The 63,268-nt window shown below is 49.4% G+C and overlaps 1 long non-coding RNA gene across 1 annotated transcript; it reads right to left on the minus strand.

The window, feature by feature from the left end:
- Nucleotides 1-9,295: 9,295 nt before the first annotated feature.
- Nucleotides 9,296-59,957, minus strand: LOC125944602 (uncharacterized). The gene is made up of 3 exons (XR_007466302.1): nt 59,876-59,957; nt 27,116-27,335; nt 9,296-9,403 (listed from the first exon to the last, which is right to left on the minus strand). It is a non-coding gene; the product is annotated as an uncharacterized LOC125944602 (long non-coding RNA).
- Nucleotides 59,958-63,268: the final 3,311 nt, after the last annotated feature.

Genomic DNA, 63,268 nt, shown 5'->3' on the forward strand with positions numbered 1-63,268 from the left:
CAAGACAGGGGTAATTGTAGATCGCAGGGAGCGGCCTTCGTCCTGCAGTGCACTTGAAATATAAACTGATGATGATAAGAAGTATAAATTGTGTTCTGCCATTGAAATAAGGGAACTTGACAAAAAAGCAAAATATTTGAAGTCTGACCTAAATGGGAAGGCAACAAATATTGTGTTGTAGTTGTTAGTAGAGTGTCTTAATATGTGATACAAGACTATGATACATATATGATACAAGAATATGAGAATGATGTTTAATACAAAATATATTTGTGTTATCAGTGCTGTTCACGTTGTTTTTCTAAGTTACTGTTATCTAAGTGTCATTATTTGTTTGCCAGTATGATGTAAGCAGACGGTAAATAAATGCATGGTTTGGCATTATAACCAGGTTTGTCTATGACATATTCACTATTATTTAAGGTGGACCATTGCATATTCATGGGTGCATACTCAACCACCACATATTTCTCCTGCACAAACAATTCCTACATACTAGCATTTGTTCTTAGCAGCTGACGTTGGCTATTATGCAATTTCTTGAAAGCACATGCAGCTATCGACAAATGATTTTTATAGCAGTAAGTCGGAAGGAAAGAAACTGATTTTTTCTGTGGCCTAAGGTTAAATGATATGTTTAAAGAAAATGAACATTTGTGGAAGATTTTTACTTTCCTGCTGTGAGAACCTTTATACGAGAACCTTTTCACATTGGACGTGCATGCTGTTATAGCCAAAATGCTCTTGCTCTTGCTGTTATAGCCAAAATGAAAGTGTTCTTATGAAACACTTTGTAGCTTTGCATTATCCACTTTTACTTGCAGTCAACATCCATATGCTGTGCTATGGACAACAGCAAGACAAGTCAGGCAAACCACCATGTGAAACACTTTAAAGGTTCGGGATTAGGGCGAGTTGGTACTGTATTGTCGCGGTACAACGCGAACAGAAGGCAGACAGACGTTCTTCAAAAACAGCACAGGGCGACCTGTTCCAACAAAACAGAACAGAGAAAACGTCTTCTTCCTCTAAGAATCCCACTGACCCACTAGACGGAGTCCGTTAATGCCCCGATCGTCGTTGTCGTCTGCCTAGAGCACGCGTGTCATTTGTCCCTCCCTAAAAGAGCATCGCCCCGATGCTAGACCAGAAATGTCAGTTGCGGAAGTGAAGGTCCCTCGCATAGTCATTCGCTCACATACGGCTTCATGCGCATAACATGCACAAGTTCAGGGCGGTGAGGGCGGCGCCGCGTACAGTTGGGACTATCAGGGACGACCTCATAGGTGACATCACTGAGTCGCCGCAATACTCGATATGGGCCAAAGTATCGTCTTAACAACTTCTCGGAGAGGCCTCGTTTCCGTATGGGTGTCCAAACCCACACTAGGTCGCCGACTCCATAGGTTATGGTTCTACAGTGAGCATCATAGCGGCCTGCGTCATAGTCTTGCTGCTGGCAGATCCGCAAGCGCGCGAGTTGCCGAGCCTCTTCGGCGCGTTGGGTAAACACATCAGCGTCCGTGTCGGTGTCGTCAGATTCGTGTGGAAGCATTGCACCCAACATCGCTCGTACATCCCGGCCGTGAACAAGGCTGAACGGAGTCATGCGCGTCGTCTCTTGTTTCGCCGTGTTGTACGCAAACGTGATATAAGGGAGGACGTCATCCCAATTTTTATGTTCGACATCCACGTACATTGAAAGCATGTATTCAATTGTTTTGTTGAGGCGCTCCGTCAATCCGTTGGTTTGTGGATGGTAGGCGGTAGACTTCCGATGAGCCGTTCCACTTAGCAGCAAGACGTGATCTAAAAGCGCCGCTGTGAATGCGGTTCCTCGGTCGGCTATGACGACGCGCGGTGCGCCGTGTCGCAACACAATATTCTCGATGAAAAATCGCGCCACCTCGGCTGCTGTGCCTCTCTGGATGGCCTTTGTTTCAGCGTATCGTGTCAGGTAGTCGGTTGCGACGAGAACAAAGCGATTTCCCGCAGTAGAAGTAGGAAGTGGACCCAAAATATCCATTCCGATTTGATAAAATGGTGTTCGTGGAACCTGAAGAACCTGAACAGGTTGTAGAAGGCCGGCTGGTTTCGTCGGGGGCGACTTGCGCCTCTGGCAGTCGAGACAAGTGCGAACGTGATGTTTCACGGCGGTGGTAAGTCTGGGCCAGTAGCAGCTTTGTCGCACTCTGCCCAATGTTCGTGTGTAGCCTAAGTGACCAGAAGTCACCTCGTTGTGACAGGCTTGAAGTACTTCTATAGGAAGAGCTGCAGGAATGACGAGCAGATAGGGGGATCCGGTCGAAGAAAAGTTTCTGTTGTAAAGGATGTTGGCCCATTAACAAAACGATGACAATCCTCTTGTGAAAACTCTAGGTGCTTTCGCAGATCTTCCTTCTAAGTAATTGATTACACCAAGCAACTCAGGGTCGTCCCGTTGTTGTTGAGCGATGGCGGAGGTGTCCAGAGCACAAAGAAATGCTGCTTCATCTTCTTCGAGTGAACAAGCCGACTCTATCGGTGATCGAGACAGGCAGTCAGCATCCGTATGTCGCTTCCCCGACTTGTACATGACTGTCATATCAAACTCCTGCATCCTTAGGCTCCAATGCGCCAATCGTCCAGAAGGATCTTTAAGGTTCGTCAACCAACACAGTGAATGGTGGTCGCTTAGAACTTTGAACGGGCGGCCATACAAATATGGGCGAAATTTCATAACCGCCCATACCACGACGAGGCATTCTTTCTCATTTGTGGAATAATTTGCCTCTGTGCGTAAGAAGGTTCTGCTTGCGTAGGCAATCGCTCTTTCCGTGTCCTCCTGCCGCTGCACAAGGACAGCTCCCAAGCCAACATTGCTGACATCAGTGTGGAGCAATGTAGGAGCGGTCTCATCAAAGTGGGCCAGCACTGGAGGTGTCTGGAGACGTTGCCGCAAGACGTTAAATGCACCTTGCTCTTCATCACCCCATACAAAAGGAGCGTCGTCTCTCGTCAGGCGAGTTAACGGTGACGCAATGCGAGCAAAGTCTGCAATAAACCGCCGGTAATAGGCGCAGAGGCCGAGGAAGCGCCTGACAGCCTTTTTATCGGATGGTGCGGGAAACTGTGCGACGGCGGCACTTATTTCAGGATCTGGGCGGACCGTGACCGGCATGGCTGACGACGTGACCAAGAAACTGTAGTTCCGCAAAGCCAAAGTGGCACTTCTCAGGCTTCAGGGTGAGGCCGGCGGATTGTATGGACTGCAAAACCGCTTCAAGCCGTGCGAGATGTTCCTCAAACGTTGCGGAGAACAGGATGACGTCGTCGAGGTACACTAACCAGGTTTTCCACTTCAGACCCGAAAGCACAGTATCTATGAGGCGTTGGAACGTAGCAGGGGCAGAGCACAAGCCGAAAGGCAAAACGTTAAATTCGTATAGGCTATCTGGCGTCACAAAAGCTGTTTTTTCACGGTCCCTCGGGTCTACCTCAATTTGCCAATATCCGTTCTTTAAGTCCATGGAAGAGAAGTAACGTGCGTGACGAACCCTGTCGAGGGAATCGTCGATACGGGGAAGCGGGTACACGTCTTTCTTCGTCACCGGATTTAGTTTTCGGTAGTCCACACAGAAACGCGAGCTGCCGTCTTTTTTCTTGACTAAAACTACAGGGGATGCCCAGGGACTCGTTGATGGTTGGATCACGTCGTCTTCAAGCATTTTCGTCACCTGTTGCTGTATGGCTTCACGTTCTCTGGGAGCCACACGATAAGGATTTTGGTGAACTGGTCTTGCCGTATCCTCTGTAATTATTCGGTGCTTTGTTAGAGGCGTCCGACCGACTCTTGACGTCGACGCAAAGCAGTCGTTGAACTTGGCTAGCGGCGTAAGAGCCGTTCGCGTTCGTGCTGCGGCAAAACAGTGCTGACGTCAAGTGCAGGAGCTGGGTCTTGTGTAGGCGCTTCTTCAAGTAGTGAACAGCAGCCGCGAACATCCGCAACACCGTCAAAATAAGCCACAGCCCTGCCTTTTGGAAGGTGCCGTCGCTCTGTGCTAAAGTTTGTTAGCAATAGATTCGTGCGCCCGTCGGTGACATTTACAATTCCTCGTGCGACCGAGATACCGTGAGTAAACAACAAAATGGTTATTTAGTCAGCAACTCCTTCGCAATGAAACGGTACGTCACATGCCACGGAAACAAGGATACATGACCGAGGTGGGATTACGACGTCGTCTTCTGTTAGACGAAAGGAGTTGTGTTGCGGCGATAAGCAATGGACTAAACCAGACCTCTTATAAAACGTCACCATGCGGTCCGGGATGTTAATTACGGCGCCATATTCTCTTAGAAAATCCACTCCAATAGTCAAATATTTACAGCACACGGGAAGAACAATGAAGACGGCCACGAACGACGAACCTCCAATGTTAAGCCTAGCAGTACATCTTGCAGTAGGCATCAGCAATTGTCCACCTGCCGTCCTTATATGAGGTCCCGTCCATGGCGTATGTACTTTCTTCAACCGGAGGGCGAGTTCCTGACTCATTGTAGAGAAGTCGGCACCAGTGTCGACTAACGCTGTCACCGGCTGTCCATCCACGAAAATATCAAGGTCGGCGCTCACAATTTTTTCGGGGTCAGTGGTTATCGGCTTCTCGGCGTTCTGCAGCGGGAGAGTTGGGGGCTCTTTATGGTCGCGCCGCGGGCCTGCAACCTTACCCCCAGAGGTCGCCGCCTTCCGTTTCCCCGACGGGGGCTGGGCGACCTTCGTCTTTGAACGTCAGCAAAAGTGCGTCCAGCAGGCATCTGGCGTGGAGGGGTTGGAGAGCGTGACCGACGGCCGAAATCAGTTCGATCATTGGGCGCAGATGCTTGATTCGGGTGGCTATGGGAGGAAAAGCAGCGTCGTCGCGGCGTAGCGTGGAGTCGTGATTTGCACGACGAACATCAGACCACGGACGAAGAGGTCGAAATGATGTGTCGCGATGCCAGCAATGGCGCGAAATATGGCCGGCACCCCCGCAGTTAAAACATAGAGGGCGGTAATCGGCGGTGCGCCACGCATCGGATCTCCGAAATTGCGGCCGTCTCGTAGGGTAATTTTGCGGCCTGGTCCACGGCGCGGCGAATGACGGCTGGCGGTATGACTGCATCGGCATCACGGGTGCGCGCCTCAAAGCCTCCTCTTGTGGCGGCGACCAAGGAGCGGCTGTCGGAGACTGGTGGTACGGCGGTGTGGCTGTAACGGGCGGGGGACATCGGACGGCGCCGGCGTAACTCATGGGACGCTGTTGGTCTTGAAGATCGGCAGCCGGGAACGCCTGCCTGATTTCGTTGCGTAACACTTCGGCGATTGACGCGACGGGTCTATCCACTGTCGGTGTCATAATTCTGTGAAGTTCTTCTCTGACGAGCTCTCTGATCATTTCCCGCAAGGAGCTCTGATACGGTGGAGTCAATGCGGTGGCATTGATTGCGGTGCTGTTGGACAGTCGATCGTACTGCCTGCACAGTTGATAAAGAGCCCGCTCAATAGCCGCAGCCTCTTTGATAAAATCAGCGACGGTGACTGGAGGATTTCGTACAAGCCCCGCGAACAACTGCTCTTTTACACCTCGCATGAGGTAGCGCAGCTTTCTATCCTCGGTCATGTTCGGGTCGGCTCTACAAAAGAGACGGCCCATGACTTCGGCAAACATTGTGACCGACTCGTTGGGTTGTTGCACCGTAGTTCCATCAACTGCTGGGCGCGGTCGCGTCGGTCGGCACTTGCAAAAGTGTCTGTGATTTTCTGCTGAAAGTCATTCCATGTCGTTAGGCCAGCTTCGCGGTTCAGGTACCAAGTACGGCCACTGTCGTCAAGGGCGAAATAGACGTAAGAGAGCTTCTGCTGCTCTGTCCACTGGTTCATCTGTGCGACGCGGTCATACTTGTGAAGCCAGTCTTCAATGTCTTCGAAGGCTGCACCGCGATAGCGATCGGGAACCAGCGGATGAAGAACGGTGACCTGTTGCGGGCTGGGAGACCGGCTGCTTTGGGGTGCTTGCGTTTGGCTGGATTCGGTCATTGCCAGATGTGTTGAGCTCCTGGGAGGTGGTTGAAGAGGGGAGAACTCCGGGGCAAGGCCTAGCAGTCGATGACTGAAGCGATGCACGGGTGTCGTAAGTGGTGACAATGCGTCCGGGCTAGATTAACGAGTCCCAGAAGGAGTCCGGGGCATGAGGCGCTGACAATACCCAGCACCTCCACCAGTGTCGCGGTACAACGCGAACAGAAGACAGGGAAACATTCTTCAAGAAAAGCACAGATGATGATCATGAAGATGCCTCAACACTTGGCACAACCCACTGAGGGGGATAGGCCACGAACCAGGTGGTATTATGATAGAAATTTAAAACAAATTAATTTATAAATACATAAGTATAAGAATAAAAAGAAATGGCTAATTGAAAACGAGAAATAAAGCGACACAGGACCACCTGTTCCAACAAAGCAGAACAAAGAAAACGTCTTCTTCCTCTAAGAATCCCACTGACCCACTAGACGGAGTCTGTTAATGCCCCCATCGTCGTTGTCGTCTGCCTAGACCACGCGTGTCAATATATAGTGCAAGACAAATCACCTGCCCGTGCAGCAGTGCTGACTGCATGGCACGGCTGACAGCACCGCAAATCCTTAAATTTATATTTCCTTGACAGATTATGCATTCTAGTAGTTTTCATGATGCCTAAGCATGAAAATGTGAAACAAGAATTGGTGAAAACAGCATTCTTTTACGTATATGTCTTGTGTATCTTACCACCACAAGGTAAAATACGCAGATATCTTGGTAAGATACACAAGATATATACGTAAGAGAACGCTGTTTTTCAGGAATTCTTGTTTCACATTTTCATGCTTATGGAACATGAAAACTACTAGAATGCATGATCTGTCAAGCAAATATAAATTTAAGGGTTTGCGGTGCTGTCAGCCGTGCCACGCTTACAGCACTGCTGTTATGCGTTTCTATAAATATTCTGCAATGTCATTTCAGTGATGCTTGAACGTCACATACGTACGTTGCCTGAAAGCTCAAGTTACGTAGGGAAACATCCAGGTTACGTTGTCAGGAAGTTCCGTTTACGTTATGTCAACGTTGTGAATGTGCTGCTCAACGCTGCCACAACGTTACGGCCCAACGTTGTGGCAGCGGACATTAGCAGCATGCAGGCAACGTTAAGCGCCGACATTTGTTCACATTCACAGAACGTTACGGCAACACTTTGCTTTACTTGGGGTGCTTGGATCGGCAGAGAGTATGAAATCTATTTAATTCCTTGTTTCTCCATTAGGGCTTTTCCAGGTCCACCTCCTGTTGCTGCGCTTCCTGAAGAAGGTATTCATTATTCGGAGCCTATTCCTTTCCGCGAATTCTACTAACATCTCTCCTCTTGCATTCCTAGAATCGATGTCGTAGATGCCAATTGCTTGCTCACCAACCTGCTTTTTCCTCACTTTTGCATTGAAGTCGCCCATGACTACAGTATACTGAGTTCGCACCTTTCTCATTGCTAATTCAACATCTTCATAAAACTGTTCTATTCATGATCGTGACTAGAGGTTGGGGCACAGGCTTGTACTACCTTCATTGTGTACCTCCTATTCAGCTTTATTACGACGACTGCTACCCTCTCATTAATGCTGTAAAATTCATCCCTGTTACCCGCCATGTTGTTATGGACTAGAAATCCTACCCCGGATTTTCTCTTGTCTGGAAGACCTCTGTAGCAGAGGACGTGGCCGTTAGTCAGCACTGTAAGCCTCACCAGATCTTGTAACCTCAATAAGGCCAATAATATCTCAGGCAATGCCTGATAATTCTTCAAATAGTCCTGCTAAGCTAGACTCACTCGAGAGGGGCAGAGCGCATCATTCTCCCTCCTGTGCAGCGCCGCGATGAGCGCTCGGGCCGCTGCCGCGAAACCATCTCCCGCTCAAGCTAACCATCTCCCCGCTGCTTCGCATCCACACATGGTTCCCTTTAGCGGGAGATGGAGTAATTTTTTTTTCTTCACCCTCGGCGCTTGCTAAGGCGTCCGCTGAACCCACTCCCCCATTCTAGTGCACTCTACTAGGGTGCATCGATGCCCTCCTCAGCCACCGCTCCTTTTCAGCTGGGTAGTCGCGTTTGCTCTCCGCATTCTTTTCGCTCCCCGTCAAAGCGCGCGTGCTTCACCCTCGCGCGCTTTCACTCCCACATATGTCGCGTTTCCTCAACGCCACCTAGAGGACATTCTTTCCAAGCCGGGGGGGGGGGGTGTTCTTCGCGGTCACGTGACCATCACGTCATCGGTTTGGGGCCGTCGTCGCCGGCGCCGCAGCTACAGTGGCTAGAATGGGGAAGTAGCGGCACGCAGTGCCTACGGGGCGCATTGAAGCCATCGGTAGGGAACCGCGAGGGGGCGCGCGCTGTGATTGAGAGGTAATGAGAGGTATACAAAATGCTAGATAAAGAACATGTATAGTATACCTGATTAAATAATGCAGGCTAGGTGACAATTTGTTGCTGCCCCGTTTCAAAGGGGATGCCATTAAATCATCATCATAATCATCATTATCAGCCGTTATCGTCGTTTAGCGCCTCATCCATCCGCGTTGAACCATTATGAACCGTGAGCAACCCTACTTCGGCTGCGGCTGCATATAGCGCGGCCGCGCGGGCCCTATCTTGAAAGCAATCTACATTGGGGGCAGAGTGTGTCGAGTGCTCATAGCTTCGTGGGCGCTGTGTTCTCGCCGCTTAGTTCGCATTGAAACGAGAGGTCGCACGGAGGTCAATTCACTCGCTGCTGTGGGCCCTATCTTGAAAGCGATAGTCTTGCGTAACGCACGGACGGACAGACGGGTTTCCTCGTTGGGTAGGCATAGAAATGCTTACCCATTTAAGAGTTCCTGGTATTTAGAGGACCCCTAAGTGGAACCGGCCTTATGCGTACGTTCGTAATTGCGCATTTTCCGGGTGCGTCAAGACAAACAACAGGCACGAGTAGAAGTTAAATGAAATGCTCCGTACGAATGATTTAGAAAGGTGGTAGTGGTTATCTGCGGGTGCTTGGTTTGCACGACAGCTGTGATGACAGGTCTGTGATTTAAGTGATATCAGAGTGCTAGGAATTAGGAATCATTGTATAGTTAGATATTTATCAGCACAGGTCCAGTTCTGTCACCACTATGAAGCCGCCAATCCTTTTATTTTAAACCCTTTAAAGGAAATAGAGATAACACCATTGAGAAGTTCACAATGTTTATTTACAAAAAATGAAATTGTTCGTGTGCCGATACGCATTTGACTTGGTGCTAGTAGGATCTGTATAGTAATAGTCGCTTTGCCATTAAGTTTTTTGCGTGGAGAACACGTTTAGTAATATACCTCCTGAAAAGGAAAGTTTAATTGAATATTAATTCTTTTATACGAAGAGTCGACAAAAAGTTTACATTCCATTAATACGGTCCTAGGTCCCGTATCACGAGGCAGCGGTAACAGCAGTGCAGTAAATACCTGCAGTACGCAAAATACAAATCTTTATATAAATATGTACGTAGGCGCACAGTTATGCACTGATACCAATAAATAATGATCCGCCTTTTAAGAAAACTTTTTTTTTCAATACAAAATAACCATTTTATCAGGCGCAACATGCTGGCAGAAGAAACACAGCCAAATCAAATAACCGCACGTGAACGTTGAGTAGTTATTAGCAGTAAAACGTCTGGTGGAAGTAGGTATTGATAGAGAAACAACAATAACATGTCATGTCGAAGTTCGCTTTCTTCAACTTGCTCGGCAACAACAATTTTTTTTTACTTTGTTTGTCTTTTTTTAGCGTTGTCAGAATATTTACAATTGTAGCAGTATACTTACAATTACAATAAGTGTTTAGAATTGTTTATGTCTTACAAGCAACCTGCACTTTCAAATCTAAAAAAGAACGAACAACGACAATCTGACAGTTTGAGAGACAAACAATAAATTAGCAATAATAGCAGCAACCTTTTCTTGCAGTAAGTACAGTTTTGACACATTACACACTCTAGCTTTAAACCGGATAGCTACATTACTGAAACCTCGACAGTAATAAGGAAACATAAGAAATGTTTTAGCCTTAAGCTGGGGTACATGTTTTGTACGCGAGATAATGCCACAGAAGAAATTTTACATATAATGTACTACTCATGCTAATTACATCTCGAATATTTAATGAAGATGACGCCTAAAACTTTAACTCTCAACACTTTCTTTCAGCTGATCACCTAAACAAATGCGTATACGCAATATCGTTTTGCCTGTTGTACAGCCTCCCGGATTTTGAGCTATATCGCGCGAGAACACTATAATATGGTCGTACGTCGTCCTGAAGGGAACATCGCATTAGACGACTCTTGCAGAGGAGATTGCTAAGTGCACTTGAGACTACTTCTGCCGGTCTCGCTTATTATCTCCGCTTAAAGGCGCTAAAATGACGCGGGATGAACGCTCACGCGATATAGCTAAAAATGTGGGAGGCTGTACACACCGGTATTTAGTGGCGATTGTGCACGTCAGCCGATATTTTTATGGTATTTAGAACCAAATATACCCTGTATTTCATTTATGTTTCAGACGCATCAGTAGTGACAGCTGTGACAGTATTCACATTTAAGTAGTCGTCTACATACGAGATAATTACTACATAGTTCATAAATATAATGTGTCCGAACTGTCCTTACGAACTGAATTCTGTTAGAGAGATAAAATAGAGCACTGCACGTGCCCAGGCTGGTCCGAAAGCCCAGGACCGGCCCGGCCAGCGGGCCGGGTAAGCAATTGTTTGCTGAGGCCCGGGCCGGATTCCTGCCTAAGAGATTTGAGCTCTGGTCAGACCGGGCCTCAGTAGGGTCTGGATTAGATCCGGACATGCTATTTGCAACTCCACAATACTGAAGACTATAAAAACCGCAGCGCTATGCAAGTTTTAGGTCAGTGGTGTCTAATCGGTTTATGGGGAAGTCAAGGTAGGTAGGCCACGACACAGCAGCTGTACGCTGCAGAAATAAGGGTACCTTAGCGGCGCTCTTCGGCTACGGAGAAAACGGCACCAGTGGTCAACCGCCCCCACTGAACTCCCCGCTTCAGCATTGTTTGCCTACATCAGGCACATTCTATCTATCTATTTATCTGTATGTCTCTGTGTCTGTCTGTCTGTCTGCGAGTTGGATTGATTGATAGATCTCTCCGTATCGCCTCTATCGAGCTTTGGAATTCAAGGATGGATATACCTCGAATTAGGTGCTATTTTCAGGATTATTAACACATGGATGTGCATGAAAATGGCATTGCCTCGAAATCTGCCGTTAGATAAATACCCCTAAGGCCATAATAAGAAGCTAGTTAATTTGTCTTCCGAGGCCCACGTTATTAGCGGCAAAGTATGGCGCCCGAGCCTTGGAACTCGTCTGCAGAACGCCACGTTGACGTACGCGCATAGTATCGCTTCATGCGCACTGCCTCAACAACTTCAGTGCGAGGACGGTGGTGGAGCGAACCGGGCTTACAACTGTAGGGGATGACTTTGTAGGTTACGTCACTAAGGCGGCGTGTAACCTTGTGAGGACCATGGTACCGGCGTAGCAACTTTTCCAAGAACCCACGGTGACGGATGGACGTTGTGACCCACAAGCAGTCGTTGTATCGAAGGGTGTCGGTAAGCTGTGGCTCCGGATACGGTTCCAAGCAAGCTGGCGTGCTTTTTCGGCTCTTTGTAAAAACTCTTCCACGTGTTTGCTGGTCGGGAAATTATGAGCCACAGGTAGCATGGCGTCAAGTGTTGACGTGACGCGGCACCCGTGTACGTTCAAACGGCTTAAACTGCGTGGTCTCCTGTACAGCATTGTTATAGGCGAAGGTCACATTTGGCAAAATGTCGCCCACGTCTTGAGCCTTACGTGGAAATCCATGGAAATCATATCAGCCAGCGTTTTGCTCAGGCGTCCCGGTAATCCATTTGTCTGAGGATTATACGCTGTGTGCTCTTGGGGTAGGACCTATGCGTTAACTGAAGAGCCCGAATCAGTTCGGCGGTGAATGCTGCACCGCGATTGGTTATAATAGAGGGTGCACAGTGCCGTATGACGATGTGAATGACCAAGATCATGGTCACTTCATGAGAGTTTCCTTGTAAATAGCTGCGATTCTGGCGTACCGGGTTAAGTAGTCGGTAGCGACGACTATCCATCTGATTCGAGACGAGGCCGCTGGGAATATACCGAGTAGATCCATTCCTATTTGTTGGAATGGTGCTGGAGGAGGGTCCACAGGGTGAAGAAAGCCAGCCGGTTTAACGGGTGGTTTCTTGCGGCGCTGTGAATCGCGACAGGTCTTCACGTACCGTTGCACAGTATAAAAAAGCCGGCGCCAGTAATACTTATGTCGTATCCTTGCTAATATCTTAGCGAATCCCAGGTGTCCCGAACATGGCCTATCATGGCAGGCTTGCAAAATGTCTTGGCACAGCGCTGACGGTACTTTTGAAGGTACGTTTCTGGACTGATTCCGCACTTTTGCTTGTAAATGACACGAGTGAGCGAGGTAAAACAGTTTGAACTTCTTGATGTGCTCATCAGAGACAGCAACTCAGGGTCAGTGCACTGGTGCTTAGCCATCTTGACGGTGTCGACAACACCGACAAATGACAAGTCGTATTCAGGGTCCGATGATGTCATAAAGAGAGGTGCGCGTGACAAACAGCCAGCGTCGCTGTGCTTCCTGCCAAATCCGTAGACAACGGTAATGTCATACCCTTGTAAGCGGATGCTCCAACGGGTTAGTCTGTCTGATGGATCATTAAGGCTGGCAAGCCAACACTGAGCATGGTGACCGCTGAAGCCTTAAACGGTGTACCGTGCAGGTAAAGTTGGAACTCGCTGATTGCCCAAACAACCACTAAGCGTTCTTTTTCAGTGGTTGAGTAGTGCATCTCAGCATTAGGTGAGACTGCCGCTGGCACAGACTGTGGCTGTCGCTGATTGCGGGATGATCTTGCGCATAACGCGGCCGAGTCTCGAACTATAACCTCGCAAAAACTTGGCCGAACCAAGATAAAGTTAGGTGGGGTCGCCAGCTCCACTATTTGTCCAGTCTTCGAACCACTAGTGTGAAGCTGCCCCTAATTTTTTTGGTTTTGCCCGTAACATTCACACTGATGTTCTGACGCAGAATCGAGCCCTGAGCCCTGTCAGCCCGCGCGTGGCACACAGAGTTACCTCAACGTCACCGCTGAGCATTTTTCTCTGATACGACGGACATCGCACATTGACACAGCACAAAGAGGAATTTCAAATGAGTACATCTTCAACAAAATTTCTTCGCTAATTGCTGTTGAATTTGTCATATTAACCACTGCCTCTTAACTGTAGAGGTCATGGCCACATTGTTTTTTTTTTGTTTTTGGTACCGTCAAGAACCGTTTTTAACTGTATCTCTTGTTAGAATAGCGAGCCAGAATAGCAAAAAAATTAGTTAAAGTCACCGGCTGAATTATTCCATTCCGCTTTATTTATGGAATTTCCGGGATTCCACGGTTGAAATAAGAATGCTAAGGTAATTACGTCGGAACTGATATCGCTATTTTTGATAATCATCGGCAATGATTTCTGCAGGAATGTTATTAATTCATACCTGCTTGACGATTGCAAGTACTTTCGCGTATGCAGTGTAGATGTTTCCTGTGTTCCTCGCTGATGGGCTCTGGTCGTTTTTTGTCAGGTGGCCCACCACGATTTTCAACATCGGCCTTCTTAGCAGCGTAACAACGACAAGCTGCTTTGGGAGACAGCTTTGTTTTTCGTCTGCTCAGCCTCTGATGGACTTTGTAATAGTTTAGGAGACAACTTTTCATATAAGGCATGACGATGGCAAAATAAGGACAAGTGCGTGACGCTTCCAGGGAGCAGGTGACGTTATAGTCAGTGGCGCAAGAGCTGTGGCAAAGACAATACGAAATTTGGCTCTGCTGAAATTCTGGAAACGCCTGCATGATATTTCACATTATTGGCCAATAGCCTTGGCAAGATGTGTTAGTAAAGTGATGGAGCGGATGGTACTGAGCAGGCTGGAATGGATTCTCGAGAAAAGTACTGTATTTCCTGATTTTATCAAAGGATTCCGAAGAGGCCGATCGTCTATTGACGGTGTGATCGGCCTGGTATCCTCTGTCCATCTGGAGAAAAGACGCCGCCGTCTGGTATTTGAAATATTTCTGTATATTAAAGGTACCTACGACAACGTCTTGCACATTTCGATTCTTCAGACCCTTGAAGATATCGGCGTTGGCGGCCGGAGGTATGCGTGGCTTTGCGGTTATCTCAGTGGCCACACCATTTTCATGTCCACTGCGGTTGGCAACACTGACAGCCAAGATGTTCGCAGGGATGTCCCACAAGGTAGCGTCCTCAGCCCAATATTGTTCAATGTTATTCTGGTGGGCCTTGCAGATGAGCTACCTGACACAACGCATATCAGCACGTACATGAATGACATCTGTATCTGATCATCTGGGGTCACACGGCCCAAGTGCGTGCAAGGCTCCAACGTGCGGCTACCGTCACAGCGAATTACTTGCGTCGTAAAGGCCTACAACTCTCAGCAACTAAGTTTGCAGTGTTGGCATTGCCGTGCAAGTCAATGTCACAATATCCCATCGTTGTCGACGGAATGGTGATCCCCTTAGTTCGCCACCACAGATTTCTTGGTGTCATAATAGACCGCAATCTTTCTTAGAGAAAACGGGTTACTGCGCTTAGGACTAAACTGACAAACATACACGTTCTTCGTGTGATATCTGGACTGAGATGGCGCCCTTCTGAACGAAGTTTGCTCCAGGTGTACCAGGCACTTTTCGTGGGCTACATACGCTACAGCGTGCCTGTGCTTTTTAACATGGGGTCATCTTATATGCACACGCTGGAGAGCCTTCAGGCACAAGTACTGCAGATATGCCTTAGCTTGCCTGCTGCACGTCAACTAAAGGCACGATAGCGAAAGCATCGGCTTGCCCGACCGACGTATACAAGTCCTGTTAACCTGTGGGAACCTACCTTCGCATGCTGACCAGACACTCACACCATCCGCCGTCATCGCTTCCAAGAACCGACCTTGACTTGTGATTTTTCTAAAGCTATTGCAAATCACGCAAGCATTATACCTGCAAGGTTCCAGGCAACCAACATCCCCGAAACACCTCCCTAGACAATACCGAGCCAACTAGTGAGGCTTCAAATACGAACAATTCCGAAGAAGTCCCACGTTTCTTCCATTGGCTTGAAGCAGCTCACCCTGTCCCATATATTTATGTTATATAGTGCGACTGTACAAGTATATGCCGATGGCTCGGTCACACCATCTACTACAGCGGTTGCATGTTATTACGGGCCGGGTTTTGCCGAGCCTTCAACAGCGTGTGCGTGGAGCTCAAACGAGGTTGACCATTGGAGAGGGTCCGGCAGAGAAGACGAGGTGACGTAAAAACAAGTAACAGAAGTTTATTACATGGTTTCGGGTGAGTGGTGTGCTCCAAAGAAGACATACAAGAAAAGTTCAGCGTGCATGGAGGTGCACGCTAGGCGTCACGGAGCGGCATAGTTTCGAGTGATTGACACGCTGATTAACTGGCGCCAAAAACGTCGTGGTCCCACGGTGCGGCATATTGTTTCGAGATGGCGACACGCCGATTAACGGGCGTCAAAACGTCGTGGTCCCATGGTGGGGCATATAGTTTCGAGATAGCGACATGCCGAATAATGAACCCAAGTGTGTGCGTGTGGTCCGTGTGGTGCAGTGCCGGGGCACGACCTTGGATAGCGGGGGGAGAATCAACTGTTCATTCGCCCGTGATTAAAAGAGGCGCGGCCAAGATTTTTGGGAAGAGTCATGAAATAATTAGGTGAACGTTGCATACCTGCAGTTACCCGACATAGGGAACTAGGGACAGGAGAGGCTATGTAAGCGCAGGTTTTAGGCCCTTCTAATCAGTCTAGAAGCTGAACCTATGAGCAGCTGAGAAGCCGTCGGGGGGCTAGTGGCGTCCAGTATCGCCTGGCCCGCCTGAGCCGCCTAGCCGCGTCAGAACTCCTACTTAGTTGACGTACTAGATGACAAACCAACGTCTCCAACGAAGCTCGCGGTATTTCGGCTCAAGTTAGCTCAACCTGTTTGAGGGAAGCCGTCAGATCTAGACTCCCGGGAAACACAGCCCAGCAATCGCATCCACCTCAACAAGATCGGCTCGTCAGCATTCTTCTGGAAAGCTCTACGCGCCGACTTCACGGTTTATGGACTTGCTGCTGCTGCAGCCCGGCCACGCGTATGACATCGTTGTTTTCTTTTCAACATTCTTTTGTTTTGAACTTTATTTTAGTGAACTACTGGTAAGTGTATTCTTGTATATTAGATCAACGCCATGTTTCATTTGTATATTCATTGTTAATATTGTTAGTAGTATTGTCATATTTTTTTGTGTTCATCAATGTGTTATATTAATTTCAGGTGTGTTAGTCTGTCGTGTCTTTTTTATCAATTTAGTTTATTAATTTATGTATATTTATCAGCCGATATATATCTTGTTTTTTGTTTACTCCCGACTGTGACCCTTTCACTATGTTCGCACGAGTAAGACCCCATCGATCGACTTCGCGCCGACGACGAACGGGTGACAGCCGTGACACTACGGCGAAGGAACTTGTTCTCCACGTTAAATTACTTCGAGTAAAACGCTGAAGAAATAAACATCGTCATCATCCTTGGTGTCATTATATTATTATAATTCTCAGGCATTTTATTTGCTGTTGAATTCCTCTGGCTAACGCAAGGATTGTGCATAAGATGCAAAGTGCTTGCTCCCCCTCCCCCCCCATCACTATAAAAATTAACCCCCCCCCCCTGGCGGAAATCCTGGGTGCGCTACTGTCGCACAGCCATCTTAAGCACTAAACACTGTGATGTTCTTCAACGTAGCTCAACGTTCCGGTCAGCGTATAGATGCCTCACAAGGGTTCACAGCAGTTCCTCGTTCAGCGCATGCGTCTGCAGAACTTCACCGAGACCTAGTCGCTCAGTCAGCAAGCGCGAGACAAATCCCCACTGAGATCTGCCAGGCTTATTTCTCCGCCAGCAGTGATAGTTTTACCAACTTACAGCAGCACTAAATAAATACATAAATTTGTTGTTATACGCTTTACAAGACATGACTTAGCCCAACTGCGTAAACCAAAAATAAAACCTTTCCAATCCTACGCTAGGAAGAAATAACACGATGTTGGATGAAACGATCCAGGCTGATCCTTGATCTAGAGAATTCGACTTAAGCCACCGGCATTGCCATTGACAGTTCCCTTTTTATAGCATACTTCGATAGAATATTGCTGCAAAGCGAGGCTCCAACGCAGGCGGCGACCATTTTTGGAAGTCGTCTGCAACCATTTAGAGGACAATGATCCGTTTCGATGAGGAAACTCGAGCCCGCAAGATCACAATGACAATTTTTGAACAGCCCAAACTAGACAGGCGCACTCTTTCTCAGTAGTACTGTAGACCTGTTCTCCACTAGTGAGTTTCCGACTTACGTACAAGACGGGGTGTTCCTCCTCGCTCTCTTCCTTTTGGCATAGTAGGACGCCCATGCCTCGCTCGCTCACATCGCACTGAACCACTAATTCCCTCGTGTAGTTTGGCGATCTTAACACGGGCTGACTCGTCAGGGCACTCTTTAGGCCGTTAAATGCCGATTCTTTCGTCCCATAGGACGCTCTGTGGCTCAGTTTTTCGTAGAGCATCAGTCAGAGCACTATCTAGTTCAGAATATCTCAGGGTGTACCGCTGATAGTACCCTGCGACCTCTAAGAAAGATTGCATATCGGTCTTTGCACGCGGCTGCGGGAAATCTTGTATCGCAGCCACCTTTAGCTCTGAGGGACGGCGAAAGCCCTGTTCGATTACGTGACCAAGATAGATCACTTCCACTTGCGCCACCGGACATTTTGTAGCCTTGACAGTTAAGCAGGCTACACGCAAGCCGGCCAACACGGCCCTCAGATGTTGCATATGTTCCGACCAGGATGCGGAATATATCGCGACATCATCTAAGTACGGCAAGGCGAACTCTTCCTGTCCTCTCAAAACTTTGTCTATAAGGCTTGAAAAACAGTGCGGTGCATTTTTCAAAGCGAAGGTTAGGACCTTAGGGCGGAACGTTCCCAACGGCGATATGAAGACGGCCTATCTGCTAGCTTGCTCCGTGAGCGGAACCTGCCAGTAGCCTCGAAATACATCTAGTGTGCAAATGAATCGGGCGCTACTAAACTTCTTGATTAGGTCTTCGATGTTTGGTAAAGGATAAATTTGAGCTTTTGTGATCGCGTTTAGCCTGCGGTTATCTACGTAAGGACACGGATCTTTGTCCGGCACCTCAACTAGGATCAAATGCGAGGTGTAATCGCGCTCGCAAGGCTCGATCACACCTAGAGTCAAAATTTTTTTCACTTCCGCATCCGTAGTCGCACATTGGCGTGGTGGCACTCGATAAGTCTGTAGATACCCGCTCCGAAGAAGTTAGCTCGATGTCTGGCGTCAGAACGGATGTCCTTCCTGGCCTATCTACAAATAAATCCTAAAAATCTTTCAGAACTTCCTGCAACTCCGTCGTATGTTCAGGTTCTAGCTGCGCTTTAGTTCCTTAATCAAGGCTGAACTCTCTACGACGAGAGAAGCGGTGTCGGTCTCACCAAAAGGTCGGGGTGTTAGCCTGTTGAACGGGCGACCAGAGCGTGGCAGCTCTGACTTGGAGAGAGAAGGCAGGCGGCTTGGCGGCACGGGCAGACGGCGGCGGCGTTCTGGCCAGGCAGCTGGCAGGGGAATTCTATCCCGTAGCCCGACTGCTCACGTTCTGCCCATGGGCGCAAAAGTCCGCCGGCTTCGGGGAGCAGTTCACGATCGGGTAGAGTGGAGACGCCCAGCAGGAGGCCCCGGTCGGGTGAAGTCCTGGTGGCTCGGGTCCGGAACCCGACGGCCCGTCTTCAACCCCCGGTCTGGTTGCCGACCTTCTCCTTGCGTCGCTTCCTGGAATTCCCCCCCCCCCCCTTCTGCCAAAGTGCCTCGCTTTTCTGCTGCTTTGGCCGACTTGTCGTTTGCTCATTGGCTGCTTAAAGCTCCGTGTTCTCTTGCGATGGAATGTCTTTTTCTTTTGTTATTTTTCGTCTAGCGCCGCGCGTTCACATGGAGTTCTTCGACGTTGTCATCTTTCAGTACAGCATGGAATTCGCCTCAGTGCACGCCATACATGTCATCTGCTTCTTGTCTCCAACCACCGCACCGTGTCGCGCACTACACATCCCAGAAGCCCCTTTATCGGGAAAAGTTTGTCCACGGGAAAAACTCCTGGTCAGTGCGCGGCACATTTCACACTTTGATCACTGTGTCTCCACCACCTATCCTTGGTCTGAACACACAGCACAGTGAGTTGATATTATTACACTCATAGTCAGAAATAAAGTTCAGTGAAAACACCAATCGCAATAATCATGAACTCACAGGTTCAAGCAAACGTACAATATTCACAAAAGACAACATTTCAATGAAATTTACAGAGCACTTGATGACATTCAATGCACAACACTCATGTTTTGATAAACCGTGCTTAAGCAAAAGTATAATACACATAAACCAATCCTATTCGGTCCAGGATCAGGTATCCATAAGATGCAACTGGGGATCTACCAGCATCCTCAGGTTGCCCTTACCCACATTAGGTGGACCGCACATCTCTTCTGCGTTAGAGACAACACCAGTGGTGCCAGAGCGACATGTTTTTAAAATGGCGAATAGCTGTTCTTTCGAAAGACCTGACCCGGATGTTTAGCTGAATCGCCGACGCCGATCTAGTCGCACGAGCATTTAGCCTGTGTCTTAGCGTAAATGCAGTCTCCCCCGACACGAAAAAGGAATGATCTACCTCCTTCCCATTCACCAATGAATGCAGAGCCGGCGAACCACCTTTGCATTCTCCCATATGAGCCTCTGAGATCTCAGGAATCTGTTCTTTAGAGGTAAGATTTGGTTTACCGATGCCCTCTGCCGGCGGGCCCTCATGCTGACAATGCGTGTACACGTCGACATCAAGTGCTGACATGCAATGTGACATACATCATGAGTCACGAGCCTCTTCTTTGGGTTCTTTTCTGTTCTGTCTACAGAGTACATCTGTACCCATCCTTCCATCTTGGCCTATGTGGCCTTCATGGACGTAGGCAGGCAAGATCACCTTCTCTTGGGATAAGCCATCTAGACTCGTCAAATTGGTGAGTACCTAGATACTCAAGTTCGTTGCAATTGGACCTATCGGGCCTTCAGGTACGCGGGCAGGCAAGCTCACCTTCTCTTGAGGTGAGTCATCTGGGTGGTCCTCACACCTAAGGAGGCCACTTATCACCACTGAAAGGGGTACACCGAAAGAGTCGGTGAGCATTTCATCACTCGCCTCGCAGTCTTCGAGGTCATTGGCCCTGCGAACATTTGCCCAGTCCGTCGGGCTATCTAGAGGCATCTGCGCCTCTTTATGCAATGGGCTTTCAACTGCACTGGTTCGAAAGCGTACCTCGTTGCGGGTCTTGCCCTCTTCGAGGTCACAGCCCATGTGAACTGTTGCCCAGTCCATCGGGCTTTCTGGAGGAAGCTCCGCCTCTATACCTGATGTGCTTTCACTAGCACAGGTGCGCAGGCGTGCCTCTATTTCAGTGGCGTTTGCCTGTTCCTTGCCCGCCGATCTATCCTCAGCGTCCCTGAGGTTCATGCCAGGAACCACACTGGTCCGTTTTCTGCTCATTTTTCTGCTGCCCTCTGGATGCGTGCCTATTTCTAACAAAAAAAAAAAACGTGACTGTGTTCAGGGCAATCACTTGACAGAGATTTCGAACTACTCATTCTGGAGCCCGCGTCAAACTGCGGAAGCATGATGAAGACAAAGTCGAGGTTATCCTCCGCAGAGTGGCGAAGAGGGCCCTTGACCTCCCTGTCATAACTTCTAACGCGAGACTTCTCGCTTTGGGAGTGGTGAACAATTTTCAGGAGCTCAAGGAAACCCACCTCATCAACCAATAGACACTTCTAGCTCAAACAAAATAAGGACGGCATTTGCTTGACCGGCTCCACTTGAAACATGACTTTCATATTCAAGAGCGGATCCGAGTGCCCAAGCTCTGGAGACGCGCCGTCAGAATTCGACCCCTCCCCACAAAGATAGATAGGGAAGACCATAGTGGTCGTTGCCAGGCGAGAGCAGACGCCTTGCACGCCCCTATGGAAACAAACACGGAGTCTTCTACGTGGATGTGGCTGGTCCATGTCGTGGGGGTGGTATACCGCAGCGGTCATCCACGAGCAAAAGCAAATAGATGGGCTCACTTTCAAAGCCCCGGACTCAACGCAAGCTGAAGAAGTAGCTATCGCCCTAGCTGCCTCTGATCCCCGATCCCAATATATTACAGCGGACTCGCGTAGGGCTTGTCGAAATTATGAAGCTGGTTGGGTCACCCCGCTAGTGGAACGATTATTACAGAACTATAACTATAGCAACGGCGGGAATAAACCCTACCCTCCGTTGTCTATTAGGCCACCAGGGCTTAATAGGGAGTGAAGCCGCGAACACGGCGGCCCGAGTACTTATCCACCGGGCGTCCCACTTAGAACCTGAGTACCTGGAACCAGAAGGCAGCTATCATCCTATTTTCAAAGACATCACGACCTATGACAAGGACAGCCACCGCCAATGCCCAACTCCTGCAAAGGGCCTGGGCAAGGCTCATGAACGCATTTTGTTTCGACTTTTCGCTAACACTTTATGGTGCCCGGCAGTCTTAAAACATTTCGATTCTTCCTTCACTGGTAAGTGCCAATACTGTGGGGAGGTGGCTGACACATACCACATGGTTTGGGCTTGACAGCTCAACTCAGCTCTTCCCCGCAACCCTAACCCAACCCGAGAGGAGTGGGAGGCGGCCCTGCGTGGTTGCTCAGACATTAAGGCCCAAAAGGACTTAGTCCGGAGGGCTAAGCTGGCGGCTGGTACCAATGGGGTCCCGGAATAGGGACTCCACCCATTGCGAAGCGCCCTAAGGGCTCCACCTATCATTTTTGTGTTTAATAAAGGCTTTCAAGCAAGCAAGCAAACGCTTGCTCAATAGAGCTTGTATACGACTCCAGCTGCGAATCTCTATCAATGAGCGTGCCCTTTCCGCCTCCGCGACCTTGAGACGCAACCGCAACACGCGTGCCTCGCGCTCAAGTTGCTCTATTTTCGCTTCTCGTTCCGCAGTCCTTTCCTCTCGAGGTCGCGCCTCCCGTTCGGGGAACCACGCCTTTAGCTCTGCTCTCTCAAGCCCCATGCGTTCAACTAAAGCTAACATGTCCCGCGTGTTAGCCATGGTTCCGAGCCATTAGAATTAACGATAAAATCCACACGAACGGCTTTGTCCTGTCACTGTGGACGCTAATTTGTGATGCAGCGTGTCTGTTATCATTAATTGATTCTGACCCAATTGAGGAAAAAGCCTTTTGTTGGCGAAAATACACAAGCTTTTATTATAACAAAAATGAAAAGTAAGCCATAAAATAAACGCTCAAAAAGACATTACGACAAGAAACACACTTAGGGCTAGGATGGCGTTAATAACAGGCAAGTTCAGGCAGGCAGCAGGTGTGAGTGCGCACTACAGTCTTGACGCGGCGAAACGGAGACGAGATGACGAGAGAAGTGGTGTCGGTCGGGCAGTAGCGCACCCAGGATCTCTGCCAGGGGAGGCGGGGGGGTTGACAGCTTGCCGATACCATCTGCACAGCCATGATTTCAATTTCTTCACGGGAAGTTGTAAAAAAATGCGATTTTTGCGAGTGTGCAAATGAGTGCGCGTCTTACATCTTAGACGCAGTGCTCAAATGCGCAAGGAAAGAAAAGGGGTTAAACAAAAGGGGGGGGGGGTTAGGTCGGCCTCAGGGGGGGGGTTACAACCCCCCCCCCCCGTCGGTACGCCAGTGCGGTCGGGGTGTTAGCCCGTTGAATGGGCGACCAGAGCACGGCAGCTCTGACTTGGAGAGCAGGCAGGCGGCACGGGCAGACGGCGGCGGCGTTCTGGCCAGGCCGCCTGCCTGCTCTCGTTCCATGGCGGCGTTCTGGCCGTGGAACTCGATCCCGTAGCCCATCTGCTCACGTTCTGCCCAGGGGCGCAGAAGTCCGCCGGCCTCGGGCAGCAGTTCACGATCGGGTAGAGTGGCGACGCCCCGCAGGAGGCCCCGGTCGCGTGAAATCCTGTTGGCTCGGGTCCGGAACCCGACGGCCCGTCTTCACCCCCGGTCCGGTAGCCGACCTTCTCCTTGCATCGCTTCCTGGAACTCTCCCCCCCCCCCTTCTGCCAAAGTGCCTCGCTTTTCTGCTGCTTTGGCCGAGTTGTCCTTTGCTCATTGGCTGTTTGAAGCTCCGTGTTCACTTGCGAATGGATGCCTTTTTCTTTTGGTATTTTTCTTCTTGACTCGCGTGTTCACGTGCAGTTCTTCAACGTTGTCGTCTTTCAGTCCAGCACGGAATTCGCCTCGGCACTCCCACTACATGTCGTCTGCTTCTTGTCTCCAACCACCGCACCGTGTCACGCACTACACATCACATCTGGGCATCGCAGCTCTAAGGAAATCGTAACAATATGTTATCCGGCGACTTTGCATTACCCGTCGATTTCAATTGGACCACAAATCACCATTTACGGCTGCAGAACGGGCGGCAATACGGGAGGCTGTCCGTTTCATGAGAACGCAAGCAGCTCATAAATGGACGGTGCTCTGTGATGACAAACCAGCCTTGCATGCGCTAAAACGCTTTTTAAAGAAAGGACCATATTACCTGCTCGTGCTGAAAATGGCCCAACTTCACAGTGCCAAGCGAGGTGGCCACTTGATCACTTTTCGATGAATGCCTGGTCATTGTGGTGCGGTTGGAAATGAACTAGCTGACAGTGAGTCACGATCGCAATTATCTTCCTCTGATGATGTAGGGACTGCCTACTCGCGACCTGACACCAACACAATGATCAACACATTCATTCAGGGCCATAAAACGGCATACAGAGCCCACGCTGACAACATCCACAGACGCATATACATATCATCGACTCACACGGTAAAATCTGTTTGCCCCCGAACGTCATGCGGAGAAAAGCGTCATTGCTACGTAGTATTCTGCTGGGCGTTGCCTTCAGCCGTCGCTACGCACTCGTCATCGGCCAGTTGAACAGCCCTGATGACGAACACTGCCAGACGCCTGAAACGCTGGAACACATGTTGTGCGATTGCCCAGCATATACGCTGGAGAGAAGGACGTTGGAAGGTTCCGTAGCCAGTATCGGCAGGCAACTGCTATCGGAGGACGCTATTCTCGGCACATGGCCTGACACTGCAACTTTAACGCGGGCCACTTACGGGCTGTTGAAGTTTCTGCATGAGAGGAAACTAGACGAGCGGCTCTAACAGGGCCGCCGTCTAATGTACATAAGCATTCACCGCATCTCTTATCATCATCATCATCATCCATTTTATTACTTTCTCTGCCCATTCTTCTTCCCCAGTGCACTAGAGTGCACTAGCTCAGGTCGACATCTCTGTCTTTCCTATCAATCAAATCTAACAAAAAATTACAAATTGGTAAAGAACCGTTTATTATAATGCACTCATATATAAAGAGTTTTGCGTGACGTATAAGTTAGGATGAAGTGACAGGATGTGTACATTAGAGCACTGCACGGGCCGATTTTTTCAGCCCGGGCCCAGCCAGTGCCCGTTTTTACGTTGGGCTGCCCGCCCGAGCCCGATCAAAACTTTTATGGCAATACCCGGGCCCGGCCCGGGTCTGGAAATAATCTACGTTACCCGTCCGGCCGGCCCGCCACCCCTTTACTTAGGCACGAGCCCGGCCCAAACCCGGCCCGAGAGCGAAAAATACATACCTTTCAGAGCTGAGACGCCCGAGAATAACTCGCGGCACGTTACATGCACACCACCAGAAAGCCCGAGCCCGGCCCGGGCCCGGGCAAGAAGCACACACCGTGCCCGAGCCCGGCCCGAGCACGTGATAAACTGCTCTACCCGGCCCGGCCCGCGGGCCGGGCCTCGGGATTTCGCGTAAGCCCGAGCCCGTGCAGTGCTCTACTGTACATGTATTTGTCGTGACATGTTTTATTATGCAGAACGCAGATGCATGAACGTCCAGCTATATTGTGGGTTAGTGCCGCGATTTTGTGTTTCTCGATCTAGTAAACCTGCATAAAGCGGGTTTTCGCGCAGGAACCATCCTCTCAAAGAAAAAAATGAGCGCCACTTGCACTAGTGGTGCAAGGCTGGAGCAAATAGCGGAGCTCGTGATCGACCAAGCTACAGCCAGGGTCGCTATTCCGACGACGCTGGATACTCAAACGCAGATTCTCGTGTTCTCATTCTCGAAACTCAGGATCATCGACTCGACGACGCCTCTTCTCGGCTGCAGCTTCGGCCCGGTATTTCTGATCCGCTCGCCGCCGACGCACAGATTCTCGCTTGGCCGCACGACGCGCTTCAAGACACGGCCTGACAAAGCGTTGACATGTCTAGGCGAAGCGTGGCACACGTTGTTGCTAGGCGACGCGAAGTGACGTAATTGCTAGAGGGAGCACATGCGAGGTCGTAGCAGCTCGGCGCGGTGGTGCGGGGCGGCGGCGAAGCGAGGCGCAGCTGTGCCAAGTGGTTGCTAGGCCACGCGCGGTGATGTCATCGCAAGGCGCAGTTTAGATTCTACGCTATACGGCCGACCTCCGGCTTAAACAGCTGCGCCGTTAAAATAGTATTGGCTGAATTGAAAACATTGAATACATACGCCAATTTGCTTCCCTTTAGAACTGAGGCTATGCGACGGCGCTGTTCGTCCTCTTTCGAAGCGGGCGACGATAAATAGTTGCGAAACCTGCTTGAAATAAATAGCATTAGTAAATTGCTTGCAATCTCGAATATAGCCTCTCTATACAGCAGCCTCTACATATGCGTCTAACGACGCCGACTCGAACTCTTCGCAGCTTTTGTTTTTCTACTGACACTCTAAACGCCTTATCTTGACCACTCGCATGCTAACGCTCCCATCAGATTTCAATCTCAGTGCTTCTGGAAGATGGACGTTCCCTACGGTTCTGTCTGGGTGAACATCACAATCCACTGAGTGGCCTCCGGACTTTTTCTGCAGCAAACAGATGCTGGTGTTGCAAATATGGACCCAAGCTTGCCATCATCTATCCAGCTTGGGCCTCAAATAGCAAGGCACTGCCGTTTGTGTCACTGTGCAAATGCTCTCTCCTGACTTCTCTCTTGCCGTATTAGTCAATCATCATGGTATTTTTGTTTTCCCTTTCCATCGTATTTCCCTCACTTCCTTTTTCAACACTCCGTGAGTTCTATTTGCGCTTGCAGTTACATTGTGCTTGGTTGCTGACTTTCTTAATGTCCTCCTATGTTACGGGTCCATCGTTTTGAGGCAGATATTTGTCCACTTATGTCCCCATTTTCTTTTGATGTATTTGGTCAGCCTTTCTTTATAATTATTTTCATAATGTTCTTGCTTGAGGCCGAACGTACCCATGTCACTCTGCACTGCCCCACTTATGATGTTGCCGTAAGCCCCCAATGCCAATGCCAACACGCCTTTTAACTTCAAAGCCAGACAAGATGTCTTATTTTAGGCAGAAAATGGCATTTGCGAACGTCAGCAGCGTTGATAACATTAATCCTTTCGTATTCCCCACACTGCAAAGCGTGGATTGTAGCCCTTACCTGCTCTCAAGAGTTGCTTGAAAAAAAAAAACGCGTTCCAGACTGCAATTATTGTTCAAGTAATGAAGTTTATAAACGTCAAACAAACTGTATGGTCATTTGTCATATACCGAGTCAAGCAGGCCAACCTGGATATTCTGTTTGATGCGAACAAGTACCTATAAGGAGAGCAGGTGCCGAACGTTTACAGTTTAAAAGAAGCAGCATTCAGATCTTATGTGTACTCACCATATAAACATGTCTTATGTTGAAGTTGTTCGAGAATCGAGGTACGTAATCATGGCCAGACGGCAAGAGATTGTAGAAGGCTGCAACGACAGGCTCTGTACCGTAGTCGGGAAAAAAGGTATAGGTATCGAGTGTCTTCCTTATTGCGATCCTGATGGTCACACCTGCATTTTTAGGCCTTCCCAAGTCTTTTACTGCCCCCGTAGCCATGATTGTAATTCTGTAAAACACGAATGACAAAAAGAAGGCCAGTGCATGTGAGAAGGCAAGAAGTATGTAATGGAAGGACATGCATCATGGCATGCAATAGATTATAAAAGCATTTTTAACAGCGAAGCTGTTTTAGCCAGCCGTAATTTGTGGTTCGTAGAAACTATGAATAAATAAAATAAAATAAACTTTCTTGCCGAGGCGGGATTAGAACCCGCGCACCCATGGTCACAAGGCAAGCGTCGTAACCGCGAGGCTATGCAGCCATTCTCTTCAGATGCGAAGCAGCTTATGATCGAGGCTATGCCACTCCCTCCCTCCCTCCATCCATCCGTCGTGCGGCGTCCACACCCGCACGGTGCATGCGCATCCTCCTCCCCCTCCTCTCCTTGTCTCATCTCCTCTCCTCTCAGCATTCCCTCTCTCCTCTCCGACGCTGCGCACGCGCATTCTCCTCCCCCTCCTCTCCTTGTCTCATCTCCTTTCCTCTCGGCATTCCTCCTCTCCTCTCCGACGCTCCTCTCCTCTCCGGATTGCGCAACGAATGGGCGTCTTGCACTGGAGTTTGATGTATAGTAGCGGCGCCTGGTGGCGGCGAAAAACGTCATCTGGGTAGTACCAGCTTGGATAGTATTGAGCCCTGGCTGTGGCGAAGCACGTTTCTAGCCCGCGTTTTGCGTCGATTCGCACTTTTTTCTGCCCTCTTTCGAGTGCGAAAAGGCTCGTCACTTCTCACAGACCATGGCGACCAGGCTGCGAGCTGGCCGCAGCCTATAGTTTTACAAAAACGGACTCTCCGTGTGCCGTGGGATGTAATGCTGTAAGCAGAAGACATCGGCGACGCCGATCCGGAGAGACCTAGCTCAGCCTCGAAAAAGCGTCACCGTCGTTATTGCTGCGTCGTGGGCTGCCATGAACAAGACGGCCTGAATCCCAACATCAGATTCTACCGTTTTCCTTCAAGGCCTCACGCTGCGGAGCGTCGGGCGCGCTGGGTAAGCGAAATGGAAGACCGACATAGCAGCAGGCATGGCTGGTGATTCACGATTAGAGACCCGGCCACAGCGACAATTAACAATTCGACCGGTGCGAAGTGGTGAAGTGACCAGGTGTGTGCAAATGACCTCAAATGGTCGGGCTGATTCGGTGACAATTCACTACCCCACTACGAGCAGCACAGGTTAGAGAGTTGAATTTGCTCATCCTTGACCTCAAGCCAGCACGTTGAGGCAGCACAGCAAGGTAGTATTGATTACAGCACATCGATGTTCGAGCGCTGTCATTAAAGCTACATCAAGCGAGCAGTGCACGAGCGCGCGCTGCAGCGCGATTCCCACGTACGTACGTTAGTGCGAGCTTATATGCATTGCATCAGTTATTTATCAATTGCTAGACAAATGGCCACTACAACAGCGCCGGCATAACTACTTCTCTAGCGGCAAGCAGTCAACAAAGATTGCAGGAGACCTGCCGTTTCGCGGCATGTCGATAGACCGCTGCCGTCGCGGCGCGTACGATCGTGCGCTCGAGCAGTTCGTATACCGCGCCATGCTGAAAGACCGCTGCCGTCGCGGCGCGTACCGTCGTGCGCTCGAGCAGTTCCGTACACATGTCTGCTTATCGCTGCTGTGAATTCATTTATAGAAAGCATTTCCTCGCGTTTGTGCGCCTGAATCTAGCAGCGTGCAAACCTTACCTGAAGTTCAACTTCGCAGGAGCGTGGCTCGCTTCACTTGCGATTGACACAGCGCGAAAACTTCGCCGCTTATTTCTTGAACGGCGTACACGTATTCGGGTTGCATAATTTCTTGCCTTTACGCAGCATGCCACCCATGGAAAAATCTTCGGCGCCCGATATTCGCTGCAAGCCGTGGTACAACACAACCGAAAGTGGCGGGTCCTTATTGTCAACGTGCTTGCCGAAGCAGACGACCGAGCTTGGTACTACCCAGTTTCGGATTGAGGGCGCTTTTTAGCACCATTTTTGCAGCGCCCCCTGGGCAACGCAAGAGCCCCATAGCAACACCTACGGCTTCGCGCGCGATAATGCGAAGCAGCTTAGGTTAGAGGCGTGACGGTAGGCGCTGCATACTCCGCTGGGGGGCGCCACAGTAGCTGGCGGTATAATGACGCGCGCTCCGCTCCTCTCATTCTCCTCCTGCAACGCCGCGATGAGTGCCGCAGACAGCGCCAGCGTCAACGCCAGTGTCAGCGCCGTGGACAGCGCCGCGGAGAAGAGGGCTCGAGCCGCTGCCACGAAACGGCAGTGGCGACAGGCCGATCTGCAAACTAATGGGAACTTGAGTCGACCCCATGGCTGCTTCGCAAACTACTCAGGGTTCCCCTACGGGAAGATGGTGTAATTTTTTTAGGAGCGAAGCTCCTTATAGCGGCACCCGTTCCGTCCCCGTCGTAGTAGTAGTGTGTAACCAGTCTGAGAAAAATTAGAAAAAAAAATTCCGAAGTTGTGTCCGTAGCGCGGAATCGAACCAGGGACCCCTCGCTTCCGAGCGCGCGGCGTTAGCCCACTACGCCACGAAGCGCACATAGACACACGCACCACGATGGCAATAAATACCCAACATTAACGAAAGGCCGCGTTTCTAGCGCGTTTCTAACGCGTTTGTGCTAGCGCGTTACGGCCCGTGTAAGAAGCTGGTGTAAGACGCTGTGGCCTCTCCGCCTTACCTTCAACGCGTTTCGAACGCGCTGCCCAAGGCGGTGGCAAGTCAAGTTCAAGTCGAGGAGCGTTTATGAATACGGGGGTATACTCTCTCAGCAGTCATGTGATGGCGTCGGCAAACGCGGTGCACGTTCCGGCATGTGTAAATGGCTGCGTAAGACGCTGTGGCCGCTCCCCCTTACTAGAGAGTACTGCACGTTTCTAACGCGTTTGTGCTAGCGTCCCCTTAAGCGGGAGATCCGATGATTCCCTCCGGAGCTTCGCCCACTCATCATCATTCACCCCGTGGATATGCTGTGATTTTTTCTTTCATGATATTTATTACACTAACAAGCAGCCTCCTTTTTTACTCTTTATTGCTAGGTTATACAACCACGCTTGCAGAACATGCATTTGTTGTTGTTGCCTCAAAACATGGCTCGTACCCACAGGGGGTATTCGTCCCATTACATTGTTTGAAATGTGCGCCTAACGAAACACAAAATGGGTGAAAGGCCAACATTTAAACACAAAGCAATAGTTATGCGAACCGTATGATTGCGTTCAAGCGTCGTCGGCTTCGTCCACAGCTGGCGCGTTCGCACGCTCGTGCTCTGCGAGCTGAAGAAAACGTTTTGCGCGCTATGGTCGGGAAAGATAAAGAAATAAGAGCGAGCGAGAGAGAGACGCATTCATGGAGAGGGTTGTTGGAACAAGTTGTCGGTAGGGAGCCTACATGCAACGCCGCTCTTGAATGTACGCTCCCTAGTTGTCGGCGTTGCAACGCGCTGGAACGCGGTGTCGGAATTGCAACGCGGTGTTGGTGTTCCAAGCTGCGCTATGTAATGCGCAGTGACGGCCGTAAGTCTGAGACGCGCGAAAAGAAATTATCATCATCATCAGTAATAAGATGAAAAGTTCGTGCGTACTTCCGAAAAATGCTGGGCTACGATCGCCCAGCTTCGCTGTATCAAGCCTTGCGCGGCCGAGTCCAAGGCTAAGCGTTTTTTTACAATGAACGACCTTATTCCACGCGATAGATAAACAGATGAAAAAAGAGAGTTCTGCCAGTATAAGAAGACATACCTAACAAACGTGGACACTAAAATGGCTACCTTGCACGCTACTTGCCAGTGCTTCCATGAGCACATTAGGTATAGTGCTGCATTGCCATTAGGTCTTAAACTTGTGTTTGTACACCCCTTTGAAAAATTACTTATAGTCGCACAGTCCTGTATTAGCATGCCTTTTCGCTTCAAAATTTATTAGCCGAGGCAAATCCCGACAATTAAGTTGTCGGATACGGCTCAGTTCCGGGATACGGCTTGGGATCTCAGCATGTGCAATAAATGTAGGGTGATTGAGGAAGTTCACCTTCAAAAAAACGCGAGCGGTTCTGAAAAGCTTGAGCACTGATCTCGTGGGCAGCCCAAGGCTAGGTAGGCATGCATCATCTTCATTCTTAGAATATATATATATATATATATATATATATATATTGCCGCCAACATACCGAGAACGAAAAGGCGCTAGCCGTATCATAGCTGTGTGCCAAATAACCGCCACAACACATCAGGCAACGCACCGTAAGGAAACGCTGCACCGAACGTGCCCACGCCACGTGCTGACAGAGCAGCGGTCGCTTATGCTCGAGAATCAGGTGACTGGCACGTGACAGGCGGCGACAAAGAAGAGAACGACGGTCCAAGAAGCAACGCTCGAAGGACCTTTGATCGAGGGTTGAGTCTCTTGAGTCAACGGGCACAGGTTCACCCTGAATAAACCAGTTTTCTCAGAAGCTGTTGTCGTAACTGTTGGTTACATTTCTGATGGAGGTGCTGGGTATGATACAAGCCTCACACAAGTCAGGGAAGGTAGCCCGAATCGCCGAAGTTTGCAGCCAATGGAATTAACACCTGCCCACCAACGCACAAGTCGTCGCATACGAGGTGAGGCGCCCGAGTTTGGTCTTATCGCCGATTCACCAAGAGCAGCGGTGTTGATCAGCCTAAGCGCCAGTGCTATGGTATACTTAAGTGACTCCACCTCATGTTGTCGTAGACTCACCCCGGAAGCCAGAATTCTTTCACGGAGAGAGATTCGAGGACGCCGAGGACTGGCTCGAAAACTTCGAGCGTGTCGCCAGATGCAACGGCTGGGACGAAACGAGGAAACTCTGTTATGTATACTTCGCGCTGGAGGAGTCTACACGCACGTGGTTTCAAAACCACGAAGCGTCGTTCTCATCGTACCTGCTCGCTACTTACCCGAGCACGGACCGCAGACAGAGGGCAGAAGCGACTCTTCAGGCGAGGAATCAAAGAAACGATGGAAGTGTGACCATGTACATTGATGACATGTCCCACCTCTTCCGCCGAGCCGACCCGAACATGGCCGAGAATAGGAAATTGCGGCACCGTAATGCGCGATGTGAAGCAGGAGCTCTTTGCCGGCCTGTTTCGTAATCGACCCCGCACTGTAGTCGAATTTCGATCAGAAGCGATGACGATGAAAGGACGCTGCAGCAGCGGGCGAGGCAGTACAACAGAGATGCAAGCCTTGCATCATTTGATGTTGGGTCAGGAGCCCTTTCTAACAACATAGACGCCCTACGTGAAATGGTGCGGTCTGTCATTAGGAAAGAGCTGCAGAAATTTCAGCTGGTTCAAAGCCCTCTTACTGTGTCCTCACTTGCAGATATCGTAGGCGAAGAAGTGCGGCAAGTAATTTATGAACCAGAGCCTCAGGTACGGCTCCTAGCACAACCGGAGCGTCAGCCGCGAATATCATACGCCCAAGCTTTACGGCAGGACATTCGACGCACTGATTCTGCTCGATCTACTGGTATGCACCAGATGCTTCCTGGCAGTGTGCCGCCCATGCCGGAAGGGAGACCACGTAAAAGCGACATATGGCGTACTGCAGACCGGCGTCCCCTATGCTACTACTGTGGAGAGGCTGTTTACCTGTATCGGGAATCTCAGTATCGCCGAGTGGGATTCCATGGCTTCTCTGTGAATGCGCCTTGCCCTCGAAACGGTGAGCGCCGGTACGAGATTGAAGCCTTTTTATCAACGCGCCAAAGTATTCCGAACTTCCAGCAACATGAATATCGATCGGCAACGCCTATGCGTTATCGTTCGCCGAGTCCACGTCCATCCTCCATTTCAACGAGGTGTCGCTCGCAAAGTCCGCGACGGGAATACTAGAGCCAGCGACCGGTGGAGACAAGGCCGCTGACACCCGCAAAACCGAAGGCCTTCCATTGCTAACCCGATGAGACGACGACAGTGACGCAGCGACGAACAAATGCAGTGCTGGCGACGTTACTGTTGAGTTGCATGTCATCATCGACGACTTCGAATTGACTGCGCTGATAGAGACTCGTACGGACAATTCAGTTATTACTAGTGTACTCGCCAGTAAATAAAAACATAGCAGTGGCTTAGCTCGGCTATGCTGGGATATACGTAGCGTAAGCGAAGGTTCAGATGTTTATTCTTAGCTTTCCTGGTTGTCTAGGATAAGCTTGATTATCATGCTTACTGCTGCTTCAATGACACACGGTATACGCATAATGTGACACATGTATATATTTTTGCGCTCAACGTCTGGTTGCTTCTCTATGGCCACAAAGATGGCTCGGTGGTCAGTGTAGTAACACGCTGCCATCTCTATGGCCCCAACGCAGTATTTTGAATTGATTGTGTGTCTGTGGTACACAAGATCAATGGTGGTTCCCCACTGGGTCGCCTGTACAGTTGGAACTCTGGCTAAGTCCAGGTTAAACGTGTCTTTTAAAGGAACACCAAGGGAGTCTGGGGCACGATTGAAGTCACCAGGCACTACACACAGTTCACTTGCCGCACGACTAGGTATAGACGTAGCCACTACGTCTATGGTGTCTTGAACTGAATTGTTCGGTGACACGCACACGGCTTCGATGACCACACCACTTTCGTCAAGCTGAACGGCACAAGCTTCACCCTTGGGCACCGCTATGTTTGGCAGTTCACTGGCCTTCAAGTCATTAGACGACGGATCTGAATGAAGGGAATCCTGGAAAAAGTAAACGTTCGGCCACATCGTTCAGAACCGGTAGACCTGGTGGCATGAGTGAGTAACGATACCCATTGGTAACGCTAAAGACTGGAATCTTCTGCTTAACGAGAAAGTTCTTGCACGTTGTACAAACCCGCTCCACGGTTTCACCCAAGTCAGGCGGTGCCGCTAAACTCAACGTTTCACGCAGGGCACTACTTACCGGCGTCAAATCTTTCATGTGCCACAGTCATTCACACACGTCGCGCACATATCCAAACGGATTGTTTACGAAGTGCGTCTCGAAGGTCCGAGTCGCACTGGCGCTTTCGCTAAGTTTCATCGTATAGTCAGTCAATCGGCGAGCCTTGACGCCATGGACGGCGTCTTGTTGTTGCTGCTGCTAAAATGGTCGGGCATGTCACTCAGTCTCTTGGCAAGGCCGCTTTGCTAGACGTTCCTCCCTTTGCTCGGTGTCTCCGCAGCACGTTCTTTCTACGCTCAACCGCTAATTGCCAGCCACGCGAAACCGCTCAACCTCGGCCAGGTTAGCTCACGCTACAAAAGGTACTGACCCATTGGACCGGATCTCCGATACGTACAGCCGGGGGACACTTAGTCGAGCCCGTAGGAATGCGCACAACGAGAATCGGAATTAGAGGCTTTATGTACGTCAGCGGCTTTATTGTTCTCCCCGAGTGTTCCCGTGGTCTGATCCTGGGCATGGGCTATTTGCAAGGAAATGGCACAATCATCTACTTCCAAGAATCCCGCGTGTTGTTTTCTACGGAACATGCTGTTGCGATTTTTGATGTGGAACAGCCACAGATTGCCACTCTACGTATTGTGCATGAACACTTGACGGTGCCGGCAAGGAGCAGTGTGACTGTCCTTGTAAGGAGTGACGCATGTCGAGACTATGAGGGGCTTGTAGGCGGAAATATCGGGCGGCTACGGGAAAAGCAAATACGCGTGGCAAGGGGCCTTGTTCCTCTGAGAAACGGATGTGCGGCCGTCCTCTTGACTATCTTTTTCAATGAGGCACAACACGTGCCGAAAGAAACAGCCATAGCATCTCTTCATGACTGCGCACAAGTTACGGATGTATCAACTCTCGATACACCATCACCAGAACCTGTACTTTAGACAGTGTTCTTGCATCGATCGATATGGACCGAGAGCTGTCACCACCAGAAAAATACGATTATGAGCTTGTTCAAAGAGTTCGCTAAATGCTTCTCTACTTCATCGAAAGTCCATCTCACTCCAGTTTCAAAGCACCGCATTGTGGTCGAAGAACCCGTAAGACCAGTGCGTCAACAACCGTACCGAGTGGCTCCAAAAGTAAGGGAAGCGATAAGAAGTCAAGTACAGGAAATCCTCAAAGACGACGCGATACACTTATCCAGTAGCCCGGGGGCATCTCAGGTAGTTCTGGTGAAAAAGAAGGATAACTCCCTACGCTTTTGTGTTGACTACAGGAAACTCAACCTCGTCACAAAGCGGTATGTTCATCCACTCCCACGCATCGACGACACCTTGGACAAACTACGCGATGCTCACTTCTTCTCTTCTTGGGATCTTAAAAGCAGGTACTGGCAAATAGAAGTGGACGTGCGAGATCGCGAAAAAATGGCATTTGTGACACTGGACGGTCTATACAAGTTTATGGTGCTTCCATTTGGTCTGTGTTCTGCGCCCGCCACCTTCCAGCGGATGATGGACACTGTTCTCTCTGGACTGAAATGACAGTCGTGCCTCGTCCACCTTGACGATGTGGTGATCTTCTCCACTACGTTCGAGCAGCACGGGCAGCGGCGGAGAGCAGTTCTGGAGGTCATTCGCACGGCGGGATTGACCATAGAACTCGAAAAATGACACTTTGCTTTTCGTGAGCTCTGCTTTCTCGGACACATTGTCAGTGCTAAAGGCGTCCACCCAGATCCCGAGGAGATCACGGCAGTTGAGTTTCCTAAGCCAAGAGCCAAAAAAAGCTATCAGGCGTTTCCTGGGACTGTGTGCCTACTACAGGCGTCTTGTAGAAAACTTTTCCAACATTGCCGAGCCACTCACGCGACTTACAAAAGAAGACGTCCCTTTCGTGTGGCAGAAACAACAAGAAGACGTCTTTTCTTAACTACGACGACGTTTGCAGAGTCCTCCCATACTTGCCCATTTTGATGGTGATGCCGCAACAGACATCCACACCGAGGCTAGTAACGTTCGTCTGGGCGCCATACTTAATCAGCGGCAGAATGGAGAAGAAAAAGTTCTGGCGTATGCGAGCAGTACTCGATCGAAAGCTGAGACAAATTACTCAGCTACAGAAAAGGCGGCGGTTATATGGGCCATCAGCAAGTTCCGGCTATACTTGTACGGCAGGCTGTTTCGCGCCATAAGCGACCTTCATTCATGGTGCTGCCTGGCGAATCTCAAGGACCCTTCTGGAAGACTTGCGAGATGGAGCTTGCGTCTACAGGAGTATGACATCACGGTCGTTTATAAGTCCGGTTTTAAGCACAATGATGCTGATTGTCACGCGCACCTATTGAATCTACGTTACCTGAATACGAGCAAGATTTCCCATTTCTTGGGGCTGTGAACACGTCGGCAATGGCTCATCATCAGCATACTGATCCAGAATTACTTCTGCTCATCCAGCACCAGGGTCAACAAGTGAAAGTTCCTTGAGTTTTTGTCCGCGGATTGTGTTCTTATGTCCTCAAGAGCAATGTCCTCTACAAAAGGAAACTTCGAGCCCAGTGGTGAGACGTTCCTGATTCTCGTTCCATCATCGCTACGATCTGAGATTTTAGAAGCTTTCCTATATGACCCTTCAGCTGATCAATTAGACGTTATTAGGACTCTGGCGAGAATCTGCCAAAACTATTACTGGCAGAAGTTGATGAATTCAGTGCAGCACTATGTCAAATCTTGCCGAGATTGGCAAAGGCGCAAAACACCTTCACTGAAACCAGCAGGCCTTCTGCAACCGATACCGCCACCAGCAGTACCGTTTGAACAGGTAGGAGTGGATTTATTTGGGCCATTTCCCATTTCGTCCTCAAGAAAGCAGTGGAGTGTGGTATCAACTGATTCTCCCACCCGGTATGCGGAGACTTCTTCTATCACAAAAGCAACCGCCATTGAAGTATCTGCTTCTATCTCCGCCTGAAGTATGTCCAACTGAGTATGCTCAGTTTTTCGTCACACACATCGTATTATGACATGGTGCACCTAAGGTTGTCATAACAGACAAAGGCACAGCTTTTATGGCCCGTTTGATGCTGTCTGTTATGAAATTAACACATACCGATCATAGAAAAACCACAGAATATCATTCGAAAACAAACGACCTGACTGAATGGCTCAACAGAACGCTCGATGACATGTTCTCGATGTACGTGGGCATAGAGCATCGAACGTGGGACAGTATTCTACCATACGCTACCTTTGCCTATAATACTGCAGTTCAAGAGACCACACATTTCACGCCATTTGAACTTGTTTACGGCCGGACCGTAACACCGACACTGGAGGGGATGTTACCTGTGAACAACAGCAGCGAAGACGACGCTTACGTTACTGCATACATAGAAAGGGCAGAAGAAGCACGGAAGCTGGCAAGGCACCGCGTCGTAGAACAGCAACACGTCGACGCTAACCGGTATAACCTAAGACAAAGAGAGGTTCAGTACAACCTTGGAGACAAAGTGTGCGTATGCACGCCTATACGTACTCCCGGCCTTTTGGAAAAGCTACTGCGCCGTTATTTTGGCACCTATAGAGTACTGCGCCTGCTAAGACCCTTATAGTACGAGGTAATTCCTGAAGGTCAAGTGTGCTCCACGCGACATAGGACTCGCCCAGAAGTTGTACACGTAGTACGACTGAAACCTTAGTACGAAAGGCATTGCAAGCAGAATTGGCATATGTGCCCAAGAATAGCACCGGAGGCACTCTGAGCCTTGTCCTTTTAAAGCTGTTAGCCTGTCTAGACCTTTTCAACGGATCGCGACGATGCTTCTTCGGAGGGGCACTAATGCCACCAACATTCCAAGAACAAAATGACGCCCGCCTCCTCATAGCTGTGTTAAAAATAACCGCCACAACACAGGCGTCAGGCAAGGCACCATAAGGAAACGCTACCCCGCACGTGCCCACGCCACGTGCTGACTGACCACCGGCGGCTTGTGCTCGAGATTCGGGTGAATGGCACGTGACAGGCGAAGAAAAAGAAGAAAACGACGTTCCAAGAAGCGACGCTCGAAGGACCTTTGATCGAGGGTTGAGTCTCTTGAGTCAACGGGCACAGGTTCACCTTGAATGAACCAGTTTTCTTAGAAGCTGTTGTCGTAACTGATGGTTACAATACACACACACACATATATATATATATATATATATATATATATATATATTGTGAGGGGGTTTATTTACAAAGCAGTTAGGGGTAAACAACAGCCTTGGCTCGAGAGCGTCGGTCGCTGTCTCGCGCTCTCCGGGCTGCTGGACTTCGTCATCCTCTCTCAATGGCTGCGGACTCTCTTCCCCACTACATTGGCCATGGCGGCGAAGAGGAGCTATCCTGGCGACTGAAGGTGAGGCAAGCACCAGAGCGTCATAGTAGGGCTTTAAGCGGCTCACGTGGACTGTTTCACGACCCCGGCAGCGTCTGTCGGTGGGAGGTGTCACAGGCTGGACGACGTAGTTCACCGGCGATGTACATTCAACGATCCGGTAGGGACCGTGATATTTCGCTGCAAACTTGCGGGGGAGACCAGGCGTGGGGCATGGAATTGAAAGCCGCACGAACGAACCAGTAGGGAATGTAGGGGTAAGTTTAGCCGGGTCAAGGCGCTCTTTTTGAAGACCTTCTGTCATGGATGTAAATGAGCGTGCGAGTTGGCGGCACTCTTCGGCACATTGAGCAAGTTCTGAGACTGGCCGGTATTCGGATGCATCCGGGCGGTGTGTAAGTATAGTATCCGGTGTGGAAGATGCCTCACGTCCGTATAGTAAAAATAAAGGGGGAAATCCAGTGGTGGCTTGCGTGGCTGTGTTGTAGGCAGATGTAACAAAAGGAAGCGCCAAGTCCCAATTAGAATGGTCGGAGGCTATGTACATGGAGAGCATATCACCGAGTGTTCGGTTAAAGCGCTCGGTCAAGCAATTAGTCTGCGGATGATAACTTGTAGTGAGGCGATGAATGATATTGCACTCACTGAGATGATCTTGGACGACTTGACAAAGAAACACACGCCCTCGGTCGATAAGCAGCTCGCGTGGCGCACCATGGCGAATAACGAAGCTGCGCAAAATGAACAAGGCAACATCACGAGCTGAAGCTGTTGGAAGGGCGGCGGTTTCGGCATATCGAGTGAGATGGTTGAAGGCCACAATAATCCACCGATTGCCCGCAGGGGTGGAAGAAAGGGACCCGTACAGCTCTATGCCGATTCTATCAAACAGGTAAACGGGATACGGCAAAGGTTGTAATGGGCCAGGCGTGTGACAAGTTGATTTCCGGCTTTGGCACTCAATGCAGGAACGAATCTACTTGCGGACGTATGTGTACATTCAACGCCAGTAGAATCGCTGGCGAAGTCTTTAATACGTTTTAAAACGCCAGCATACGCGTTTTGTGGGTCTGCGTGAAAGTGCGTGCACATATCGGAGCGCAAATGGCGAGGTATAACAAGAAGCCACTTTCGACCATTAGGCTGGTAGTTGCGGCGGTACAACATGGTGTCCTAGAGCGCATAGTGAAGTACTTTGCGACCAAGGGCACGAGAGAGCTGTGGGGCTGGTGTCGTCGAAGACATAGAGGGAACGTCGATCAGCGAGGCGATCCAGGGATCCTTGCGCTGTTCTGAAGGCATGTCAGTGATAGTGATGTTAGCGCAGGAAGTTGCGGAAAGGGAAACAGACGCGACGTCAGAAGGGAGGAGTGAGCGGGAAAGTGCGTCGGCGTGCTTGCGTCCTGCGCGGTAAATGACGCGAATATCGAATTCTTGTAAACGAAGCGCCAAGAGTCCAAGTCGACCCGACGGATCCTTCAGTGAAGCCAGCCAACAGAGCGAATGATGATCGGTGACGACATCAAACGAATGGCCTTATAAGTAAGGGCGAAATTTCTGCAACGCCCAAACAATTGCCAAACATTCCTTCTCGGTAACCGAGTACTTCCACTCTGCCTTGGTAAGGGCACGACTCGCATAGGCAACTACGTACTCAGAGAAGCCCGGCTTACGTTGGGCACGGACAGCGCCAAGGCCGATCCCACTAGAATCTGTGTGTACCTTGGTCGGAGCGGTAGGGTCGAAGTGATGTAGAATGGGCGGTGAAGTCAAGAGACGACGTAATTTTGCGAAAGCCTCATCACAAGCCGGCGACCAACCAGACAGATAGCTATCGCCGGTGAGCAGCTTCGTCAGTGGTGCTATTATGAAGCGAAGTTCTCCACAAAGCGGCGAAAGTATGAGCACAGACCAAGGAAGCTGCGAAGCGCTTTCACGGTGGTAGGCTTCGGAAATTAAGCAACAGCACAAAGTTTCTGCGGATCGGGAAGGACGCCGTCCTTAGAGACTACGTGGCCCAGGATGGCGAGTTTGCGAGCTCCGAATCAGCACTTCTTGATGCTAAGCTGAAGGCGTGCGCTCGTCAAACAGCTGAGTACCTCGTAAAGACGACGGAGGTGACTGTCAAAGTCAGGGGAGAAAACGACGGCGTCATCCAGGTAGCACAGGCACGTCTTCGGTTTCAACCCACGCAAGACACGGTCCAACATCCTTTCGAATGTGGCTGGGGCATTACATAGGCCGAAGGGCATAACATTGAATTCGTACAGCCCATCGGGAGTTAAGAAGGCAGTTTTCGGTGTCATATAGTGTCATGGTGTCATAGGGACCTGCCAACAACCGAACCCTAAGTCTAGTGATGAAAAGAATTTTTCTCCTTGCAAGCAGTCTAGGGCATCATCGATGGGTGGCAGGGGATACACATCTTTTAGCGTAACATTGTTCAATCGCCGGTAATCGACGCCGAAGCGGATTGAGCCGTCTTTTTCCTTGACAAGAACAGGCGACGAGCAGGGACTGCAGGACGGCTGAATGATGCCGCGCTGTAGCATGTCGTCGACTTGTTCGGCGATCACATGACGCTCAGCAGCGGATACTGCGCCAGGGCACTGGCGCAGAGGCGGTAGTGCGCAGGTGTCAATCGGATGGAGAACAGTATGCGTGCGGCCTAATGACGTCTTCTGGAAATCAAACGAGCCCCGAAACTGGTGGAGGAATGCAAGAAGTTTCTCGCGGTGCACCTGTGGAACTTCGTCGTCGATGGCGGAGCCGAATATACTTAAAGGTGGTCGATCAGGCGTACTTGCAGAAGGTGTCAGGGCACTAAAGTGCAAGTTGTCCACGTCAATAAAGCAGAAGATGGAGGATACGCCGAACGCCTGAATTTTACCGATACACTCTCCACGGAGTTTAAGGTTGAGGGAACCGGCAACAGATTCGTAACAAATAAGGATGTGGCGCCGTTGCTCATGTCGAGAACCGCCAAATGCAACGTGAGATTCCTGTGGTGTTGAACGGTTTCGGAGGGTGTAAAGAGAACTGTATACTCACCAACAGTGGCACAGGACACGGGGACAAGGACTGTAATACTGGGTGGTATGTTCGTATCCTCGGCGACAAACATCTTTGCCATTGGAGGTGCAAACGACGCGGAACACAACGCAGAGAACGCCACATCGGCACGAGCACAGTCAATAACAGTATGATGGCGAGAAAGAAAATCCCAACCGAGGATGATATCATGCGAACAGGCTGGTAGCACAAGAGACTCAATTGGATAAACAACATCTTGAATTATGACCCGGGCTCTGCAGGCGACTAACGGCTGAATATGGTGTGCGCTGGCGGTACGGAGGGATAATCCCGTCGAAGTCGTCGTAACCTTCCGAAGCAAGCGGCAAATTTTTATATCAATCACTGAAACGGCAGCGCCAGTGTCCACAAGCGCAAGGGTACGAAAACCATCCGCAATAACGTCAATGAGGTTTTCTGGAGAAATTCGAAGACTTGAATTTTTCGACGATGACGCAGTTCGTGCCTCGGAAACTGCGACGTTTAGTTTTCCGCGTCAGAATGGCAGGGTCGACGGTGCGTAGGTGACAGAGAGCGACGTCGGAGGGATAGAGATCGGCGGGTAGCTGAGGGCATACGCTCGGGCGAAGAGGATTTTTGTAGTCGCACTGTGCCGTCAGAGCGCCCAGGATCGTAAGCAGACGGTCGCATGACATCTATTGGAATAGGAGGGCGATGGCGACAGAAGCGTGCCACACGTCCTGCGTAGCCGCAAGAATAACATATAGGGCAATCACCCGCAGTGCGCCATGGATTTGTGGTGACTGGTCGGCTGAACGGAAGTGGTCGGGGCCGAACGGGTGCCGACGCGGAAGAATAGGTCGGTTGACGAGGCGGCCCGGTAACGACGACTTGCACATACGACAAGGGCGCAGGCTCCGGAGGTGGCGGACGAGCGAAGGGCAAAGCGTCAGTGACCTCTCCCTGTATAACTTGGCGTATGACTGGGGCCAGATGTTGAGCCTAGGCTGGCTCGGGCGTGCTCGATAAAATGAAGAGCTGTCGGGCGTCCTCCTCACGTACGAACTGCTTGATCTGAAGCAACAGTGCATTCTGGTCACCCAAAGTCAACGCCGCGATCGGGTCGTTCTGTTCCAGAGGGTGCCGAGCTTAGGCGCGTTGCTTGTGCAATTCGTCGAAACTCTGGCACAAGCTGACAACATCGGCGACTGTTTGTGGGTCTTTTACCAATAGCAATTGAAATGCGTCATCAGCTATTCTTTTGAGGATTTGCTTGATCTTGTCCGACTCGTGCATCGACGGGTTTATACGCTTACACAAGTCGACGACGTCTTCAATATAGCTGGTGAAGTGTTTACCGGGTTCTTGAGCGCGTTCGCGAAGTCGCTGTTCTGCGCGGAGTTTGTGTACCGCGGGGCGGCCGAAGATTTCCCAAAACTTTGTCGTGAACGACGCCCAGTTAATAATCTCCCTTCGTGGTTCCGGAACCTAGGACTGGCGACGCCGGTCAAGTAAAATATTAAATTGGTCAGCCTAGTCGCATCGTCCCATTTGTTGACTGCGCTGACCCTTTGATAAGTTGTCAACCAGTCCTCGACGTTTTGATCGTCAGTCCCGCTGAATATCGTTGGGTCACGCTGAGGCAGCACGTCGGGACAGACGGTGGCTTGAGTCTGGGAGGAGCCTTGCGTGGTGGTTTCTTCCGGCATCGCTGACGCTAGAGGTAAGGTACGGCTTCGTGGTTCCAGGCTGGGAGACTGGGAAAATACCCGGCACTTTTGCACCAATTTGTGAGGGGGTGTATTTACAAAGCTGTTAGGGCTACGCAACAGCCTTGGCTCAAGAGCGTCGGTCGCTGTCTCGCGCTCCCCGGGCTGCTGGACTTCGTCATACTCTCTCAATGGCTGAGGACTCTCTTCCCCACTACAATATATATATATATATATATATATATATCAGTGAAATAAAGCGTAACCGGAGCCGGCACAGAAGTAGTTCAAAATGTGGTTGATCCCTCTTATATAGGAATCGGTATAGAACACGAAAGTGAAACGTGTCTTCACAGAAGTAGTGTAATGTTTATTGCACATTGATATATAATGTCTATTGGTGTTTTGTGGCTAAAGCGCCCTTAGGCGTTGATGCACCCACGCTGACGCCTGGTGGCACGTCTCCTCCATCACGACTACCAACGTCGATGACCATGAGCAACCGTCGTGCATATGGAAGCTGCACTACGCTGCACACGCTAGCACAACGCGAAAGACGAAGCACGTAACTGACACACTAATACAACGCGCAAGACAAAGCACGTAACTGAATCGTCACCGAGTCAAATCAGCGCGTACAGCGCGTCGTAATTGCAGCCTCCGCGATCAACTTCAGAAACATTTTCAGAGCTAATTGCGGAGGCCACGCTCCGCTGTGCTGAGTAGTGCTTCTTGATGCCAGCGTCCCTTCGAATGCTGGCATCGAGGCGTCGTAGTGCTGAGACCACCAAAGCGTTCACTGTCGGTGCGCGTTAGTGTCATAATGCAGTACTTCTCTTTTCTGCTCGTAGGCGGCGGCACCGCCCCGAGCAAGAGCGCGGGTACACGGAGGAGTGTTAGATATATAAGGCGCGTCTGTGTAGCTCGCTGCAAATGCGTTTGTGGCGCAATGGGTTAAACGCTCGGCAATCTATCGTCGCGGACCGAGAGGTCGAGGGTTTGATTTCCAAATTTTGCATGTTTGTGGAACTTTTTCTTCTGGTTTCTTTCTTTGTATTATGTTCGTGTACATTGTAAGCTGACGTATTTCCGTGACGGAAATACGTCAGTGAAGTCTTGGTGGACCCCGGCATAAAACACTTTCGTGTTAAAAAATAGAAGCACGTAGGAAAAACATAACAAGACTTTACTGACGTTTCGGCCTGGGTCCGGCCTTCATCAAGAGTGCGTGTACAAGCATACAGAGCTCAATTTATACCTTTTTGCCGTAAGGGTGAAAAGAGACAAGAAAAAAATACAAAGTGGAAAGAAAAAAAACTATATATATATATATATATATACAAAGTAAAAAAGAATACACGAACACGTAAATGGAAAACTGCGCGTGCACAGAGTGGAATTATTAAAAAAAGTGAATACAACAAGGCTGTGAAAACAAGCTCATAAATCGTGAGTAGCCCATGACCACAGGTGTGCACAGATTTCGCGTCGTCATGGATGTCAAGACGTGCAATTACCCATGTCAAAATCATCAAAACGATGGGCATGTACAGTGGTGCTATACAGGGGTACAAAGTTGGGCGTGTATGGACTGGGATTATTGAAAACGTATTAACAAAGAGCATGCAGGCTCTTTGTTAATGCGGGGTGGGGGCTGATGGGGCTTCAGCCCCCCCCCCCCCCCCGAAATTTTTTCGTGCCGGCATGCACCGCCGACCAAAACTACCACCGACCCCGGGAATCATTCTGGATTTTGTCTACAATGTCTTTTTCACGCTCGACAGGGCATTTTGGCACGAACATTCCGAGCTCGGGCTGTATTTCGTGGCAACACCCTTGCACCTGGAGTCACGCAACGCAAGGAGCCCCATCCGAGCGCAAACATTCAAGGGCTTTTTGATAGCGAGCGGGCGCGTTGCGGCATCTCGCAGCGGCCACGTAACCTACGGAGCGCATGGATTTTTATTACGAAACTTTATGGGCATAAAGTTCTCATCAACTTTTGACGCGAAAGGTTCACTGACATTTCCAAAGGCGTGCTTTAAAAGATTTTCAATTCTGGAACTTTATGGGGTAAATGCTCTTATACACTTGGGCCAACATGCGTGCACCGGAGCCCTCGTGACCAAGCCGTTCCGGAAATGAAAGCACGCGCTCGCAATATTCCACACATACGAAAATACTAAATATCACCGTGACTATGAGCTAGCAGCTGATAATTTTCTCCAAACGTTTTCAGGAACCGTGCCCAATGTGATCGATCAGCTCGACCAGGGCAGACAAAGTAAAATATGAGAAAATAAAAGAAAGTAAATGGCCTATTTTTGAGGAAATTCTTTTTGCGGGCGACAAGGTCTGGCTCTCTGTGGCCACAGGGACAGTGGCCCTATGGATCAAAGGATAGCCCCCGCTGAAAATACTGGTATTTTCAAAGCGCCTCTTCGCATGCGACCTGATTGTGGAGATACACATCTGAGGAACCATTTGGAAAGTTGCCCCAGTAATGCCTCGGTATCTAAGTCCAGATGCACAAAACCAAATTATAGAAATTTGTGGTGAAATTATCAAAGAAACTCTAGTTGCAAAAGCAGGCTGCTTCTCCATACTTCCTGACGAAATGACGGACATCGCTGGAATCGAATAGCCCACTGTTTGTGCAAGGTACCTAAGCAAGGATGCCAACGACATCGAGGGAGCGTTTTAGGTTTTAGCACCGGAATATATGCCCTCTCTCATTGTGACTGCAGCTTCTGTGTAAATGTGTACAAACTGCTGCAGATTCTAGTAATCCTTCCAGTGACCTCTGCCAGCGCAGAGAGAATATATTTAACAAGAGTTTACTAAAGGACTACTTGCGCTCTACAATGTCTGTGGAACGAATGGTTAGGCTGGCGCTTCTATACACCCACAGAGACATCGGCATCAACGTGTCCGAAGTCTTTGACCGCTTCGGTCAACTTCCCGCCGAGAGAAGTTTGTCCTTTAGATAGCGCAGCAGCAAAAATCTATGCAAGTTAAAAGACCTCTTCCTTCCCGTCCATAAGCTCGTAATTATGAAAACGCATGACTGTTCGTTAGCTTTTAAAACCGCAGAAATTTTAGCCGTTTATTCTAGCAGTTAGCATCATGATCAAAATTATCAATAACCAATTTTGAGCGACCTTGCTCATTGAAAGCTCGGCCCACGCGGTGTTTGCCAAAAACAGTCTCGGATTATGGGTGGTTCAACTTGGCGCATCATCTGCGGCTTTGGTTTGTCCTTTTCTTTCCTTTTTAGCTACCTGCTTTTACTTCTTTTTTGAAACGAAGCAATACCCTCCTTTAATTTTGGGTGAAGAATAATTGTTGCCGCTGTGCAGGCAGTTATATTAAACATTTTCGTACTGATTTCTGCATTATTCCTCTATTATTCTACCCACATGGCGCTGTCGCGACCGCCGCATGGCCCGAGTACATATCACGATTTCTGCGATCATAGTTTTGTTTTTGCGTAGACCATCTGTCTTTTTTTTTGCGCAAAGTTTACTATCTGTGACTGCGCAACATGTTTGTTTGTCGTGTTTGACGTATTATATACTGTGACGGTTGCTTAAGTACGTAGATTTATTGGAGACTTAGCCGTATATTTAAATATCTTGTTGCAAGGTTTTGTGTATACAAGCCGTGAACTTTGTTTCCAGCGACACTTTTTTGCCCTTAAAGTTGCATCTTCGACTGTATATTTCATTCTATCTTCGCATTTCTAATGTATATTTTGCAGAACTCCTTACTTTTTATTTGTACTCACTGTTGCGAGTGTAATCTCGGTGTAAATTCAATACACGACCGGTAACAGCTGCTCCTGCGCAACCTATTGCAAGGAGGGACAGCGTCATTGGGGTTTTTTCCTGGCCGTTGAATATGTGCAAAAATGTAAACAATGTTCTTCAATGACAAATATTCATCAAAATATTCGTCCTCAACTTATTCATTTCATGGCCTTTACGTTTTTCATATCAGCTAAATGCACTGCTTTGCTGGTTTCGAACTGATATAGTTCTAAAGTTCGTGTGATATTTCCTTTACTTATTAAATAGACAAAAAAAAACGCGGAAGCATTGCTATCAGTTATTGCTGCCACAATTTTTGGGACATACGAATATATTCTTTTATGAAAAAATACATATTTTTCTTGACAGTGTGTAGCGTTCAATAATTCGTTTGCAGCATTTTATATACAATGCCATTGCCATGATCACTACATTATTCATGTATTTGATCCCTCGACAAATTATATAAGGAGGAGGCCGCGCTGCAACCTCAGCCCCCCCCGAACAAAATTTCTGGCTACGCCACGGTGTAGACCACCTCACCCGTTATTGTGAGACGGCAGCGCTGACATCGGCAACAGCAAAAGAAGTTTCTATTTTCTTGTTATATTCCGTTATCCTCCGACATGGGCCTCCTCGCATTATAATCAGCGATCGTGGGAGACAATTTACCGCAGACGTTGTCGAAGAGACATTTGATTTGTGCTCATCTAGCTTCCGCCACTCGACGCCATACTATCCACAAACCAATGGTCTGGTCTAACGTACCAACCGAACGCTTGCCAACATGTTGTCGATGTATGTCGATTCCGCACATAAGAACTGGGACAGCATCCTACCTTTTGTCACCTATGCCTTCAACACCGCGAGGCACGAGACCACCGGTTACTCACCGTTCTTCCTCCTTTGTGCTCGTCCGTCTCGTTACACACTCGACACCATGTTTCCCTACTTCGCTCATGACAATGACTCTTACCAAGGTCCTCTGTCGATGAGAAGAAGCGCGACGCATTGCTCGGCTACGCACCTTCACCTCGCAGGACCGGTCAAACATCCGCTACGACGGTCGTCGCCTACATGTATATTTCGATCCTGGCGACCTTGTGTGGCTCTAGACGCCTTTACAGAAGCGTGGCTTGTGCCAGAAGTTCTTGGCCCACTATGTTGGGCCCTACGTTATACTTGAACGCCTCAGCGAGGTTAACTATCGCATTGCACGCCTCACGAGCACTGGACGACATCCTGCCAAAACCGAAGTCACTCACGTTGCCCGCCTTAAGCCTTGCAATTCACGAACGACTGACGGACTTGCCCGGCGGGCTTCGTTTGCCAATGGGGAAATATCACGAACTCTCATAACAGAGGGCAGAAACAGCGCGAATGACCACGGGGACCGTCGGTGAAGAAGGAAGACGACGTTCGACTAGTTGCTTTTGTACCGGGCTTGCAACACGCCAACCGTTCCAATTTATCTGCCCTGCAGATTTAAATAAACGCCGCTTCACGGCGGAACAATATATATATTCTAACAGATAATTCGCATAGATGTGTTCCCATAGCTGATTTACATAGCAAAGGTTGACTTACAGCTTTATTGGCACGACATCTCTTCTGGTGCATAGGGAAGAAACATTAGACAAGAAACACTAAGAAGAGATGCACAGAAAAGTTACATTGAACTATTGTAGCACTCTTCAATGAAGCACACTAAACAAACTGGTTTATTGTGGGCGATCTTGTGCCCGGATACTTAACACTAAAAGACATTCACACAATTGGCAAGCAGAGTTAACAGGATCCCGTTCCGCAGTCAGTGTCACAAAAGAGCGCGCAATCCAAGCGCGCGCCGAGTGTCACGCAAGCCAGCGAAAGAACATACCGGCCCCGCGGCAACATCAACAGAGGGGGAGAGCACATACTCCTCAAGCAACAACGCTAACAACGGCGCCGAAACGTCTGGAAGAGACTCGACGAAACGACGTTAACCGGAGAGAGAGAGAGAGAGAGCACACGCGCGCACCGAGACACCTTCTCACCCGGCGAGTCGACAGACATTACTACCGCGTGAGCATACACCAACAGGATCAGTCATCACACCCCCTCGAGAATGCTCCGACAGCGGAGGTCAAAGGTACGAGAAAATACTCGAAGCTTCCCAAGCTTTAGCCATGCTACGAGATCACGACACCGATAGGAAAGTTCGAGGACGCCTGTGGAAGCTATATAACCGCCGTGCGAGAATCAGAGGGGGGAATTCGGGAATTCAGGAGTTCAGAGAGTTCAGTCCGCACCGGTGAAGTGATGTAACGTGAAGACCGACAGTCTGCGGAAGAAGGGGATTCTCCGGCAAGCCAGTCGACGAGTTCATCGACCGTCTGCACTTCCGGAAGAAGTTCTTTCTTCGAGATCTGTCCCGAGCTACGCCGAGATCGCCTGACTCCAAGACCAACACTGGTGAATACGATTGGACACTTAGTGTTCCTTTTCATTTTTTACTTTACGTGTTGGACTCTTAGTGCTTGTCGTGAATTATTTTCTTGTGTTTGTTAATACCCATCTGAATTGTATTGTGTTGTGTCTAGCCTAAGTGTGCAAGTGTGTGTGTAACTGCCTTGTGTGAAGAATATATTTTGTTGTGTTTCGACAACTCTGGGCTCTGACTCGGTCTTTGGACATCAACCGGCGTTCGCTGGCGCACCTGAGGGCCCATTCTTAATTGTCCTTGCTTTCGTGGGATTATTTTCGGAAGCTGATAATTCGGCTTTGGAATTTGGTCCGGCGTCTGCGCCTCGTTCCCGGGGTCTGTGACAGTCAGCCACTTCCGAAGATTGAGCACACGCGCAGCCGCGTGCGCGTGCACAAGAGAGACTCTCGCCATGCGCGAGGTATTGCTGGCGCTTTTCTAACGGCGGTGCGATGAGACGCCTGGAAGGATACCTCGCATGGAGATTTCTGCGGCATTACTCCCCCTCCGAAAACGCATCGTCACGATGCGTGTGAAAGAAATTTCATATACAGAAGTGTTTTCATTGCCTGTTGAAGTACGGCTTCATGCGGACTACATGTACGACCTCTGCAAGGTTGTGGCGCTTTGATAGCTCTTGTCCATGACGAATGGCTTCGTTATTCAGGTCACCTACTCGGCGAATAACTTCGTAAGGACCAAAGTATTGGCGAAGGAGTTTTTCGGATAGGCCGCGACGACGCACTGGTGTCCATACCCACACTTTATCGCCTGGCTGGTACTGATCTTTTCTGCGGCGCAGGTTGTAGTAGCTGGCACACCTACGTTGTTGCTGGCGTATATGGAACCGTGCCAATTGCCGGGCCTCTTCAGCTCGTTGTAGGAGGTCGTCCACGTCGTATAGGTTGTTGTTGTTGTCACCATCTACTGGCAACATAGCATCCAGTGTGGTTGTGACTATGCGGCCACAGAAAAGTTTAAATGGAGTGAGCGGAGTTGTCTCTTGAACAGCCGTATTATAGCCGAAAGTAGCGTAGGGCAACATTGTGCCATGTCTTATGTTCGAGATCGACATACATGGACCGCATGTCGGCCAAGGTTCGGTTTAGACGTTCCGTCAGGCCGTTTGCTTGGGGATGGCATGCAGTGCTTTTCCTGTGACTGGTGTGCGTCATCTTCATCAACTACTGCATGAACTCAGCTGTGAAGGCTGCTCCTCGATCTGTAATCACGACCATTGGTGCACCATGCCGCAGGACTATGTTATAAACGAAGAACTTCGCAACTTCAACTGCTGTTCCTCGTTCAAGGCAGACAGTTTCAGCATATCGTGTTAAATAGTCTGTCGCTACTCCGATCCATCTCTTCCCTGTAGATGACGTTGGGAACGGTCCAAGCAGATCCATTCCAACTTGATCAAATGGAGTCTTCGGTGGGTCTATGGGTTGGAGAAGGCCGGTCGGTTTGCCGGGTGGCGTTTTGCGCCTTTGACATTCTCGGCATGGTCTCAAGTAATGCTACAGCAACGCTAATAACTTAGGCGAGAAGTATCTGAGTGCAATTCTGGCGAACGTCTGGCTGACACCTAAGTGACCCGACGATCGTTCGTCATGGCAAGCTTCCAAAATTTCCCGTCGCATGGCTGATGGCACGACGAGTAAGAATTTTTCCTGGTTGTGTTCAAAGTTCCTCTTCTAGACCGCATTATCTCTGAGGCAAAATGACGATAAACCTCGCATAAACATACGCGGAACTTGAACATCGTTTCCTTCCAGGGGCTTGATGAGTGGTAGGAGTTCTGTGTCGGCCCGTTGATGCTTAGCGATTTCCGAATCGCTGGGCATCAAATTTTCGATCACAGTAAGGAAGGGAAAAGCTTTGTCAAAAGGAGCAGACTCCACTGGTGAGCGGGTCAAGCAGTTTAGCATCGTGATGTTTTTTCCCAGACCTGTATATAACCGTAATGTCGTATTCTTGGAGCCTGAGACTCCACCTCGCAAGTCGTCCGGATGGGTCCTTTAGGCTTGCCAGCCAGCAAAGGGAATGGGGATCGCTGACTGCACGGAACGGCCTGCCGTAGAGGTATGGTCAGAACTTGCTGATAGCCCATATGACAGCCAAAGATTCCTTTTCCGTAGCAGAGTAGTTTGTTTCAGCTTTCGAGAGGGTGCGGCTAGCATACGCTATGACTTTCTCTTCCCCGTTTTGCCATTGAACTAAAACGGCGCCGAGACCAAGATAGCTTGCGTCGGTATGGACTTCTGTGTCCGCCGTCTCGTCGAAGTGGGCACGGATCGGTGGGGCTTGCAATCGATCCTTTAATTTATTGAGGGCAACCTCTTGCTCTACATGCCACATGAAGGGTGCGTCTTCTTTAGTAAGTCACGTTAGAGGTTCCGCAAGTTTGGAGAAGTTTTCTAGAAATCGCCTGTAACAAGTGTATTGTCCCAAAAAATAGCCGGATTGCCTTCTTGTCTGTCGGCTTCGGAAATCGCGCAACGGCAACAGTCTTGTCGGGATCCGGGCCAACATCTTGTGCGCTGATTACGTGACCCAGAAAACGAAGTTCTTGGAATCCAAACTGACATTTTTCAGGTTTAATAGTCAGGCCTGTGGAGTGGATAGCATGGAGCACTAAACGCAGCCTCTGCACATGCTGGTCGAATGTCGCGGAAAATACCACCACGTCGTCTAGGTAAATTAAGCACGACTGGCATTTGAGACCCGAGAGAACACCGTCCATCATGCGCTGGAATGTCGCCGGCGCACAACAGCGGCCAAATGGAAGTGCTTTGAACTCGTACAGGCCGTCTGGACTAACGAAAGCAGTGTTTTCGCGGTCTCTTTCGTCCACTTCAATTTGCCAATACCCACTCTTGAGGTCTAATGAAGAGAAAAATTTTGCATGTCGTAGCCGATCCAAGGTGTCATCAATGCGTGGCAGGGGGTACACATCACGCTTGGTCACGCTGTTCGATTTCCGGTAATCAACACAGAATCTCAGTACTGGTATTGTCCTTTTTTATCACAAGAACTACGGGTGACGCCTACGGGCTGTTTGATGGCTGAATGTCATCGTCCTTAAGCATCTTTTGCACCTGACTTTTTATGATCTCTCGTTCAACCAGTGATACTCGGTACGGGTGTTTGTACACTGATCTGGTTGCTTCGTCTGTTATTATACGGTGTTTAACAATAGGTGTGCGCCGTACCTTTGACGAAGTGGAGAAACCTTCTGCGAAGTCGTTTATGAGCTCTTCCATCAATTCTTTCTGGGTTGGCGACAGACTTGGGCTGATTGCAACTGACGCTATGGCGTCATGCGTAGTTTGTGCAGCAGGCGGCGCACACGCTAAGCTACATACATCTGTGACTGCAGTAACGCTGTGAAGATAGGCGATGGCTGTGTTGTTTGCGACATGCTGAAATTCACTTCCGAAATTCGTCAGCAATACATCAGCACACCCATCGCGTAGCTGAAGAATTCCCCGTGCTATACAAATACCTTTCTTCAACAGGAGCTCGATGTTGGCATCCGCTATACCTTCCGAGTCGTCGAATGCTTCACTTCTTACGCGAACCAGCATGCAGATCGTGGTGGCACGGTTACGTCATCGTCAGTTACCCGCACGGCAACGTGCTCTGGCTCCTCTGACTTTTGCATATCTATAGCCTGCTTCGTAGAAAAGGACACACAAGAATTCTGCAGGTTGATTATGGCACCGTTTGCTAGCAGAAAGTCCATCCCGAGTGTTACATCCTTCGAACATTCCGGTAATACAACAAAGTCAGCGACGTAAGCAAAACCTGGAATTCCAATTCTCGCTGTGAATCATCGCTGGAATGCCGCCGGCGCACAACAGAGGCCAAATGGAAGTGCTTTGAGCTCGTACAGGCCGTCTGGGGTAACGAAAGCAGTGTTTTCGCGGTCTCTTTCGTCCACTTTAGTCGATCGCTTTAGTTTTCCTGACGTGGGCTCAGTGAACGACGTCTTCGTGAACTCGAGGACAACCCTGCGTTAGGTGATCGGAAGCGTGCAGACGCAAGGGATCGCGGCTGGTGTTGGTATCTAGCCGCCGGGTCCTGTTGTCTGGACAAGTAGTCCTGAATTTCCATGGGTCTTTCACCATTACGGGGGCAAGGTGCATTCATCGTAAAGCCGCGAAGACCTGCTCTGCAATATGGGCACATTTTGTAAAGGCGTCGAGCTTCTCCTCAGTGGAAACAGAGTGGCGTCCGGTCGGGTGCACGCCACACGTCGCTTTTTCGTGGCCTCAGCTCTGCTAGAGGTCTTCACTGCGCGGAGTCGGCTGGCGGCTACTAGGAGCTGCTAATGGAGCATTATGCACGGATGGCTGGCATAACACATCAGCGTACGTCGGCACGCGACGTACCGGTGGCGCTTGTTCGAGATGCACAGGCGGTGCCTCAAATCCTGGCTGCAGAATGGCATGCCGGACTTCATAACGAATGACGGCGGCGAGAGTTGAAACTGTCGGCGTGTTGCTGCCTGGGCTTGCTGACAGGAGGTCGGCTGGTGCACTGCTGACATCACGATTGTAGTGATGGGCACGCTGCTGCAGCGCCTTTTCTATGGTCGTCGCCTCGGTGCGAAACTCAGCAACACTGCGTGGTGGGTTGCGAACGAGTCCTGCAAACAGCTCTTGCTTAACGCCACGCATCAGATAGCGTTGTTTCTTATCTTCGGTCATGTTTGGATCTGCGCGCTTGAAGAGGCGGGACATGTCATCGATGTACATGCCGACACTTTCGTTAGTGCGCTGCTTTCTGGCTTGTAGAGCGTTCTCTGCCTTCTCTCGCCGATCGGTGCTGGCATACGTGGCAAGCAACTGTCGCCGAAATTCTTGCCATGAAAACAATGCTGCTTCATGGTTCACGTATCATGTCCTCGCTGACTCTTCTAACGCCAAGTACACGTTGCGAAGCTTCCGTGCCTCGTCCCATTCATTGAAATCTGCGACTCGCTGGAAATGTTCTAACCAATCTTCCACGTCTTCGAACGCGTCGCCATGAAAGGACTTAGGCGTACGTGGTGGGTACACAATGAGCGGCGACGGTACCACCGAGCTGGTCAGGGTTGTGCCGTCGCTGGTAACTGTTTCCTGTACCGCGGCAGCACCAGGAAGTGGTCCGAACTCGGGCGGGTCTCCTCGGAGGCGGTGGCATGTGCGTTGGTGTACAAGAGTCAGCTCTGCGGGTTCCAATCGCTGAGGGTCGGGGCTGCACTCTCTTGCGCACTGGGGACTTCCAATCATACCCAGCAACTCCACCAGAAATGCAGCACTCTTCAATGAAGCACACTAAACATACTAGTTTATTGTGGGCGAACTTGTGCCCGGAGTTAACAGGATCCCGTTCCACAGTCAGCCACGTCCGAAGATTGAGCACACGCGCAGCCACGTGCGCGTGTGCAGAGACACGCGCTGTCTCGCCATGCGCGAGGCGTTGCTGGCGCTTTTCTAATGGCGGTGCGATGAGACGCCTCGAAGGATACTTCGCGTGGAGAGATCTCTGCGGCACATTGCTTATTAGAATACACCTCGCGGGTTTACATGCACGACAACAAATCAAGAATGCTTGACTATGAACCTTTCGCTCATTTCTCAGTAAGGACAGCGAAGGAGTAATAACGCCATACGCGTATTGGCCTGTCTTATCTATTATTGTTGATTCAATCATTATTCTCGTCATTTTATCTTTATGACTGAGCAGAGCAAAGCAGTCGTGAAACACGGGCGTGCAACCGCACGTGCTGCAATAAGCGTCAACAAATTGATGCGGTCGTGGTCGTTCAATCGTCCTTACTCAACCATCGTTATCTGACTCTCGCCATAGGGACGTATTCGGTGACACTCACTTTCGGCGGTACTGTCACCGTCGCGTGACATAGTGCTCAACCAGCCAATCAGATCATCCGCTTTTGTTCAAACAGCTAATCAGCGCGCACCTGACGTCCGAGGCAATAGTAAAGCCGAAAGTGATTGTCACAGAATATGTGCTATGCTGTCGTCCTCACGCCTTCAACTCTGACCCAGACGTACTGTATGCAAATGTTAAAAATTGGAGAATCGCATCCCAGTTACGATGGTCAGGTTGAATATCCATGGATAGCATGCCGCACCGCGTGCGATGAAATCGCTCTGTGAGGCCATTGGTTTGAGGGTGGTAGCTAGACGTTGTCTCGTCGCTTGCAGAACTTCATTAAGAGTGCTTGAAATAAATCTCTTGCCTCGGTGGCTCAAAAGAACGTGAGGGGCACCGTGACGTAAGTAGATAGCCTGCAAGGAGAAGGCCGCTACTTCCGAGGCAGCTCCTGAACGTATTGATGCTGTTTCAGCGTACCGGGTCAAGTGGTCAATAGCAGTGACGATCCATCTGTTGCCGTCTGGAGTAGTTGGGAGGGGCCCGATAAGGTCAATGCCGATGAAAGACAAGGATTCTGATGGACAAGGGAGTGGTTGTAGCGTCCCGACCGGAGCAGTTGTAGGTCGCTTGTGGTGTTGGCAAAGGCGCGCAGGAGGCAACATATCTAGCTATGCTGCTGGAAAGACCTGGCCAAAAGAATCAGCTGCGTATGCGCTCATGGCTTTTGTGGTAACCCAAGTGGCCTGACGTACGGTCATCGTGTGACGCCTGCAGAACTTCAGCGCAAAGAGAGTGCGGTACAACGGGAACCCATCGATGGCCTTCCGGGTGAAAAACGTAACGGTAGAGCCCATCGTCTTTGAACTTGAATAGTTTGAGTTTTTTCCGTAGCCTGGCATTGGGTGGAGATGAAACACAGCTAAGGCGATTGATGATACTATGGCAATAAGAATCGGCGTGCTGGTGACTGGAAAGCACTGAAGGGCGGTTTGATGCAGTCAAGGAGGAAATCGGTGTAAGAGACGAGGCGTTCTGCGTGCGGCCAATTTGACAAGGTGATGATATGTGCTCCGATGATGGTGGTAATGGGCACCGTGATAGAGCATCGGCATCTTGGTGCTTCCTTCCAGACTTGTAAATGACATCGAAATCGTATGCTTGAAATTGGAGTATCCAGCGGCCAAGGCGTCCAGACAAGTTTTTGATTGTCGACAACCAACATAGGGCATGGTGGTCAGTCACAACCGTAGAATGTCGACCATGGAGGTATGGACGAAGTTTCTGAATGTACCAGACAACATTCAAACACTCTTGTTCGGTTACCTAGTACTTCTTTTCCGCGGAAATCAGAACGCCGCTTGCATATGCAACAACCTTCTCGCAAAATTTGCGGTGGCGCTGCAGCAGTACGGCACCAATTCCTTGACAACTACCGTCAGTATGCAGTAATGTGGGTGCCTTGTCATCACAATGACAAAAAAACAGGTGGGGATGTTAGTGCGCGCTTGAGTTCTAGGAACGCGTCTTCACACTGATCGTTCTAATCGAAGGAACTGGAACCAGCAAGGAGCTTGTGGAGGGGCGAGGCAATGCTGGGGAAGTTCCGGATGAAACGTCGAAAGTATGAGTTGAGTCCATGGAAGCTGCGCAATTCTTTTGCGCGAAGTGGGCGTGGAATGTTGAGAACTGCGGAAATTTTGTCCGAATCGGGCTAGATACCGTCGTTGCTAACGAGATGACCCAGGACTTTAACCGTTGTGCTAGCGAAACGGCACTTATTTGAGTTTAGTTGATGTGCGGCACTAGACAGGTATGTGAGCACTTCATCTAGGCGTTGCAGATGGTCAGTGAAAGTCGAGGTAAACACGACGATGTCGTCGAGGTAACATAGTGAAGTTCTCCACTTGAGGCCGCGACGAACAGTGTCGATCTTTATTTCAAATATGGCGGGAGCATTGAATAGGCAGTAAGGCATTACGTTGAACTCGTAAAGACCGTCCGGAATAGAAAAGGCGGTATTTTCTTTGTCCGCTTCGTGGATTGGAATTTGCCAGTATCCGGAGCGGTGATGAAGGCTGGAAAAGCATTGCGCGCCTTGCAAAGAATCAAAGGCGTCATCGATACCGGGCATCGAATATACATCCTTACAGGTGATCTTGTTTAGCGCGTGGTAGTCAACACAAAATCGTACCGATCCGTCCTTCAGCACTGAAACGACAGGTGATGACCAACAACTGGCGGAGGGCCATATGATGTTTCTTTTCAAAATATCGGCGACGTTCTCCTCGATGACTGTGCGTCCGGCCAAAGAGAGTCGGTAGGGACGAAGGCGTACAATAGTCTGGCCATCGGTGTCGATACGATGGGAGGCAACGGAGGTCTGTCCGAGTGGCGAAGTATTCATATAAAAGGAGACGTGATGCTTCGTGAGCAATTTTAGCAACGCTTCACTGTGAGCAGCAGTACGGTCAGGACTTATAACGGAAGCAAGGGCAGATGAAGCACATGTGCCCTGTTGAGGAAGAGCTGGGGAGGCGGCAAGAGGAAGCAGAGAGACTGGTTGGTTGGGTGTCCACATAACAGGTCACTGCAGAGCCTTGAGGTAGGAGGATTCTCAGTGGTCGTGTTCAAGGCGATGATTAATGCAGAACTTTCTTTGAACCGCACTAGGCTGGAAGCGAAGACAACCCCACGGGCAAGACAGTGGCCTTATGACCGCTATCTGAACACGTGATGAACACGTCGCCATAGGGGATGTCCGTGGAAGAAAGTGTTACGATTTGCTCGTGGTCGCGAGGCAGCACAGAATCGGCAGCAGTGAGAAAACGCAGTCGTGGCTCATCGGCACTTCCGCTGCAATGAACGCTCTCGGTCATATGGACTACACGTTGTCGGCAAGAGATTAAAGCGGACGCTGATGAGAGGGAGTCCCAACCTAAAATTTGTTCATGGGATGGGATGGGATAACTTTATTTCAAGGTCCTGCTGGCTACGGAGTGCAAGGCCCCACAGAGCGGGTTACTCCCACGTTGGGACCGGGAGTTTTAGCTCTCTGGCTGCATCCCGGGCTCGCTGGACGACCCAGAGCTATTCCGCCAGGTCCGTGCTGCGTGGCGCTTCTTGTAGCATGGCGTAACCTTGATTCTTGTTATCGTGGGTCCGACCACCCGGCCAGAGCAAGTGATGTACGTCTAGTGTTCTAAGGCAATTTTCGCACTATGATGTGTATAGCTCAGGCATGTAGTGATGTAGCCTGTTCTGCAAGGGTTACGTGTTAGTTTGGAGCATTCTGAAGGTGATGGCTTGAGGCCTGGTGAGCTTATTACAAGGTGCGCTATATATTCTGTGGTCTAGATAAAAGTGCTTTGTGACCTCGTTGTATGTGGCGGGAGGGTCCCGATTCTCGCGGGGATGGTCACGACCCGAATAGGTGGCGTCGCGGAGGGTTAGGTCTCGCGCGCTCCCGTGAGCCATCTCGTTGAGATTGGGAGGGGCGTCCTCGATCTCTTCGAGGTGTGCCGGGAACCAGCAGATGGTGTGATGCTGCAGCGGTGCGGATGTATTGATTATTTGTAGTGCTTGTCTTGCAACTGCGCCTTTCTGAAAGGCTGTGACGGCCGAGCGTGAATCGCTGTAGACGTCGGTGGTGGTCGGGTCTGTGAGCGCGAGTGCGATGGCGACCTCTTCTGCTATCTCGGAATTAGTTCATGAGCGCGCGGCAATATAATAGCGAACCTAATGTGATGACGGATACCATCAGTGAATACGCGTGCTGTACATTGGGCAGATGGCCGAATTATAGCTCTATTAGCCCCAATCAAGGATAATCCAACATAAGGTGTCTTCACTGTCCACAGACGAGAGCACGGGTCCGCACACATAACAGAAATAGTAGCTCCAGTCTCAATCAGAGCTAACAAACGCAAACCCTCTGCAGACACCAATAACATGTTCGATGGACGTTCAGGAGGACTTGTAGCACTTCGCGGCGCTGCAGTTTTCGCTCCAAAAACTGCACTGGTTAGTTTTGCGGTCGCTGGACATGGAGTTGGGAGACATGCCGAAGTGGAGAAACAGAACGTCGGAGTGGCGATGGGGAGCGGCGTCTCGAGGCACATGTGTTGTGGCAGTGTTCGAGAAGTCGGCCGGAAATGGAGATCGGCGAGCGGGAGGATTGAGGCCGAAGGGATCTTAAAGAGCCTCCACCACTTTAAATACCACGGTCGAGACGACGCTTTATTCCAAGAAAAAAAAAATGGTGCCGACACAAAAACGAACATGAGCCGTTGATTGATGATGGTTTTGTACAGATGACGATAAAGCCCGCATAAATGCTTACAATATTTACACACAAATCAGCACTTACTCGTTGGAGCCGTTGTATATTCCGGTGTAGTGTGCTATTGTACCAGTTTCCATGCAAACAAAGTGCGTCAAGAACGGATCCTGTAAACATAGCACAAATAATTGTTGTAAATATGCGATTGGGGGCTATAAATTAGAGGACGGACCAAATAAAATTATAATTGACTGTGAACACTACGCCGGACCAAGTGTTAAAAGTTTATGCTTAATCATATATGCATTATAGGCAGCCCTCAGCCCATATAACTAGGTACTTAGATCTCTCATTAGGCTGCTCTTTAAAAACGATGCTAACTACGCAAAGGATTTGTTTAAGAAAAGAATAACAATATAGATTACTAGTCAACTTATAAAGTACATCTTATTACACACATTTAAGTGTTATATAACGTGTACACATTTTGAATATATGTTATTTAAAAATTCTTAACAAATGTGGGTGTGAAGCCAGCATTCTTATCTCAATTTTACCTCCCCGTAAAACAATATCTGGCAGTCAGTATAACGTGATCTCAGGAACGATGCGAACCTAACAAGATGCGAGGAATCCTAAAAAGATAAGAAAAACGTGCTGTTTAGTTTCTCTTCCTTGCTATAAAATCTAGCCTCATGAGAACTTTTTCGAGGTTGATTGCTCAGCTAATTATGTACGAAATAAGCGTGAAAGGATCACTGAAAACTATTTCTCAGAAAAAATTGTTATGCTTATTCGCGTATATAAGAGATATGAAATTTTGGTTCTGAGAAAATAAAGAAAAAAATCATCGCCTTCAAAACTCACAAAAAACATTCAGCACAGCGAAAGGTCATCAGATTCGTCGGCTATCTCCTTCTGGTTTTTGTTATTGTCTGATTCAGGCAACGGCGCAGCTCATAATTCTGTTTTCCATCTTGTTTGAATCACCATTATTGTAGCGGGAGCCATTCGCATTGAAACAGCCAGTAAACCTAAATACAAGTTGTTTTGTAAAAGCCATGTTCTAGTCTGACTAGTTTCACAATATCACGTGTGTCTTGACATTTCTGAAATGATGGAGAGCATCAGATGCAGCAAGCTCGATAATGAGGAAGTTCACAGAGATGGCTTTGGTTGCCTTTTGTCAACTCATACTATTGAAGCACTCGTTTAGGGCAAGACAACGTTCAGCACAGTGCGAAGATTATATTTGTTTCCTTATAGTGTACAGATTCATTGCAGAACGCTACAGCCTCCTTCCACATCAACTACCAAGTTTCAACGCATTTCCTGAAACACCGCTATCCTCGGGTCCGTCGAGCATGGTAACTATCACGCATTGATTCCTAACAACCTGCCTTTTCCTCGCCTTCGCACTCCACTCTGCACGATTATTGTAGCTACATTTATAATTCAGCAAATTACAGTCTATAAACGCAACAGAAATTAACAATTTGGTATTAATTTAACGCCTAAAAGCCAGGAGAGCGTGAACAACGTTTTGGGCGTAGGGTGTCACCATTTTGAAAATGTGTACTTATCACAGACTGAACCATGCTGTCAATGTTTTTAGCGCTTAATACTGCTTTGAACATCAAATTACCGTAAAAAAATGCCAGACAATTGAAGCATTTGTATATTACACATGAAACCGGTACCTTCAGTTTCGGTTTCACAGACACAATCTGGGGTTACAGGTTATTATATGTCTTTTGAAAAAGACAACACAGTAACGCAATTTTTAATGCAAATATGTTTTCCTCTGACTCACATGTATAATTAGGAAAAAAGCTAAAAAAGTAACGTTTTCTTGGAAAAAAGTTGCACTTTCGCCCGAAAGGTGAATCGTCAATCGCAAAGCAAATTTACTACTTGAGTAATGATAGTAATGATACGGAGTAATGATAGCTTTATCGGCTGCATAAACTTGGACATACTCGCTTACTAACTGAATTAACAAGCATGGTGTCAGCGCGCACAAGCAAGCATGAATAGATCACACTCGATGACCGCAGACAACCACTGTCAAACGCTGGCATGAGCAAGCGCGCCAGCAGCGTCGGAAGGTTCGTGCGGTCTATCGCTCCAACTGAGCGGCAAAAGCACAGCGCATGGAAAGGTAATAGCCGTGCGTAGATTCCTTTCAAGATACGGTGCGTGCGACAGCCCTCAGCCGCGCAAAGTACAAGTACGCAGTTGCTGGCAGAGTAGAAGCCGCGGACCCTCCCTCCCGCACTGCCTTCCCGCTTTCCTTCTTTCGCGTGGGAGATGAAGTAGCCAGTTCCCCCTTGCGCCTGGTCGCAATACGCATTTGGTGCCTCAGCAATAAGTCGCCTCCCCTCCCCCCCCCCCTATCATCCCCCCACGGCCTTTCGCTTGGAGTGTTCATATAATTGCTATCGCATTAAAAGTTGCGTTTTCAACTTGGCATAAGCATTAAAATGTCAAAAAGAATGAAAAAGGGGAAAAATTACCTTCTTTATTTTGCAACAGGAGAACTCCTTCCTAGAGTTTTTCTGTGGTTTCAAAACAATCTAGCTGCACCGTTCGATTATCATGTGTGATCAACTATGGGGTTGTTCATGTTAAGCTTCAGTGCAGGATATGCGTAAAATACAGATAGGTGGTACCCCTTTGTTTCGCTACATATGACTCTTTAGTTTTTATTGTGCTGATTTGTCTCATTATTGCATATGCTATGTCTGCTCTTTATGGTTCATTGCTAAGCATCATATTGCGCGACCACGTATTACAGCACAAATGCCACGTGCGTACGCCTGTGTACACCCAGAGAGATCTTGGAACGTATAGGATGTTTCCTTTACTTGGGTAAACCCGTGAGCGAATTATATACGGGCCACAAGCGTGTGCCAAACGCTATGCCTAACTGCGTAAACGCACTATCATACGCCGCGGCGCCTGCTGCCGAAAGTGGGCACTAGGCAGCGGTACGCATGCGGGTCCCATTTCCGAAATGCGATTCTTGGCTGCAAACTATGGGCGCAATCAGGACTCAATGGCAACCAAAGGTAGGTGAGACGCTTTGCATTGGGCGCTCCACGGGGAAACTACAAGAAGCTGTGCAGGGTGATATTGACTGGACTAGTTTTGAAGTGACGGAAGGTCAGAGTAAAAATTATTTTGAAGAAAGGCCAAGGAATATGAAAAAAAATGTGGTTGATCCCTCTTATATAGGAATCGGTATAGAACACGAAAGTGAAAACGTGTCTTCACAGAAGTAGTGTAATGTTTATTGCACATTGATATATAATGTCTATTGGTGTTTTGTGGCTAAAGCGCCCTTAGGCGTTGATGCACCCACGCTGACGCCTGGTGGCACGTCTCCTCCATCACGACTACCAACGTCGATGACCATGAGCAACCGTCGTGCATATGGAAGCTGCACTACGCTGCACACGCTAGCACAACGCGAAAGAC

Source organism: Dermacentor silvarum, chromosome 4 (assembly GCF_013339745.2).
Source record: "Dermacentor silvarum isolate Dsil-2018 chromosome 4, BIME_Dsil_1.4, whole genome shotgun sequence".
NCBI lineage: Eukaryota > Metazoa > Arthropoda > Arachnida > Ixodida > Ixodidae > Dermacentor > Dermacentor silvarum.